This window comes from Alexandromys fortis, unplaced genomic scaffold (genome assembly GCF_014885135.2).
Source record: "Alexandromys fortis isolate MF-2015 unplaced genomic scaffold, M_Fortis_MF-2015_v1.1 scaffold_25, whole genome shotgun sequence".
NCBI classification, from domain to species: Eukaryota; Metazoa; Chordata; class Mammalia; order Rodentia; family Cricetidae; genus Alexandromys; species Alexandromys fortis.
The window spans coordinates 10895193-10967281 of record NW_026067904.1 but is presented as its reverse complement, the minus strand read 5'-3'; the positions used below and the strand labels follow the sequence as shown (position 1 = coordinate 10967281).

The following is a 72089-nucleotide window of genomic DNA, read 5'->3' as shown; positions in this document are numbered from 1 at the left end:
AACACTTCTCCAACAAGGCCACACCTCCTAATAGTGCTACTCCCTTGGGGGCCATTTTTTTTCAAACCATCACATCCTCCCAAAAAGTTGAATTTCCATTGGGTTGAAATATGTCTATGCTGCCTGTTCTTGCCTTTATACCACCATTCCTCCACTGTAGTAGTGGAACATCTAGGACTTTATTTTAAATCTAGCTTATAGAAAAAAATTATAAAGCTAAATAGAGGGAGAAACCTGTTTTGTAATAGAAGTTGAATTGTGACAGATTTCCTTTTGTAAGCATTAGCTGACATGAGTTTATTTGTCAGGAAGACCACAGCCATATCCTCCCTGACACTCAGGGTATGTAACCCCAGCTCTTTAGGAGGTTGGAATTTCTTCACGGTTTTTTCTTCATTCAACAACTATTTGAGTGACCACAATGCAACATGGCATAAAATTTTGTTTTTGTTGATCTTATAGTCTATTTGAATAAAAATTAAAAATATACAGTGTGTCAGATAGCAGTGGCAAGAACAGATGAGAACAAGGATGCCTGGTGAGCATGAAAATTGTTCTATTTTACATAGGTAGTTGAGGAAGGCACCCTTAAGGTAATTTGTGAGGAAAATCCTGAAGAAAGAATAACTAAGCCAAGCGTTGCTTAGGTTAACGTTTCAGAGCAATGGGGGAATGAGTACAAAGGTTGCTAAAATGAGTATGAACTTGGCATGTCCCAGAAATAGTAGGGAGGTCACTTGTCTAGAAAAAACAAGTATATAGGTAATAAAAGATGAGGACAAACCCATGAGGGTAAGCTGGGAAGATGGCCCAGTGGGTAAAGCGCTTGCCTCACAGACATGAACTGAGTTCAGATCCTCAGAACCCATGTAAAGCTGAGCATGAGTGTGATGAGGTGAGAGGCAGAGACAGGAGAATCCCTGAAAGTTCCTGGGTCAGTTGGCCTGGTTTATGCAGTGAAAAATAGCAAGGAAGAAAGAAAGACTCCATTTCAGATTGAAGATGGACAGTTGAGGTTGTCATCACGGTAGGTGTGAACTTTCCAGTCTTGATGCACACATGTGCTTGTATCGTTGGTTGTACACGCACATAGACCATTTAGAGGATCAAGTGAGAAGAGAACACAGCCATAAGCAGCTGGTACAGGTTGGAAATCATGGATATTAATCCTAATACTTGGGAGCACGGAGGCAGGATTGCATGCTTGAGGCCAGTCTAGTCTATGTAGTGAGTTCCAGAGCTGCATAATGAGGCCCTGTCTGAAAACTAAAAAGTAGAGCAGAAGGAGAACCAGGAGAATGATGTTTCAGAGACTTAAGTGAAAGGTTTGTCTCAAAAAGTAGGTGCTTAACTATGTGACTACTATGGAGAAAGCATAACCTGAGTATGGAGGATTAGGGAGATTCTGTTAGTACTCTCAGTATGCGAGAGTGCCCATGGAGAGTATTAGGGAGAATACAAGTGTAGAGCTTGAATGTGCACTGTCTTGCAAGGCGAGGCATTTTTCTGTGAATAATGCAGAGAAGTAAGTAGATGATGGCTAGAGGATAATATGGGGAAGGGGAGATTATTTTCCTTTTATGAAAATAAAGTGTGTGCTGAGTTTTTCACAGTCAGTTTCTGGGGTCTGGTGCAGCCTGGGGCCTTGGTCATGCCAGGATTCTTCGGGGCTTTATTAAGAATGTTTGGGTTCTCTTGGAATCATGTTATACCCACTTATAAGGAAATTTGTATAAGAATGGGGTTGAGGACCTTAACCATTTATAAAATCAGGAGTGATGCTAAAAGATGTGAAGTTTTTTTTTTTTTTTTAAATATTTATTTATTATGTATACAATATTCTGTCTGTGTGTATGCCCACAGGCCAGAGGAGGGCACCAGACCCCATTACAGATGGTTGTGAGCCACCATGTGGTTGCTGGGAATTGAACTCAGGACCTCTGGAAGAGCAGGCAATGCTCTTAACCTCTGAGCCATCTCTCCAGCCCCAAGATGTGAAGTTTTGAACAGAGTTTGGTTCAGTGGTTTTAAGCCCTTTCCAGGGGGACTAGGTTTGGTCCCTAGCACCCACATGGTGGCTTACAACCATCTGTAACTCCAGTCCCAAGGGATGTGGTTCCCTCTTCTGAGATTCATGCTCATGCAGCTCTGTTGACCCAACCTAAGTGGCAGAGGCAACTTGGATGTCCCAGACAGATGAATGGAATGAAAGTGAAATAGAATGATGACAAGAATAATGTCGTTTCACTTCTGGGGAGAACCTATAGTGGTTGTGTGCATGGAAACAGAAAGCAGTGGTTACCACAGACTGATAGAGGTAGGAAAATGGTTTGTTTAGTGGCTGAAGTGGTTCAGGTTTGTAAACTGGGAAGGTTCTAGAGACCTTTTTCATAGCAGTGAGAATGGACTTAGCAGTTCTGAACTGACTCTTTGTAACTGGCTATGGTGGTAAATTTTATGTTATATAAAAAAGAGAAAGACCCTAAATGGTTAGGAGATGGGATCCAGCACGGAGGGGAGTAAAGGATGGGACACAGGCAGTTCATCCCTTGGGACAGAATAGAAAGGAGATGTGGAGTCAAGTACAAGTCAGATGAGAGTGATAGTTTGTGTGGATGCTTGAGAAGTCCTCTTAAATAATGACTTCAGGTGAATACAGATTATTGGTTGAGAGTAAGGCGGGGGCTGCTGGTGATAGAGGCTTGGGAAAGAGGGCAAATAGAAGCCTAGACTTGTTTGAGTACAGAGGTCCCGGAAGGGAGCTGATGCTGGTGAGTGAGTAAACCCATCACCCCCCCCCCCTTCCTGCACATTCTCCCCTTGAGTGAGTAAAATCTAGGTTAAGTAACATGCCTCTGAAGGACATGGAGCAGCCACTCCTTTATGGAGTGAAAGGTGGTTTGTTTGTTTGTTTCTTCCTTTCTTTCTTTTTCTTCCTTTCTTCTCTTTTCTTCTTTTCTTTTCTTTTTTTGAACTGACCCAATTTTAGACAATGCCTAAACATTGTTAGCTGGGCTTGAGTTCTAACAAATTAAAGGGTGATACATGTCCAAGCCATGGAACATGGTTGCCAAGGCAAGTTGACCTCTTTCTTCTTTCTTATCTGCTGACTTCCCACGTGGCATAGGCTTTACCATCTGCTATTCTTGCCATTGCCTCACAAACATAGCCTGTGGTCCTTTTGTGCCAGGTCTTTGCAGACCAGGCACCTCCAGGTGAAAAGTCTCATTTCTGGGACATGATTATTAAGATGTCTGTCTCAACCAAGTCTGCCTTCCAGTACTTATACTATAGGATTTGAAACCAAAATAATGTTATGTTTCCTCATAATAGCTAATAGTTGTTAATCCATTGACTATTGTAAGCAACCACAGAGTTAGACCCTGACCTTCCTGGGATAGCTGGTGTTAAGGCAGAGCAGACTGATGGTTCTCACATTGCCTTGGCATCCACTTCATATAAAGCAGCAGTCTAAGTGCCTTACAGACATTCAGATGTCCCTCTTCTGATGACATGGTTAAACTGCTTTTGTGGAGTGGATTAATGTTTAATGGAAAGTGAAATCTGCATCATCACATGGCTGCTTCCACACAAGCCAGCTTCCAAAGCTCTTTTGGCCAGAAAATGTCTATCTTTAGTTTCCTGAGGAGTCATCAGGGGGATTGGATTGTCAAAAGGGACACCTTGTGTCCTTGAAGAGTTGTAAAATTGCTTTTACATTATTACTGAAAATAGAATTATTTTGAACTGAATGTAATTCCTAAAGGAACAGTGAAAGAATGAAAGAAATGAGAACAAAAAAAGTTTTAATTTAAAATTAAAGAACCCTTGATGTATAAATAAGTCCTTTATTTGGATCATTTCCACCCCTCTCTCTCCAGCTCCTTCTGTGTCACCCCCCCCAATTTCCCTTTTAAATTAGAAACCTCTTCCTCTTTAACTCTTGTTGCATACATACAAACATACATGCACACATATACACATATACCGTACTTGAGTCTAGTGTTGCCCTCATATACATTTGTCTAGGACTGACTGACTGGGATTGAATAACCTCTCGGGCTTGTCCCTGGAAAAAACTGATTCTCCTTCTCGTAACAACCATTAATTGCCTATAGTTTTTCATCTATAGGTGGGACCTTGTGAGATTTCCCCTATCCTCTTTGGCATGCCACTGGTGGTGTTACTATGCAAGTCATGTTTAGGTGACCATATTGTTGAGATTTCATTGGTGCAACTTCCCTGTCATATATAGAAGACACTGTCTTGAAGCAGAAACCCCGGTCCTTGGCTATTATAGTTTTCCTGTTCCTTTATGATGTTCCCTAAGCCTTTGTTTTAGGGGTTTGTGTTCTATTAACTGAGGCTGAGCATTCCATTCTGTTCTCAGTGTTTTGACCAGTTGTGGCTTTCTGTGATAGTCTCTATCTGCTTCAAAAAGAAGCTTCTTTAATGAGGGCTGAGAGCTGCCTGGATAAATATTTAGAATGCAACTAGAATTATACTGGTTTAGAAAAATTGCAGTCATAGGTCCTCCTCTAAGATCCATGACTTCATTAGTTATGTGTGAGTGACTAGGATTTTATTGTACCAAATATGAATTTCCTCCTATTGTGTGGGCCCTAAGTCCACTTAGACAACTGTTGATGGCACCCATAAGTACCACTAAAGAAATAATAAAAGATGTTGGGTGTGGTGGTGCACAGTTTTTTGTTTGTTTGTTTGTTTGTTTGTTTTTTCTTCCCCCAAGACAGGGTTTCTCCTGTAACAGTCATAGCTGGTTGTCCTAGAATTCACTTTGCAAACCAGGCGCCTCCAACTCACAGAGACCTGCTTGCTTCTACCTCTAAAAGTGCTGTGTTTAAAGACATATGCCACCATTTAAAGGCGTGCACACCTTTAATCCCAGCAGGCAGATCTCTGAGATGGAGGCACCTGGTCTGCAGAGTGAATTCCAGGACAGCTAGGGCAATTACACAGAGAAACCCTGTCTCAAAAAACCAACAACAACAGAAAGAAATAATAAAGGGTTGGCTTTTGGTATTATCTGTATGCACCTCTCCTTTAGTTAAGCTCCTGCGCTCTAACTCCTGACGTTTTCACGTCCCACAGATACGAAATGTGGAAACAAATCAGTGTCTAGATAACATGGCTAGAAAAGAGAATGAAAAGGTTGGAATTTTCAATTGTCACGGTATGGGAGGCAATCAGGTGAGTATCCTTACTAAACTTTGAAAACAGCTTTTGATTTTGGTTTACTTTGTTCTTTTACTCCTATAACATTATTCAGGAAACATTTTATATATTTAAAAAAATAACAAAAGTATTAGGTGAAAGGTGCTTTCAATCTAACGATTGATACTGTATTATTTTTATATAGCTCTCACTGTGTGTATAACCTTGGGTAGCTTTCAATATAGACTAGGATGGCCTTGTACTCAGATCTGCCTGCTTTCTCTAGTAATTTTTTAATAAAAGATTTTTATAAGGTCTCTTTAACCACTGAATTAACATTACTGAGCACAAAATTTGTTTTTTCCTTTTTAGGGAAAAAAAAATGACTGCCCTTAAAATACACTCAGCCTCCAGAAAACAATGTGGATTTTTACTTTCCTCTGTGTAAAATTGGTGTAGCTTTCTCAGTTTTTCAATCTCCATTACTGTGACAATGTACACGAATCCTGTGTCTTGAAGTAGTTGCAGATTCTTTTGAGAGTGGTCCAGGCAAAGTTTAAACTTGGAGTTACGGTTTTTATCTATATGCTCATTATCCCTCTGTTGAAACTGATTCCCGATGTCTTCATTGTCTCGTGGCTCCAAATGTAGAAATGTGGGCATCTGAAGTGCGGACTGATTTCCTTTTACTGTGAAAGCTTACTTACATAAGTTTATGTTTACTTTTCAGGTTTTCTCTTATACTGCCAACAAAGAAATTAGAACCGATGACCTGTGTTTGGACGTTTCCAAACTTAATGGCCCAGTTACCATGCTCAAATGCCACCACCTAAAAGGCAACCAGCTCTGGGAGTACGACCCAGTGGTGAGTTCCCCAGTTGCCTATAGATATAGAAGCTACAGCGTATGGGCAGATTTATAGCTAGTGTGGTTCATAGTAACTGTTACAGTCATTACAGCCATTAGATATTCCAAACATTCCCTGTTTGTTTCTGGATGTGTGCCGCTGCCATCGTGAGTGTGATTGTCTCTTGTCTTAAAGAATGCGCAATATCTATTTCCTTGTAGCAGGTGTTAGGGACATAGCCAGTGTGACAACTAACAGCTTTTAAAATGAAAAGGCTCCTTATTTTCAGTTTGTTGGGTATGGCAGTATATTAATTATGCAGTACTGAACTACTTAAGTAGCTCCATTGAGTAGATGATTTTTTTTTACACGAGTCTCTAGGTATATGGTTTCTGGTGTACTCTGATGTTTTGCTTTGTTTTTTTTTGACAGAACAGGCAGAATAGAATGTTTATTAAAACATTTATCATGTGTTCCTTGCTTAATATTGTTTATGTTGTTTGTAATTTTATACTTGATATCTGTTCCTATTGTATATAGTTTATTTATTTATTTATTTATTAAAGATTTCTGCCTCCTCCCCGCCACCGCCTCCCATTTCCCTCCCCTCCCCCAACATACTCCCCCTCCCTCATCAGCCCGAAGAGCAGTCAGGGTTCCCTGCCCTGTGGGAAGTCCAAGGACCCCCCACGCGTACTCTGATGTTTAAGCTAACTATAATCTCAGCTCTGAAAGAAAAGACCATGGGCTGCTTTACTCTCAGATATGTTACTCTTATTTTCAGGAAAATAAGTTTTTCCTGGAACGCTCTTGACAAGCTGTGCTTATTTCTTGGAGTTGTAGATTTGTCCCATAGTGAACCATAAGGAAGGCAGGAAAAGTAAGCGCTTGGTTTTCTTGTGTTTGCATGTGAGATGACCAAGACCCAGAGATTGGGAATGGTTGTTGGCTAGTCCTACCTCAGTGAACATTTGCAAAGTGAGTGTCGATTAGAGGTGCAGGAGTATTTACAAAGAACCCACCGCATGTGTGAAGTTTAAACTTCACATCACTGTGCAAAGTTTGTTTCCAAGAAATAAAATTAATTATGTCTTAGGCTGATTTCTCTCAGATTTCAGGATAAAACTAACTATTGAGGTATTTACTAGGGAGTATTTCTGAATTAGTAACTGTGAAAAGGAAAGGGAAAAGCAAGCTGCCTGGCTAGCCCAGTAGCCTAAGTGAACTCCAGAGGGCGCTCTGGAGAGGGAGAGCAGCCCATACGAACTCAAGAACTAAAATCCTGGACACTGTTCCATGGGTAAAAATTAATTGTTCCTGGTATCACAGTGTGTAGATGGTCTAAGTTAGATATCAGACCCGGGATTCTTAGTTCTTGATCCAAGATACTTTGTTCAGTACCCTACTATATTTGATTAAATTTGCACGTTCATGCATGTTTAAATCTTGTTTATATTATGTACTTTATAAAATGTATAGTATGACAATAAGCTCCTTTCCTTCTACTGCTTGTGCTTTCTCCTCTGAAATACGATGGAAATCGAGACCCATTTACATTGAGAGATTAGACGCAGGAAGTAGATGAGTATTTTTTCTATTACGTAGGTAGCCTTTGCAATAAGTAATGAAAGCTTTTATCCTCTGCTTCAAGGGTTGCAGTTAAAAATGTGTCACTTGCCTGCCCAGTGCCTGAATCATGTTCTCTCTGGAGACTTGCCAGTGTTACCTAGGTGTCTACTGAGTCCTCTGATGACAAAGCGCAGTACTGGAGCCTTGGAGCTCTGCATCTCTATCAGCCCGAGCCTTGTCTAGAGCAAGGTTCTTCCCAGTGTTAGGTCTCCTGCAGGGCTTGCCTCCTGATAATACCAGTTCAGTCTGGATGCTGAGCACTTGAGTATCCAGCATGGAGCATTTCCAGATTCTAGAAACTGGATGTGGTGGCACAGCACTCCGAGGACGTGAAGGTAGACTGTGAGTTATTTGAGGCCAGCCTGGGCTTCATATAGCAAGGCTTTGTCTCAGAAAAGGGGGTAAAGAGAGGTGTTTTTAGAAATTGGGAAGGAACTGGGTGGTGGTGGCTCACGCCTTTAATCCCAGCACTCAGGAAGAAGGTAGAAGCAGTCGGCCTGGTCTACAGAGTGAGTTCCAGAACAGCCCTGGCTACACAGAGAAACCCTGTCTTGGAAAAACTAATTGCCCAGTCACAATTTTTGTTATATTTGTTTTTTTTTTTTTTTCCTGCTTTTAGTAATCTTGACCTTGAGCCTGAGGACAGGTGCCACCTTGGTAGGGAATTGTGGAATGTTGAATATGTCCTTAATCCTGCACTGGTTTTGTCTCAGCTGGAACTGAAGGCTGAAATGAAGTGCATGTGTGTAGAGCCTGAGCGCTGGCTGCTAGACTGTGCCACACTGCACCTGCATGAGAAGAGAGCTAGCACCATCACAGCCACAGCTGCACTCACTGTCCTCGAGCTTCAGTTCTCCTGCATCTGTGAGAATTAAGTAGATGATACAGAACCTGGGGTCAGTGTGATGGTAACATCTACAGTATACAGCTATTTGCCAGTTCTCACTTGGATACGGCACAGAGTAATAGAGAACTAGAAAGAAAGAGTAGATGGATGCAGTCATTAGTTTCTGTTATATTTTAAATTAACACAAGTGTTAAAAGAGGCATCGTGAAAATAAGATGTTTCAGATGCTGGAGTGTTGGCTCAGTGGTTAAGAGCACTGGCTGCTCTAACAGAAGACCCAGGTTCAATTCCCAACACCCACATACTGATTCACAACTGTCTATAACTCCATTTCTAGGGGATCTGACTCCCTCTTCTGACCTCCGAAGGCATCAGGCACACACATGGTATACGGACATGCACACAGGCAAAAAAACACTCATACACATAAAGTAAAATTTAAAATTGTTTTGTTTTTTTGAGGCAGGGTTTCTCTGTGTAGCCCCGGCTGTCTTGGAACTAACACTGTAGACCAAACTGGCCTCAAACTCGCAGAGATCAGACAGCCTTTGCCTCCCAAGTGCTGGAATTAAAGGTATGCGCCACCACCACCTGACAAAATATAAACATTTTAAGTGAGGTCTTGCAGAGAAAAGATTCACATTAAAATCAAGACAGGAGTAAAGAATCTGATCACTCAGCATACACCACACACCAGTAATTCATTGTTCTGGAACACATTCATTCTGGACCATTATGACTATGAATTCACTTTTACTTGTCTTGCCTTTTAGAAATGACCCTAAAAATCAGCATGAAAGTCTCAGGCCTAAAACATAAGCACCAAGGTGGACAGCCGTGTCCCTCTCTGGCAGTCCTTTGCGTGTGAGGCTCCACATAGTTACCTGTTGTTACTGCCTTCCAGAATCTTCTCAAAATGTGTCTTGTATTGTGATATTTATCTTAAAGTGAGAAAGCCCAGGTTGTCTAGGCTATGAACCAGTCTTTTCTAGGTTTCTATGCTCTTGTATGCCACAATCCCTTCCTCCACCACAAGGATGATTTCTGGAGTTGATTTCTAGGCTTATGATTAATTGTAGTGTGTCTCAGCCACACCAGCATTCTTATATTTTGAATCTTTAGAAGGACCCAAGTTTCTAAAATCTTAGAGTTTAGAATCACAGAATTAAGCAGCCTTATCACAGAGAAATAAAAGAAAAATTGTAGTTGTTTGGAAATATGTTCAAGGGAATGTTAGTAGTCACTTAACTTGGCCTGGATTTTTCTTTTTGCTTTAAGGAAGCTAAAGTGTGTGTGTGTGTGTCTGTCTCTCTGTGTGTGTGGCAGTGGCGCACAACTTTAATCCCAGCACTTGGAGGCAGAGGCAGGTGGATCTCTTGGAGTTCTAGGCCAGCCTGGTTGATGTGGTACAGTGCTCCAAAGGGGACTGGGGTGTTATTTTTTTCCTTCACTTTCTAGTTAAGGTGTGTGTTTCCCCTGCTGCTTTCAGAAATTAACCCTGCAGCATGTGAACAGTAACCAGTGCCTGGATAAAGCCACGGAAGAGGACAGCCAGGTGCCCAGCATTAGAGACTGCACTGGAAGCCGGTCCCAGCAGTGGCTTCTTCGAAATGTCACCCTTCCAGAAATATTCTGAGACCAAATTTACAGCAGCAACAACAAAAAGAAAAATGAAAGAAAAAAAATAAGGATTGACTGGGCTACCTCAGTATACGTTTCTGCCACATTCTTAAGTAGCAAAAAAGGAGAAGTGTTTTCCTCTTCTGTGGGATGTAAGGTTTATCAGCCATTAAAACTCAGACTCCTCTAGCTTTTCACTTGCTGTGAACCAGCCTTCCTGTCCCAGGACGTGAGACTGCAAAGTAGTGAGACTGCACACACTGATGTTTACAAGACTGAAGAGTCTTCATCAAGAACAGTGGCGAGTGGCCTTCCGATCCCAGACAGGCGCAGAATGTGCTCTCTGGATAGATGCACCTTCCACAGCGGTCGTGCACGTCAGCCGTGTCGGCTGAGTGTGCCTCCTGAAGAATAGATCTCCTGATTAGAACCAGTAGCTGAAATATTAAATATTGATAGAAAAGAAAGTGGAAAAGAACTGGAACCAGGTTTAGAATCATGAAAACATTTTTACAACAATAAAAATTATATCAAACAGGGTTTAAAGGAAATTAAAACAGAATTATGAGAAGTACAATTTGTTATAGTATCAGATTTCTATATAGATTTTATACCTCAGTGGGGAAAAAATGATTCCAGTGACATTTATTTTGTTTTCATCTGTGATAGTCATATGGATGCTTTTATTTTCCTTGGGGTGCTGAAAATGAGATGGGGGTGGAGCTCTGGACATAGTTTTGATTCCTTTTTACAATATTTTTATTTGGTTTGTGGGCTGTTGGAATTGTAAGTTTTAATTGCCTTCTTTTAAAAGAGATTTAACATGCCTGTCTCAATTGAAACGTTAGAGATATCAGTTACTCTTGGGTCAGCTGGCTTACAGACTCTCTTACCCTGTCCCCCAACCTCCACACAGTTTCTTATCACATTTTCAACTTTTTAACTTGACCCCCAGACTCCTGCTACTGACTCCAGATTTGTCTCCACAGCAGCAACTCCTCAATTCCTGTGAGTCACTTCGCACAACTTACAAAGAGTGGTTGTTTATTTGGGTATGTGGAGATTGTGGATTGATGGGCTTTTTTGAAAACCTTTTCCACTCCACATAAAGATGTGCTTCCCTGTCAGGTGCACATTTAGATTAAGTTTGAGTTGTGATGTTGATTTGCTGCTTTTAAAAAAAAAAATAATAAAAATTGACTGAAAATATTTAATTGGCATTTTTTAATGAGTTAGCCAAGGAAGTGCAGCTGAGTCCGTATTCCAGTCCTGCATTTCTCCCTAACTCCATTTCTTAACTGATTTTCTTTTCTCTGGTTTTTAGTGACAGAATCACCTATTAAAAGATGATGTTAATTAAAGTTCACGTTTGGTCTCACAGAAATCTCCTTGTGACATTTTCCTATGGCATCCCACTGGCCAGAGTATGCATATGCTCTGCTTCCTGTTTGTCAGGGATAGTTAGGGGGTTCTGTGCTTTGGTTATCAAGGACTCGCTGCAGGAAGACCTATTTCTTATGCTTAAGAATGGTCCTAGAAGTCACATCACCAGCGACATTGCCCAGTTTCTCATCATTCATTGGATCAGCATCGAACATACGGATGCTTGGGGTAACGCTGTCCTCCAGGATGCAGAGGCTCCCCAGGAAGTCTGAAATGAAGCAGGTGTTGGCTGGAATAGTTTTTCTCCTCTGTGAGCTATGTTAATTCTATTTCCAGTGGGGCCAATGATTGAAAAGTCAGATGTCTAATAAATTATTTTCATGCTCAGAATTACAGATTTTTGTACCCTAGCATAGCATGGCCTTACTCCTTATTGTAAAAGTTTAACAGCATTGTGATTTTAAATTTTGTCTCACTTTTTAAGAGGGGGTGTGAGTGACTTAATTCATGGGTACTTTTAGAACCTGATAGATAATCTCATTGCCTTTATTTTTCTAATTAAAATATTCCTAAATACTTTGAAATATAAAATATTCCTGAGTAGTTGTGCCTTCCGTTGATTTTACTTGAAGGTAAAATGGACCCTTTCACCACAGCTGTTTGTGGGTTAGGCAGATGCTCATCTCTGTTGAATCAAACTGAGAAGAAAAGGAATGAAAAAGAAATTAAAGAATAAGGATGGGCTTATTTTTGCCAGTGACATATTTAGAAGTATGACAAATAAAGATGTGTTTTGTTTCTTTAAGACAAGGCCACACCCTGTAGCCCAGACTAGTCTTAAACTCAAAAGCAGTCCTACTGCCTCAGCCTCTATCCGAGTAGTTGGATTAAAGCATGAACCACCAAACGTGGCCAGGACAATTTGAGTCTCACAGATCTTTTCACCCACACCAGTCACAGTCTGTTTGAATGTTTCTTAGTTCTAACTGGTATCTTGGTAAGTGCTGTTTTATTTACTGTCCTGCTAGGCAAGGCTGTCGACTGCCAGTCATGTAGGCCATGTCTTCTCTGTCCTTGTTCTCTGTGCGGACGTGGTGCTGCCCTCTTCTTCCAAGAAGCACACCAAAGTGAGTTGGATTCCAGGACTGACATAGTCTTTAAACAAGAAAGGCGTCTAGAACCAAGGTTTCTGGAGTGCTGGCTAGAGCAGGTGTGTAGAAAAAGAGTGCTTTACTCCTTTAGGACATTAAATCTGTTTGCAAGTCTCCCATCCTCTGATTGTTTTGTTTTTTTCGAGACAGGGTTTCTCTGTGGCTTTGGAGCCTGTCCTGGAACTAGCTCTTGTAGCCCAGGCTGGTCTCAAACTCACAGAGATCCGCCTGCCTCTGCCTCCCGAGTGCTGGGATTAAAGGCGTGTGCCACGACTGCCTGGCTGCTTAGTAAATTTCTAAGAATTATTCATTCAGAGGATGAGGCTGATATGCAAGGGTTTATGTATGTGTATACATTAAGGTAGTTCTATGTACTTTCAGTACCATTAAAGAAGTCAGATGCCAGGGGCTGAAGAGATGACTAAGCAGTTAAGAGCACTGACTGCTCTCCTGGAGGACCCAGGTTCAGTTCCCCAGAACCCACATGGCAGCTCACAACTGTCTGTAACTCCAAGATCTGACACCCTCACAGATATGCATGCAGGCAAAGCACCAATGTACACACAAAAAAAGTATACATGAAGTCAGATGTCTAAGAAGGTTATCTACCTCTCCCCTCCTCTAAGATCCATGACTTCATTAGTTATGTATGCGGAGAGAACCGGAGAGCAGCACAGCGAAGACTACTCATTGAGGGTTCGTATGCTAAAACGTTAGTTTCCCACAATTGGTCTGTAGAGTCATAGGGTAAAAGTGCGTAAGGCTTTTTGTAGGAATCGGTGTGTGTGTGTGTGTCTGGAAATGCAGTAAATATAGAATAACAGATAATGTTCAAAAGGAAAAATAGAATTGGAGGCTTTCCATTTCTCATTTGATTTGCTCTAAAGTCTTTGTCAGTAAGTGTGGTAGTAGAATAGGATAAACAGATGATAGCAGCAGACCCCACATGGTTGGATGGATTTTTTAGCAAAAAATGCAAGCAGTTAATTCAGGAAATAAGATTTTCCTTTTGGAACTGAAGTGGTAGTGTTTTGTTTGGTTTTCATTGTGTGTGTGTGTGTTTAATTTGTTTCTTGTTTTTTTTTTTTTTTTTTTTTTTTTTTTTTTTTTTTTTTTTTTTTTTTTTTTTTTTTTTNNNNTAGGTTTTTCGAGACAGGGTTTCTTTATGGTTTTGGAGCCTGTCCTGGAACTAGCTCTTGTAGACCAGGCTGGTCTCGAACTCACAGAGATCCGCCTGCCTCTGCCTCCCGAGTGCTGGGATTAAAGGCGTGAGCCACCACCGCCCGGCTTGTTTCTTGTTTTTTGAGATAGGATTTCTTTGTGTAGCCCTGGCTGTCCTGGAACTAGCTCTGTAGACTAGTCTGACCTCAAACTCACAGAGATTTTCTACCTCCTGAGTTCTGGGATTAAAGGTGTGTGCCCGGCTTGTTTGTTGGGGACAGGACCTCATACAGGGTTCCTAGGGGTTTTGGTAGAAAGTATGTACTACCATTCCCGGAGTGGGGATCTATGTTGTTTTATTTTTAAACTGCTATCTCTGAGGGAATGATAGTGCTCTGTCTTTAATGAGGACGTAATCTCACAGGCTCTGATCTCTTCAGTCCCCAGATCCTTCTAGCTAACTCTTGTTGCCTCTAGACTCCCTGGGATCTGTAGTTAATTTCTTTGCTGAGGAATCTTCATATTTTCATTGTGTCTTGCTTGACACACACCTGAATCTGACTTTCCACCATTCAGGATTTTCAGCAGTGACTTAGTGACTGGACTTTTGGCCACTGTTGGCAGACTATAAGACCAAATCAGAAAGCTTAACCACAGAAATTCCAAATTGGCCTACAGATTCAATGCAGACCCTATTGAAGAATCCCAAGTGGCATTTTTTCTTATGTTTTAGAAGCTGACAAGTGCATCCTAAAATTGTTAGGTAAAATCACAGATCCAGAGTACTAAAAAATTGAACAGAATAGACAGTCCTGAAACCTACAGTGCAATCAGTTGATTCTCAAGAGTACCCAAGATAATCTAATGGAATCCTGTTTCTATGATTTCTGGTTTGTAGACAACTAAGCAAGAAGTAATCTTATATCATTAAAAACAACAAAACCATGAGCCGGGCGGTGGTGGCGCACGCCTTTAATCCCAGCACTCGGGAGGCAGAGACAGGGTGGATCTCTGTGAGTTCGAGGCCAGTCTGGTCTACAAGAGCTAGTTCCAGGACAGGACAGACTCCAAAGCTACAGTGAAACCCTGTCTATAGAAATCTTTTGAGACAGGACCCAAAGAAGCTAAGGCTTCTTATGAATTTGCTCTTTGGAAGAGGATGGTGACCTTAAAAGTCTGATCCTCCTGCCTCCACTTCGATGTGCTGGGATTACAGGTGTGCATCATCGTACCAAGCTTATGCAATACTGGGGGTTGAATTTAGAGCTTGGTGCATGGAAAGCAAATCTACCAACCAAGCCCAAAAGAAAACAATTAGGCAATAGTTTCTTTGATATAAATCATTGCGGTATCACACACCTTTAATTCCAGCACTCGGGAGGCAGAGACGGATCTCTGAGAGTTCGAGGCCAACCTGGTTTACAGAGCGAGTTCCAGGACAAGCTCCAAAGCTACAGAGAAACCCTGTCTCGAAAAACCAAAAAAAAAAAAAAAAAAAAAAAAAAAAAAAAAAACCTGAAGTTCCAGCAAAAGTGGTGGGGTTTTCGGTCTCATGTTTATGAAGAGATAAACTGAACTCTATAGAAACTTAGAAGTTCTTCTGAGGACACTACCAGAAGTCTATATAGCTGGGGGTAGAGTCCTAGTATAGGTGAGGCCCTGGAGTCAATGACTAGCACCACGGGGAGGGGACAAAGGACACCGTATTCCACAGAATGGGACAAAACATAGGTTAGTGTGTATCTGGTAAGGAGCTTGTGTCTGAAGTATAATCTAGATTGTAAGGAGATAACATGCCATTTTTTTTGGGTGGGTAAGAAATTTAAATATGCTTTCTGCTTCTCAAAGAAGATATGACGTGATATATAAAAAGATACTCTAGGCTGGTTATACGGCTCAGAAGTTAAGAACACTAGACACTCTCAGAGGACCCAGGTTTGATTCCCAGCGCCCACATAGTGACTTATAACCACCAATTGTATGTAACTCCAGTTCCAGGGAATTTGATGCCCCCTTCTGGCCTCCCTGAACACCAGTTGCACACATGGTACACAGACAGACATACATGTGGACAAAACACCCTAACAAATAACTTTTTAAAAATATTTTTAAAGATACTTTACATCTTTAGTAGCCGATATTAAAAATACAGTATCATAAGTTTAAAAAGTAGCTGGAGAGATGGGTCAGTATCTAAGAGCACTTGCTTCTCTTTGAAAAGACCACAGGGCAGCACACAACCGTCAATCTGGTTCTAGTGTCCTCTTGTGGCCTCTGTGAGTATTGCATGCTAGCCCAACTACAGACGCAGGAGTTTCACTACATCATCCATGCTGCTAGTGAAAAGATGTTAATAAATGGAGAAGTGTGCACAAACTGGAAGATACAACAGTAAAATCTAAAGAAGTTAGGCCTCAAAAGGTTCCTATAGATGCAGGGACTGGCTTAGCAAAGGACCTGCTGTCCATCCAGAGGACCCCTGTCAGGCAGCTCACAACTACAGTACCTGCAGTTCCAAGGGATCTGATCCCCTCTTCTGACCTTTCTGGGCACCTGCGCATATGGGTTATCTCCACACATAGAAGTCAAAGATCTTTTTAAACTATTGGGGTATCTCCACACATGGAAGTAAAAGATCTTTTTAAACTATTTCTTACACAAATATTCTGCAGTTTATGTGGAAAAGAAAGAATAGCTAAGACTTTTGTTTGTTTTTAATAAAATGGAGTGGAAGCTAGAGAGTTGGCTCAGCTGTTACAGTCACTTGCTGCTCTTCAAGAGGACCCACATTTAATTCCCAACACTCAGCTGGTATCTTACAAATGTCTGAAACTCCAGTTCCAGGGAATCTTGACACCCTTTCCTGGCCACTGTAGGCACCAGACATGCATATGATACATAGGCATATATGCAGCCAAGACATTAGCAAAGTATGGGAGCTCTACCTCATTTTAAGATTCGCCATTCACCTAGTAGGGGGAAAGGACGGTGTCTTCAAGGACCTTTATCCTAGAACATACGTATTCATAAAAGTTCTAAATATAAGACCTAAAATTGTAAATGGCCTTCAGGAGTGCATAGGGAACACGATGGGAGACTTCGGAATTGGTGATGATTTATAAGATAGGACAGCAAGCTAGCAAGCTAGATACAAGAGATTTCTTCAGCTGTAAAACTGCATGGGAAGAGTGGGAGGTGACCTGTTGGCACAGGCACTAATGCCAACACTCTAGGGGCAGACTCGGGTTCCTGTGAGTTCGAAACCAGTCGGTTTACACAGTGATTTCCAGGGCTACCTAGCGAGACCCTGTCTTTAAAGAGTCAGCATTCTCAAGATTTGTTTTTAGTTCTGTGTGGAGGTGTGTGTCTGCAAATGGGCATGTGAACGTGAACGCAGAAGACTACCGCTTCAAATCATGTGGAGCTGGGCTTACCGATGTCTGAGCTGCCTGATGTGGGTACTGGGAGAAACAGCCAGTGTTTGTTAACCACTGAGCCATTTCTCCAGCGCTCACATTTTAATGTGGTTGAACTATGAATCGTGTTTATTAGCTAGCTGCTTCCATTTATATCAGCAGTCATAAATAGTTTATACACAAAGTGATTTGGCAGAAAAGGTCCTCTGAAATTGACTTAACTTAAAAAAATTAAACTTTCAAATTTTTATTAACAAGGATGTATTAAAAGCTCAGTAAGGCCACAGCTAGGTTGCACAGTAGCCTTCCTCTCCAGCAGGTGACAAGTTCCACTATCCTTGATGTCAAGGGGGGGGGGGTAAAGGGAAAGGCTGGCTGCAGACAGTAGGTCCCTTCCTCACCCCCACCCTGTTCTGAGGCTGGGATCAGCTTTAATGCAGAGGTGACCTCTTGCCTCGCTGGCATCAATAGCCTGTCGCGTTTGAGCTGAGAAAACAGCTTGATGGAGAAGGTGCTTGCCATGCAAACGTAAGGGCCCGAGTTTGGTCCCCAGAAACCGTGTTTTAGAAGATAAAAATACCAATGTGCTGACATGCATTTGTAACCCCAGTGCTCAGGAGCTGAAGACACACCCCTTGAGCTCATGGCTGATAGCTAGTGAGCGCCGGGCCAACTAGAGAGACCGTATCAAAAATCAAGGACCTAAAGGATGAGAACTTAGGTGGCCCTCTGGCCTCCACACAAAAGTCGGGTGTGTGGCGGGGGGGGGGGGGGAGTCTCAGCATTGTGCTGTGTTTTCTGGAGGGTTGCAGGGACAGAAAGGGACAGTCTCTTCATAACTGATACTGGGACTGTCATGCGAGAGAAGTCAGCGTGACTTGCAGAGACAGCACTGGACTTGTGTCAAGTAGCTATGGGTGCAGTGAATATTTGATAACACATCCCCAACAAGTCATGAGTAAAGCGTGTGCTTAACATGCCTTTTCAGAACTGTTCCATTTTAATTTTCCTTGAGATCACAGCCAGCATTATATTTAACCACAGCCACTAGAGACCTCCCTATTTGAATCAAGAACAAAGCAAGGATGCCTGTGATCTCCATTATGGCATGACTGTTCCGGAAGTGCACCCTGCAGGACACGAAACAGAAAGGAGAGACAAAAATACCAAACCAACGATTTGTTCCTGTTGTTTGCAGGCGGCTGTCATTTATTAACTGAATGCATACTGTCTCCTAGAATGCTGAACTCCTTGTCCCACAGAGCTGCTGGGGTTAGAGATGGAGACAGACCAGGTAAGAAACGGAGCTGGAGATGCGGCTCAGTAGTTAAGAGAGCACTTGATGCTCTTCCAGAAGAGTTCCCAGCACCTACGTAAGGGCTCACAAATGTAACTCTAGTTCTAAGGATCTGGTGCCCTCTTCTGGCCTCTGTGGGCACAGCATGCGTGTGTTATACAGATTGCCTCCAGGTAAAACCCCTGTACATATAAATAATTGTTTAAGTTAGCAACAGACTGAGCTATAAAGATACTTAGCAAGCAGAGCGACTGCTCTTGAGCAGGGAACAGCCCACCTGAAGGGGGAGATTTGGACAATCTGGGTGAGAGGTATTCCAAATGGGGAGCTGTTGGGGGAAAGGCCCTGGCTCTCAGACGCTGTGAGCATGCTAGAAACCCAGCAAGGATGTTTGGGCGAGCATGGTAAGGGAGTCAGGGAGATCCCGATTGAGAATCAGTCAGCAGCCAGACTACATTTAGCAGCAGTGGGGAGAATTCTGACTTTCATCTGCGTGTACTAGGAAGTTGGCTTGTCGGGTAGGAAGTAGTGAGCTGACGCCGTGGTGCTGCTGTTCTGGCCGCTGTGCGGAGGACCTCCTGTTAGGATGGGCAGTGGCAGCGTGAGTCAAGGGGGGTGAATTTCCATACCCGTGAATGAGAGGGCTTGGGACAAGATGGGAGCATGGAGCTGCAGGGTTTGAAGATAAGCCGGCACTTGCGAGACTAAGACTGTTGCTTCATGGTAGAGCACACATGCACCGCACTTAGTTCCCACTGAATGCAGAGGTGAGAAACAGATGACCCCAGGTTACTATAGCTTCTGACCTAGGGCATGGGTACCAATGACTTCAGTTAGTCCTGTGCTGATGGGCACAGGAGGGCTGTGCTTAAAACATGAAATGACTTCACCTGTGTTTCAGCCTCGAGCTCAAGGGAAACCCAAAATAAGAATCAGTGCACAGGTAGATACTCTTGCCCCAGAACATTTCAGACATGAAGCACCACCCACATTTGATTTGAGCAATGACATTTGAGGATTTCAAGCTGATAAGATGTGGATTGGATCTGGGGCTTGGGGCCAGATGATCTTGAGAGTTAAGGAGGATCTTGGACCGGGGACCTTGCCTGAGAGAGGCCAGTGGATGTTGCAGAGAGTCCAAGGGTGTGACATGGCAGATGGAATAAGGACATCCCTATGGCTGTGCTCTAGTCCCTGGAACCAGTGGAGTGGAGCTGGGTAAAGTTATCTCAGATTGGGCAGCTCCAGTATATCGTGTCCTTCACTGTGGAAGAAAGAGACAGTATACATCTGTCAGAGAGACGTGATTCAAGTGGCCTTGCAGATGAAAGGGGGAGGCAAGCAGCTGAAGAACACCAGCAGCCCCGGGAGCCAGGAGAAGGTGAGAAGACAGATTGTGCTCTACAATCTTTAGGAGAGAACACAGCCCTGTGGATCCCTTCATTCATCTCAGTGAAGGTCTTTGTAGATTGATGATCTCCATGACTGGAAGAGAATCAACCTGTCTTTTTTTTTTTTTTTGATGTTTATTGAGCTCTACATTTTTTCTCTGCTCCCCTCCCTGCCTCTCCCCTCCCCCCTTCAATCCTCCCCCAAGGTCCCCATGCTACCAATTTACTCAGGAGATCTTGTCTTTTTCTACTTTCTACTTCCCATGTAGATTAGATCTATGTAAGTCTCTCTTAGTGTCCTCATTGTTGTCTAAATTCTCTGGGATTGTGATTTGTAGGCTGGTTTTCTTTGCTTTATGTTTTAAAATCACCTATGAGTGAGTACATGTGATAATTGTCTTTCTGTGTCTGGGTTACCTCACTCAAATTAATGTTTTCTAGCTCCATCCATTTTCCTGCAAAATTCAAGCTGTTATTTTTTTCTGCTGTGTAATACTCCATTGTGTAAATGTACCACATTTTCCTTATCCATTCTTTGATAGAGGGGCATTTAGGTTGTTTCCAGGTTCTGGCTATGACAAACAAAGCTGCTATGAACATAGTTGAGCACATGTCCTTATGGCATGATTGAGCATCCTTTGGATATATACCCAAAAGCGGTATTACTGGGTCTTGAGGAAGGTTGTTTCCTAATTTTTTGAGAAATCGCCACACTGACATCCAAAGGGGTTGTACCAGCTTGTATTCCCACCAGCAATGCAGAAGTGTTCCCTTTTCCCCACAACCTCTCTAGCATAAGTTGTCATCAGTGTTTTTGATCTTGGCCATTCTTGCAAGTGTAAGATGGAATCCCAGAGTTGTTTTGATCTGCATTTCTCTGATGACTAAGGAAGGATGTTGAACATTTCCTTAAGTGTCTTTCAGCCATTTTAGAGTCCTCTGTTGAGGGTTCTCTGTTTATGTTTGTACTCCATTTTTTGTTGTTGTTGGATTGTGTGATCTTTTGGTGTCCAATTTCTTAGATTCTTTGTATATTTTGGAGATCAGACCTCTGTCTGATGTGGGGTTAGTGAAGATCTTTTCCCATTCTGTAGGCTGTCGTTTTGTCTTGCTGACTGTGTCCTTTGCTTTACAGAAGCTTCTCAGTTTCAGGAGGTCCCATTTATTAACTGTTTCTCTCAATGTCTGTGCTGCTGGGGTTATATTTAGGAAGTAGTTCCCTGTGCCAATGAGTTCAAGTGTACTTCCCACTAATCAACTTGTCTTTTAAAAAATTATTTTCTTATTTACTTATCTGTGTGTGTTTGGTGTGCATGTGTGCAGCATGCATTCAGGGCATACGGACAGGCAGAAGAGACCATTGGGTCCCCTGGAACCACCTGTTACAAGTGCTGGGAACCAAAAGAGCAGGAAGGGCTCTTAGCTGCTGAGCTACCTCTCTCTTCTTCAATTTGTTACAGCAGCAGTGTGGAGCTAATGCAGTTAGGGGCTGCACTGCCTGGCTTTCAGGTACTGAATCGGCCTGTGTCCCTGGAATAACAGCCTGTGTCCCTGGAATAACCCTGTTAAAACCTGGTATAGAATTCTATGGATGTGGCCTGAGATTACCAGCATTTTGTTAAGTATCTCAGACTGCCTTAGTTTTCCTCTGATATGCTCATTGTTTGATTTTATTGTCACTCAAATAAGTGTTTTTATTTTAGATTTCCCTTGACATTTTTTCTGGGGCTCACACGGGATCTTGGTCTGTGGTTTATTGTTTTATGATTTTGTGGTTAATGTCGACTTCATAAAATAAGAACTGTTTCCTCCTTTTCTATTTTCAGATTGAACAGAAATAATTTAGCACTCTTCAGACATTTAATAGAATTCTGAACCTGGAGCTCTCTATCTCTCTGCCTCTCTCTGCCTCCCCAGGGTCTCCCTCTGGAACTTTCTCCACATTATTTTTAAACAGCAGATTCAGTTTCCCTACGTAATTATAGGGAAATTAAAATTTTCTATTTCACGCTCAATGTGTTTGGTAGTTGTACTTTCTGAAGAATCGGTCCACTTCACCTAAGTTGCTGAAGTTTTGTCTCTTGGGTTGTATAGTAGCCCCTTGCAATCATTTTCATTTCTGCAGAGCATGTAATGGTTTCTGCTCACTCCTGATATTGCTGGCTTTGTTAGCTTGCTGGAAATGTGTCAGTATTATTGATCTCTTCATTGAATCTGTTTGGGTTTCACAAATTTTCTTCTACTTTTCAGTTCTATTGGTTTCTATTTTTATTGTTGTTATTATTTCATTTGTTTGATTTCTGTTGGGCTTATATGCTCTGGTTCCCCAAGGTGGGAGCTTCATTCGTGCACAGCTCTTGTTGCTGTGGCTACCCTTCTGGGCCTGCTTTTCTCTCTTATTTTACTGTGTTGTTTTCATTGCCATTGCATTCATTCCTTTCTGTCGCTCTTCATTTGCGCTTGATATTTCCTCCGGTCCATGAATTATTTAGAAACATGTCACGTAGTTTCAAGTAGTTGGATATTTTCCCACTCCTTCCCATATTGATTTCTATTTTGAACCCATATGGTTACAGAGCAAATCTGTATAGTTTTAATTCCTTTCAATTTGTTGAGGCTTGTGTGATCTATATCGGCTAATGTTCCGTGGGCATTCGGAAAGAATATGCACTGTGCTGTATTACAGAGATGCCAGTAGACTCTGTTGGATGATGCTGAGGTCTTCAGTCCTTGTTCATTTTCTGTCTTGTTCTTTGACTTGCACAGGAAGGATGTCAAGTCTCTGGGCGTACATGTGAGCATCTGTTTCTATGTCCAGGTCTGCCCATTTTGCTTCATAGATTCTGCAGTTCTGTTGTTTGGTGCATTAATATATAATGCAGCCGTCTGTGAACATGTGCTGTGTGTGAACATGTGCCATCTGTGAACATGTGCCGTGTGTGAATATGTGCTGTCTATGAACATGTGTGTTCTGTGAACATGTGCTGTGTGTGAACATGTGCTGTGTGTGAACATGTGCCGTGTGTGAACGTGTGCCGTGTGTGAACGTGTGCCGTGTGTGAACGTGTGATGTGTGTGAACATGCGCTGTGTGTGAACATGTGCTGTCTGTGAACATGTGTGTTCTGTGAACATGTGTGAACCACATCGGCTCCAGTGACCCTTCTTTTTCTTCATGGTCCAGTATGTCTCTGGGGATTTTCTTTGCACTGGAATCTTTGTATTTACACAGATTCTCACACTGTGTAGCCCAGGCTGGTTGGGAATTCACTGTGCAGTTCCAACTGGCCTTGGACTTGGGAAAATCATCCTGCGTCAGGCTCCGAAGTACTGGGTTTACAGTCATGTGTCCACATACTTAGCTCCCTAGCCACACACAGCTGTTCCTGAAGTCTGACTGTTAATACAGCCCTGCCTTTGGTTCAGTTAATGTCTGCCTGGTTTATCATTTCTCATCCTTTTACTCTCAACCTTCAGCATATAAAGAATCGAATTTCTTCTATCATGTAGTTAGGATAATTTGAAATACAAGGCAGTCTGTCTTCTCATTGTTGTGTTTAGGTCATTTACAGTGAATTTGATTATCGGTGTTAGGTTTAAACCTGACTTGTAGTTTCGTTTTGTGGTTTCCTCTGCTGGTAATGTTGTCTCTTTTTCCTTTCTTCTAGTTCTTGACTTCCATTTGTGGTAACATTAGACGTTCATCTTTCTTTTTAAAAAGATTTACTTGTGTGTGTGTGCATGCATGTGCGCATGCTCCTGTGCATGCATGTGCACACATACACATATGTGTATGTGAGTGTAAGTGTACACAAGGACCAGAAGAGGACATCAGATCCCTGAAGTGGGAGTTACAGATGGTTGTGAGCCACCCAGTGTGGGTGCTGGTACCTGGATTTGGGTCCTCTGCAGGAGCAACACACGATCTTACCCACTGAGCAGTCTCTCCAGCCCTGGAGTTTTCATTTTCTTACAATGTTTTCAACTTCATTCTTCATATATTCACATAATCATATATGATAAATTGTTCTTTCAATTTTATGACATTACTGAAAAAAAAGAAACTCCATCCCTTTAGCTCTCACACCCTAATCTGCACTTTCTTCTTCTGTCCTAGGAAACCATTAATCTTATTTCTTCCTCAGTAGGGTTGCCGGCTCTGGATATTTCATTTCAATGTGGTGTTGCAGGGTGCCACTTCCTATGATGGGCTTCTTAAAAATACACATGTACACATAGGTATATACACACACATACACACACATACATACACACATATACACACACAAACACATATACACACATACACATACACACATATACACATACACACACAAACACATATACACACACATACAAACACACAATTTTATGTGTATGGGTGTGTTTCTGCGCATCATTTGAATGCCCCACAAAGGCCTTGCAACCCCTGGAACTGGAGTTACATACAGTGTGAGCCACCGTGTGCGTGCTGGGACTCATGCCTGGGCTCTCTGGAAGAGCGGCTGGTCTCCTCAACTGCTGAGCCATCTCTCCACCTCATTTTCACTCTTCATGATATCATGATAACCATGAGTCTTAACTTTTAACAAAGTGGGGGTTGTTTCGTTGTTGTTTGGTCATAGTTCAGAAACAACTGACAAAACCAAAGTCACAATGATTTAATCCTGTGCTTTCTAGGGAGGGTTTTGTGGATTTGATTTGTAAGTTCAGATCTTTGGCCATTTATAGTTTGCCTTTTATAATGGGGTTTTACTATATCACCTTGGTTGGCTTTAAACTCCTGGGCTCAAGCAACCTTCACTCACCCCTGCCTACAGCTGGGACCACAGGCAGGTGCCCTGTGTGAAGTCAGGTGTGTGGGAGTAGAGGGAGTGTCAAGGTTCCTTCTTTCTTTGTCTTCTTTGTGGTCCATTAACTTCTTACAGCCATTCTTTTAGGGAGTTATATGAGCAACAACTTCCCTTAGTTTCCCTTCAGCCTGAGCGAACTTTTACCCACCCTGCCTTCCTGAGGCATATATATATATATATATATATATATATATATATATCTTCACTGGACACAGACTTCTGAATTGACAGTTCTTTCTTTTAGCACTTGAAAAATGTCGGGCATTTCCTCTGGCTCTGGCTTCAGATGGGAAATGTGTTACCCTTTGAATTATTTTCTTTGTAGACAAGATGTCATTTCTCTTTTGCCAATAAGAAGATTTTTCTTTGTGTGTTTTTCAAATGTTTTATTTTAATGTGACTTGATGGAGTTTTTTTGGTTTCTGTTTTTTGTTGTTGTTTTCATTTTTGGTTTTTGTTTGTTTGTTTTGTTTGTTGAGATTATCTGGAGTGAGATTCACTCAGCTCCTAAACCCTGTAGGATTTTCTCTTGTGCCAGATTTGAGGTATTTCAGCCATTTTCTTTGGACAGTTTTCAGCCCACAAGTCCACGGGCACAGTGTTGCTCCCATCACAGTTAAAGCTCCGAGTCTCTGCTCAGTCGGCTTTGCTGTCTTCTGCCTTGTTCGGGTATTTTCTGTTCCGTGTTCTACCTCACTAATCATCTTCCTCTCTTCAGCACTGTGCTGCTGAGCCCACCCAGGGCCACTCCCTGTGGCTGCGCTGTTTCCAGCCTCCTCTCCAAAGTGGACCGAGTGCGTCCTTGAACTGTCAACCAAAATGACCTTAAGTTGCCTTTGCCAGGGTGTCTTTATCACAGGGGCAGGAGAGCTGACTAATACCAGCGTGCGTGGAGACAGCATCGCGGTAAGCTTGCTGGCTAGCATGAGTCCCTTACTCTTGCCAGTGGACATAGAAGTCTCCTTGTTCGACTTCCACTGATACCCTGAGGAGGACTGTATTTCTACTGGGTCCCAATCAAAATTGAGGTAGCTTTGTGGCTCTCTCTCACCTCCCTGGATGAGGATGGGAGTGGGGCCCATTTGACTCAGGTGAAGGAGAAAAGTCTAGGCCCCCCTTCTGACCTTTACAAACAGGGATAAAATGGGGTCATGGACCCCACCCCATACTGTGGTGTTCAGCTTCCTTGTGTTTGTTTATTTTAACATTCCCTGTTGCCTAACATGCTAGGCTGCCTGTCCCTCGGTCCCTTCATTAAACTTGTCTTGGAAATGCTGTTATACTCTCTGGTGTCTCAGGCTTGCAGACTTCTTAAGCACCTGGTGCACATGCACAAGGCAGAAGCAGCAGGACAGAAAAGCCCAGAGGATTTACCACCGCATTGTTCCTTACCTTCCCAGTCCCTCACCACCTTTTGATGCTTTCCTGTTTGTTTTATTAGAAGGTCTGAGGGTTAGCAGGACAGGTGTGTACCTGTTCCGTCTTGCCTGGAGCCCTATCTCCCTGGCATTGAATGTTTGTAAATGTGGTAATGTTCCCGAGGTTGGAACCCATCCAAGCATGGCTGTCAGGTGTTCTTCAGAGCGTCTTCATGAACCCTGGCACATCATGTCTTTGTTATCTCTTCTTTGTCTGTGGCCAATGAATCAGGTTAACCCAGCACAAACGTGCTATACACAGTTCCGTGGGCCAGAAGTCTGGCACGGACTGAGAGTACAGTGTCAGCCACTCGGTGTTCTGCAGGCGGGCATCATCCCTGGGCATTTCCTGCGTCTAGAGGTTGCCTGTACCCTTATCTATTCCTCTGGCTTCAGAGCTAGCAGTGGCCAGTATCACGGGCTCACGTTTCATTACCTGACCTGTTTTCCTCCTCCTCCACCTCCTTTGTCCACTGTGAGGTCCCATCTGGTGGTTAGAACGGCTCCTTGGATAAAGAGGGGACGGAGATCCTTGTGTGTGGCTCCTTACCGTTCCGATCACACATCAGCCCTCGAGAAGGAGGATGTGCCCAGCTGTAGAGCCTAACAGGTTGTGCAGCTGGGCATCCTGGATCCCCCTCTTCCGTGGCTGGGCCAGCAGTGGCTCTGCTGTCACCAGCTCAGCCTGCTGGACTAATGCCAAAGCCAGGCAAGAAAACAGCACTCATGATGCCTTTCTGTGGGGCCCCTAGCAGTGGGATCAGGGCTTGTCCATGGTGCTTGAGCTTTTTGGAACCTATTCCCCATGCAGGGATGCCTCGCCCAGCCTTGATGCAGAGGGAAGAACTTGGTCCTGCATCAATGTGGTATGACATGCTTTGTTGACTCCCATGGGAGGTGTGGGGAGAGAACGGGGAGAGAAGAGGGAGGGGAGACTGTGGTTGTTATGTAAAATAAATGAAAAATTATTTAATAGAGCTGGAGAGATGGCTCAGTGGTTAAGAGCATTGCCTGCTCTTCCAAAGGTCCTGAGTTCAATTCCCAGCAACCACATGGTGGCTCACAACCATCTGTAAAGAGGTCTGGCACCCTCTTCTGGCCTTCGGGCATACACACAGACAGACATAATAAATAAATAAAATATTTAAAAAAAATTATTTAATAAAAAGAAAGAAAGAAAAAGATGCCTTTAAGGCCATGGTTCTCAACTTTCCTTAGTGCTGCGACCTTTTAAAACAGTTCCTCATGTTGTGGTGACCCCCAACCATAAAATTATTTTCATTGCTACTTCATAACTATGATTTTGCTACTGTTATGAATTGCAATGTAAACACCTGTGGTTTTTGATGATCTCATTCAGCCCCCAGGTCGAGAACCACTGTTTTCATGTCTAGGGAGATTGCTAGCTGAGTTCAGACCTCTAGCATTAACATAAAAGCCAGGTGCTGTAGCGCAAGTGTATAACCTCAGCACAGGAGAAGGGCAGACTCCTGGATCTCAATGGCCAGCCAGCCCAGGCAGAATGGTGAAGCCCAGATCCAATGACAGACCAAGTCTCAGAGTAAGGTGAAGAGTGATGGAGGTAGACATGATTTAGGCTTCTGGGCTCCACTCGGAGGCGCACACGCACGCACGCGCGTGCGCACACACACACACACAGCAGCAGCAACACCCCCACCACTCCCACCACCACAGTGTCTCCCAACTGAGTCTCCGAGAGCTGTAAGCAGCCTGCTTAGACGGTGAGGTCTTAGCGGCAATCCCAGCAGACCTTCATGCAGATGAAGGACTGTGCTTTCACCAAGTGTGGCATTGTCTCTTTTGTACCTACAAGTCACAACAGTCCTTTTGCTGGGCCACCAGGTGAAGTGCTCCTTTTCCTGGTCTGGGTGGAAATGACCGCAGGGAAGTCCATCACAGACGCTTAAGATGGTCACAGCTGGAGCCAGAGCACACAGTCTTGTTGTAGAGCTTCCCCACGGTGTCTCGTGTTGAGAATGGCCCTCGAGCTGACTGAGGGCTCCCAGTAGCTCTTAGCAGCGATTCTTTCACTCAGGGCAGCAGAGAGTCCAGTCCAACAGCTGTCATTTAGAAAGTCAAATTGCCCTTTTTGCTTATTTACAAGAAAATATACACTGAAAGGTGTCCTAAAAATAGCCTACCATTAACACTAATGGTTATTTTAACGCTTTTGAGTGCTTTTGGGAATGCGGCATTACCCCCTACACCTCAGACGAGGTCTGTCCCTTTCCTGTCTGAGGAGGGCCACCAAGGCTCACTTGGATCTCAGAAGAAATAAAAGCAAACAGGATGCAGGAAGCCATTGTCTCAACTCCAGAGCACAAACATAGTTCACCAGGTAAAAAGGACCTAAGAATTTCCCTAGAGAGGCGCCCAGGATGGCCCCCTCGCCAGGTAAACTCAACAAGACCTCAGCCAATTGACAGTTTGTGGAGTTCCCTCTCGTAGCCTAAGGTAGTCCCTGCAAAGGCGATGGCTTTGGGACTTCCTGTCTTCTGAGGCTCAGGTTGGGGCAGGAAGGTGAGGGTCAAGTAGGTTAACGTGAGGAGACGGGTTCTGCCATGATACATCTTGCCTCTCCTGAGGCCCAGGTCCTGGAGAGTCTTGATGACCTGTCTGTGGCATGATGTGTCCCTTCCCAGGAGGGCATCCAGGGGAGGTGGCAAAGGCACTTCCTCAATTTATTCCCCTGAAGCATGTCTGCCGTAGAAGCCAGTGCTTTTAGAATAAAATGACATCATTTCTGCTTCTCTTTCCTGCTTCTAAGCCTTTCCATGGACTCCCTTTGTCCCTTGTGTCTCAGTTAGGGTTCTGTTCTGTGCGGTCTCCATGACCATGGCAACACATATAAAGGAAAGCATTTAACTGGGGTGGCTTCTAGTTTCAAAGGTTTAGTCCATTATCATGGTGAGGCATGGTTGCTGCATGCAGGCAGGCATGCTATAGAAGAAGCTGAGAGTTCTACATCTTGATCCACAGGCAATAGGAGGAAGTGAACTGTGTCACTGGGTGTATCTTGAGCATAGGAAACCTCAAAGCCCATCCCCCAGTGACATACTTCCTCCAACAAGGCCATACCTCATATTAGTGCCACTATGAAGGCCATTTTCTTCCAAACCACAACAGTGTGTGTGTTCTAAATATAATCTGCTCAGTCTATATGTTACTTGTATGTGTGTTTTCAGAGCTGACCATTTGGTATTGAATAATGAATTGGTGTGCTCTTCCCTGGGGAAGACTATTTCTTCCACTCTGTGTCCCTTAGATGCCTGTAGCTCTTTTTGTAGGATTGAGGCCTCATGGCCTTTGCATGTTAATGTCTGTTGGTGTTTCTTTGTTCAGGTCATGCTTAGGAAACCATGTTGGTGGAACTTCATGGATGTAGCTTCTGACATTTCTGGAAGACACAATCTCACAGCAAAGTCTCTGCTCCTCTGGCTCTCGACTTTCTGCCCCCCCCCCCCCTTCCACAATGATCCCTGAGCCTTGGGTGCGGCCATTGTGTTATAGATGTCTCAGTGGGAACTGGGCTCTAAAAGTCTGCGTTTTGATCACTTGTGGTTTTCTGTAATAGTCTCTGTTGCAAAGAGAAGTTTCCGGGGACGGGGATGAAGACTACTCTTATCTGTGGGTATGAGGACAAATATTTCAAGTGTAGCTAGGGATATTATGCTGGTTTAGTGGTGATTGTAGGTTCTCCTTCAAGATCCATGATTTTACTAACCCTGAGTAGTGAGCTAGGTTTCCAGTGCCAGGCATGAGTTTTTTCTTGTTAAATGGGCGTTTGTTTGTTTTGTTTTTTGAAGCAGGGTCTCACTTTGTAACTCTGGCTATCTTGGAACTTTATAAACCAGGTTGACTTCAACCTCACAGAGATCTGCCTGATTATGCCTCCCAAGGGCTGAGATTAAAGGCGCGCACCACCACACCTGTCTTTAATTCAATTAGATAGGTTTGATTACCACTGTGAGATCAGGATTGATCTAGGCGACTTGTTATGAAGAGGGACTGGCCTCTTTCAGAAGCAAAGCCAGTCTTTAATCAGAGCAGCTGCAGGCAGTGGAGACGGCTGCAGGATGCAAGGGGTGGCCTGAGAAGGCTGGAAAGGGAACTTTTGGTACGGAAGATGTCTTCGACGGAAGTCTCAACATGTACAGCTAGGGAGGCTCGTTCATCCTCATCTTAGCAGAAGCTCCTGGAGCCTCAGAGCCCACAGGTGTTGTCAGTGAAGGCGACTCTCCTGACCAGAGTTCCTCAGCCCACCTGAGGTCTTTACACTGTTAAATGTTCAATGACCAAGGGGAGTGCCAGTTGTAAGGGTACAAGCTGTGGTTGTTTGAGTTGAAAGCACACAGCCCAGGTCAGCTAGCACGGTGTGGGTGTTGGGGAGGGCGTGTTGTCTTGGTGGTGGGGAAGTGACTTCAACTCTACCTTCGGGTTCTTCGTCTGCTACAAATTAAACTGACATAAAACATACGAACAAAAATTCCTGGTGTGATATTACATACTTAAGCAGAGGAAGTCCCAAAAAAGCAGAGTCAAAAGAGGGTCCAGGTGATTGAGGTTTCCTGAGAACTGGACTGGATGTGGGATCCTGCAGAGGGCACCAGTTGAATTATGGGAGAAAGCGGAAGAGGTTGGGGAAGAAGGGTTGCTTCCTTGTGTAGACAGGTCTTGGCCCTCTTCTGACACACCTGCTTTCCTGAACTAGCCGTCCTTCACACACGGAAAAGCCTTTTGAGGAAAGAACAGCTTTTCAGAGCTACTGTGTTTCTGCAGCTCTTAGAATAACCCACTCAAAATACACCACAGCACTGTATTTTGAGTGGCACATTCTGGTCTCCTAGGGTTGTATTTTGAGGCTGAGTGTGTGCCCAGACTCAACAGCCCTGCTAGTCTGCTTCCCCAGCTGGGCCACTTGGAGTTGCTAAGAATAGAATCTCTGTGGGAATCTGGGAGATGGTGTCTGGGAGGCGCCCTGTGGATCCTGGGGATGTGATCTTCCATTAGTTCAGGAGAATTTTCCCTCACAACAGAGCCCTGAGCACTCAGGAGGGAGACTCTCAGAGTGTGAGCCACAGGCTTACTAGACACCTCACTCTCAGGGCCCCGCCCCAGAGTTGGGGTGTCAGAAGAAGTTCTACTGTGACGTGTGAGGATGGGAAGGGAACAAGCTCAGCATTTCATCAATGACGAGCCCAAAGGATGCGTCAGGTCAGCGGAAAGGGGAATCGGATGTGTCGGGGTCCAGCCTCAGCGAAATTTGCACGGTCCAGGGTAGGAGCGTGAGGGTTAGAATTATTCGGCAAAAAGAACAGAGATATGAGAGAAAATAAGAGACAGAAACACAGAATAGCACCGGGAAGGACATTCAGTGAACACTGAGCGGCTGCGTTTATTTTCCACACGCTTATATACTTCACTCCAAAAGGGGAGCGGGGAGCCAACAGACTTCATTAACATGATATAAGCAATAGAGTTGAATTCTCTGACCTTTGGTCCAGGTGGAGAGGATCTACCTCTATACTCAAAATACTAATTAACCACCCCTAAGCCAGGATCTCTTGTTTGTAGCCACTACATATATATGCACACACACATAGCATGCCTTGTCGCTCCAGCAATATTGATTGAAATGGATTTCCAAATGGCTCCCCAACTATCTTTTTCTCATGGAGCACAGCCGCCTCTCCAGCAAAGGCGGTGTCCAAAGCTAAGAGCTTTTTCTGTTGCTACCCTGAAACTCCACAGGATAAATAGCTCAGGGTTTTACTCCAGGTCTGGGAAGACAGACCAGGAAGGCTGAGAGAAGATGAGGAGAAAGAGCTCACTCTGGATTCTGGTTGAAGATTCTCCAGCTGAGAAGCAAAAATCCAGCAGAACTCAGGACTACTCAAGGCCCTTCTCTCCTGGACACACCCCGCAGGTCTCAGAATCCTACCTAGAGCCCTGTTTACAGGACGGGTAAGTACTCAAGGGCTCACCCCTAGAGACTCCTGGCTTACATTATCAGGTTATAATTCCATCCATGGCATCCCAGAACCACACTATGATAACATCACTTATCTAGAGAAAAGGAAATAAACAAACAAACAAAACCAACCAAGTTTCTTAGCAACCTTTGACACTGTAAACGGAATCACCAAAATGTCTTATATGAGAAATACTGAATCTGTGCCTTTTCCCTGGAGAGGCCATACCCAGACAATGCTGAAAAAGACACACCTTGAAGTTGTAGAGGGCCAGTATTCTAAAAGCTAATTGGCTGAATGAGTTCCCACAACAAATTATCTCCAGGGTCCTCGGGTGCTGCAAGGAGAACCCACCTTCCTTTCTTCCTTGCTCACATCTTGCTCATTCCTATCAACCTTGCACTTGGAGGGTGAGCCAATGTTTGCCAAAGCAAGGGCTCCATTGAGTTACAGTTTCTATTTAAGCACACACTTCTGCATCATGCTTATGTTCTAGGCACGCAGGAGTCTGAGGAAGAAGGATCACTGTGACTTTCAGACCAGCCTGGGCTACAGAGAGTTCCAGGCCAACCTGGGCCAGAGTGGAAATTTGGTTCAAAATGCCACAGTGAATGACCCTAGGACCATGTATACATCAACTGCACTAACTGGACTCAGTGAATTAAAAATAGATAATAAATAGTTATAAAAGGAGAACATGAAGTTGGGAAATTGGGAGCAGGGTGACAGGCGGTTTGACCAGGATATTGTATACTGTATATATGTATGGCATTTTTAAAGAGTAAAATTTAAAGACTGAACACACAAAAAAGAAAAGAATCCGCAGCTGAAAATAGCCAGCAAGAGTTGGTTACTAGAGGGTTCCTGCTCAGTCACCCTTCCCCAGCAATGGAAGCGGTCTGGTCTAGGCTCAAGATGAAAGCCTCCGATGCAAGCTGAGGGAGCCAGACTCCTGTGAGCAGAGCGCCCTCTGGAGGAATTACCTATGGATGCACCCCAGCTGCCTTTAGATCACAGCCTCCTTATAATGGGTTGCAATTCCATATCCTGTAACTGAATGTGTCGGAGGCAGGCAGGGGTGTCAGGAAATCTGGCCACACTAAATGGTTTCTGATTAGGCAGTGACCTAAAGTCAGTTCAAGGGGCTGGAGAGATTGCTCAGGGGTTAATTGCACTTCATGCTCTTGCAGAGGAACTGGGTTCTGTTTCCAGCACCCACATGATGGCTCACAAGCATCTCTAACTCCAGTCCCAGGGAATCCAACACCCCTTTCTGACCTCGACAGACACCAGGCACACACACATGGCTCCCAGACAGACAAACAGACAACACACACACACACACACACACACACTAATTCTAAATCAAATGCGTATTGAATCTGAGGTGCCCCTGGCAAAGTTGGTTGGTGTTTGGTTATGCAGCTTCACTTGGTTCTGAGAACACAGACCATGTGCTTTGCCTGGTAGCCGTGGAGCATCAAAACTTGATTTCTGAAACCTCAACTCACATTGTATATTATTTATTGTATGTTAAAAACTGAAATACAGCCAGACAGTGGTAGTGCACACCTTTAATCACAGCACTCAGGAGGCATAGGCAGTCAGAGCTCTGTGAGTTCGAGGCCAGCCTGGTCTACAGAGCAAATGCCAGGGCAGCCAGAACTACACAGAGAAACCCTGTCTGGGGAAAAAAAAAAAAAAAAGTAAATGCTTAACTATAGAAAACAGAATCTTTCAACATTTTTTCTATTCCCATTTCTCAGTGTGCAAGTAATAAATTAGCAAATCTTTGGATTTATTGTTTTAGAATGTTTGGTTTTATTTGCTTACTTGTTCTATTTTTTTATTTATTATTTATGTATTTAAGCAGAGTCTTACTATGTGGCGATGACTGTCCTGGACCTAACTCTGTAGACCAGACTGGCCTTGAACTCATAGAGATCCACCTGACTCTGCCTCTTGAGTGTGGGATTAAAGGTGTGAGCCACTGTGCCCAGCTGCAGAATATTTGGTTTTAAAAAGTGCTGTTTAGATTCTGTTTGAGCTGCTGTCTTATATTTTATTTTATTTTATTTATTTTTTGGATTTTCAAGATAGGGTTTCTCTGTGGTTTTGGAGCCTGTCCTGGAACTAACTCTTGTAGACCAGGCTGGTCTCGAACTCACAGAGATCTGCCTGCCTCTGCCTCCCAAGTGCGGGGATTAAAGGCGTGTGCCACCACCGCCCAGCCTTATATTTTATTTTAAAAAAGTCATTATTAATGAGACAGAGAGATGGCTCAGTGGTTAAGAGTCCACATTGCTCATACAGAGGGCCAGAGTCTGGTTCCCAGAACCCCGGAAACTCCAGGGGATCTGACACTCTCTTTTGATATCTATAGGCCCCTGTGTGTGCGCGCGCGCGTGCACCCAAATAAAATAAGTATTTTAAAAAATCATTAGGGTTGGGGTGACTCAGTGGTTAAGAGCACTTACTACTCATGCCGAGGACCCAGGTTCGGTTCCCATCATGCACATGGTGGCTCAGAATCATTTGTAGCTCCAGTCTCAGGGGACTGGGGACATAATGCATGCACATGGTACACAGACACACATAAAGCAAGTTAAATTAAGAATATGCCCTCTGCAAGGATGACCCCAGCTAAGACTGTTAGCAATAGTAGACAGGGTGCCTGAACTGACCTTCTTCTGTAATCAGATTAGCGGCTACCTTAATTGTCATCATAGAACCTGTAATGGTTTAAATAAAATGCTGCAGATCCCCAAGGGGCGCAGTGGCAGAAACGCTGCAGATCCAGAGTGGCAGACAGCCGGTCCTACAACCATGGTGAGCCATGAAGGCAGTCCCAGGCAGGGAGTCACGTGGTGGGTGAGAGACTGAGACAGATAGGCACGCCATGAGATCATGCCAGAGGTCTCCGAAGGCAGCTGGTCCCAGCCAGGGAGCCACACAGCAGGTAAGAGACAGACATGGATAGGCACGCCATGCAGAGTGGGGCTGGATATTTATTTAGTGGGTTATGGAGGGGAAGGGGAGATGGGGTAAGGGGAGAAGAGGGAAGAGTGGGGGGGGGGAGAGAGAGAGAGAGAGAGAGAGAGAGAGAGAGAGAGAGAGAGAGAAAGGGGAGGTGAGAAGAGGAGCCACAGCTACCTCTCTTGGAGAGAGATAGAAAGGAAAGGGACTCAAACTGGAAGCCAAAGATCCTCCTGTGGGTGGGGATTGTCTCTTAAAGGGACAGGACAGACCATTACAGAACCTACATCCAGTAACTGATGGAAGCAGATACAGTGACCCACAGTCAAGGACTGGACTGAGCTCCTGGAGTTCAGGTGACTAGGGAGAGGAGGGATCATATGAGCAAGGAGTGGGGGGGGGCGGGTTCAAAATCATGATGGGGATAAACCACAGAGACAGCTGTCCCGAACTAGTGGGAGCTCACAGACTCTGGACTGACAGTGGGGGAACCTGCCTGGGACCGAATTAGGCCCTCTGAATGTGGGCAATGGTTATGTGCTTAATATGTTGTGTGTGTGTGGGGGAGGCCCTGGCAATGGGACCAGGACTTATCCTGGGTGCATGAATTGGCTCTTTGGAGCCCATTTCCTGTGGTGGGATACCTTGCTCAGCCTTGATACAGGGGAGAGGAGCTTGGTCCTGCCTCAACTTGGTATGCTGGACTTTGTTGACTCCCCATGGGAGGCATTACCCCTCTGAGGAATGGATGGGTGGTAGGATGTGGGGGAGGTGGGGGGGACAAGAGAAGAGAAAGGGGCGGAACTGGGGTTGGTATGTAAAATGAAAAAAAATTAAGTAAAATTAAAAAATAGTGCTCTGCCCCAGCACTCAGGAGGTAGGGGCAGGAGGATTTCTGTGAGTTCAAGGCCAGGCTGGTCTATGTAGCAAGCTCCAGAACAGCAGGGCTACAAAAACAAAACAAAGCCAAGATAAAATAAAATTAAAAATAAGTGCTTCAGTAGAATTTAAATTTTTTCCCAAGAGGAGAGGAGTCACAGTGGAAAAGTTTAAGTAGCCTCGGTCCAGAGCAAGGACCGTTTTCCCAGGGAGATTCTGAAGAGACTTTTTGGGCTGCACTGAGCTTTAAGAGCTGTGGTCCTTGGGAGACATACACAAAGTTGTGCCTGCCCAGCCTGTGGGTCTCTCCATCGAAGACCTCACTGGGGACCCAGGGATCTTTCTCAAGAGGAACCACTAGGGGGAGCCAGGGTCCCATTGACTCCCTCTACAGTGCTGGCCTGGCCACAGCAGGCTGCCCAGGCATGGCAGGTTAGCAGAATTCGTAGTAGACCACGTCCTCCACGGCCACAATGTCAGCAGATTCAGGCGTGCCAGAATGAGGTTGATACAGGAGCTATCTGAGGTGGGGGTCCCCATCCGTAGTAACATCCCCTCAGTCAGGACTTTAAAGCAGACAGGCCCGCTACAATCCTGCTCTTCCCCTAAGTTTGTAGCCCTGAGCTAGTCACAAACTGGCTAAGTCCGGGCTTCTGCTAAGAGCACTGGAAACAGCGATTTTCCATCCTGTTCTGGCCTGGCTCCGTGGGGAGTCCAGTCTGCTTCCTCCCACAACCCGATGCTGTGTCTGGATTGCCTAAAGGGTGCTTCTGGGCAGCCTGGCTCACTGTAGCCTCAAAGGGTCCCAGGGTAGATCCCCAGTATACAACAAGGGCGCCACCACTCTCTCCAGCTGTAGGCTGGTTGAGATCTGTTTGGAGGCTTCTGCTGTTTAGCCATTTTCCCCACCCACCACTATCTCACTCCCCCTGTCAGACGGAAATGACAGGGAAGGTTTATCTGGGCTGACTGTGCCGGGGAGCACCAGCGCATGGTGCTGCGGGCCCTGGTGGCAGGAGATTGCAGCAGAACTCTTCCCACGATGACCGCCTGAGAAGGGCATCTCTGGCCAGAACAAAGGCCGGCCCCTAGTAGCTAACGGTCTCTCTCTCTCTCTCTCTCTCTCTCTCTCTCTCTCTCTCTCTCTCTCTCTCTCTCTCTCTCTCCCCGAGACAGGGTTTCTCTGTGGTTTTGGAGCCTGTCCTGGAACTAGCTCTTGTAGACCAGGCTGGCCTCAAACTCACAGAGATCCGCCTGCCTCTGCCTCCCAAGTGCTGGGATTAAAGGCGTGTGCCACCACTGCCTGGCCTATCAGTTTCTTTTTGGTTATTGTGATATAAACCACTGTGACTAAGGCAACGTGGAGGAAAGGGTTCATCTGGGGGAAGTCGGGGCAGAAACCCGGAGATGGCGACCACTGTCCAGGCCCCTCCTCCTAAAGGCTCCTTTGGTAATTTGAACGAGAAATGTCCCCCAGAGTTGGTCCCCAAGTAGAGGTGCTATTTGGAGAGGTTCGGGAGAAAGGATGTCACTGGCGGTGGGTCTTGGGAGTGAAAAGCCTCGCCTACTTCAAGTTTGTTCTCTGCTGCATGGCTATCATAAAGGATGTGAGCTCTTAACTTTGCACTTCCAGCTCCAGCTGCTTGCTGCTGGCTGCCATGCTGTCCCTGCCACTGTGGATTCAAGTCCTCTGGAACCGGGGGCCCAAATCACGCCCCCCCCTACGCCCACGCCCCATAAGTTGCTTTGGTCACGGTGTCTTATCACAACAATACCAAAGTGACCAATACAGTTCCACAACTTCTCTGGACAGTGCCACCAACTGGGGACCAAGCTGCTGTTTTCTTGGGAACGTTGCAAACTGTAATGCACCCGCAAACTTGCATGGGGATGCAGGACAAATGCCTTCTTTGAAGCAGTGAGCGCATCAGCAGTCAGTCTCATGGGGACCACCCGTGGTCTTCCGGCCTGAGACTCCTGAACAGTGAGCGATGGCCAGGCCTGGTGACAGCCAAGAATTAGTGAGTACTGCGGCTGGAGAGATGGCTCTGGGGTCAAGATCACCAACTGCTCTCCCAGAAGACCCAAGTCTGGCTCCCAGCACCTCCGTAGCAACTCCAAACTGTCTCTGGAACTCCAGTTCCAGGGGATCCAATGCTCTTTTCTGGCTTTCTCGGCAGTGCATGCGTGTGGTGCACAGACATGTATGTAGGCAAAATACCCACACATAGAAAATAAAAGTAAAGCCGGGCAGTGGTGGTGCCACTCGGGAGGCAGAGGCAGGCGGATCTCTGTGAGTTCGAGACCAGCCTGGTCTACAGAGCTAGTTCCAGCACAGGCTCCAAAACTACAGAGAAACCCTGTCTCGAAAAACCAAAAAAAAAAAAAAAAAAAAAAAAAGTTAATGAATACTAACTATAATAGGAGTTTCATCAGGCGAGTCCAGCTCTCTAGGGCATTAGGACCATGGCATGCTCTGCCCGCTGAGCAGACAGCTCTGCCTGCCCCATATCTGTGGGGGGGGGGGGGTAGAGCTAGACTGACCCAGGCAGCCAAGGTGCTGGAACTACTTACAAGCCAGACACCTGTGCTTCCCAAAGCTAGATACATTGTCATGTCCTTTGGCAGCAGGAGAAATGAACAGATTGCTGTTTGCCACGCAGTCCATGGAGCCAAGCGGAAGAAATCCTGGAGAAAGGCCTGAAGGGGCAGGAGTATGAGCTACGGAAAAATAACTTCTCGGATATGGGAAATTTTGGCTTTGGAAATCAAGAACACGTTGGTCGGGCCATGAAACTATGACCCGAGAATTGGCACGTATGGCCGGGCTTCTGTGACATCCTGCATAGGTGAGGTTTCGGCACCACAGACAAGAAGCGCAGGACAGGCTGCCCAGGGGCCATATCAGGATCAGCAGAGAGGACGCTGTGCCCTGAAGTGTGCAGGCATTGTTCTTCCTGACAAATACATTTTATCCAAAAGACCAATAATAACATTTTCTCAGAAATGGAGAAAAAATGGTAATAGAATTCTTAACATTAAGCATTTTAAAGTGTTTGGTAACTTTTTCCAGCAGGTGGCGTAGATACCCAAGAAAATAGCCTCTGAGATGCGCAGCAGCCATTAGGTCTTTAGAAGCAACTTTCTTTTCCTATGTCTCCATATTGTCTCCACTAGACCCTTTGGGTTGTCCAGGGAGCTGGGAGAGGTGTGGGGATGCGGAGTGCCACGGAAAAGCAAGCGTCTGCGAAGGCGGACAGGCCCTTCTTCCTGGGCAGCTGTTACAGGCAAAGTGATAACACATTCCGGAAAATGTCTAACGTAAGTGATAAGAAAGTGGAGCACACCAGCCCTCGAAGGCTGAGGCAGGTGGATCTACTCTGGATCTACACGAGTTCAAAGTCAGCCTGGTCTACGTAGTGAGTTCCAGGTCAGCCAGGGCTACACAGTGAAAGATACTTGATATTTAATATTGCCCATTCTCCATTTCCCTTCAAATTTCTACCCTACACGATCGAAACTCTCTTTATCTATGAACTGGACTATTTTAGGCATGTTACGGTTTCTATTGCTGTGATGCCATGACCACAGCAACTCTTATAAAGGAAAACATTTAATTGGGGTGGCGGCTTACAGCTTCAGAGATTTAGTCCATTTTCATCATGGCGGGTAGCATGGTAGAGTGCAGACAGACATGGTGCCGGAGAAGCAGCTGGGTGTCCTACATCTTGTAGGCAACAGGAAGTGGTCTATGACATTGGGCAGTATCTTGACCATATATGAGACTTCAAAGCCCACCTCCACAGTGACACACTTCCTCTAACAAGGTCATACCTACTCCAACAAAGCCACACTTCCTAATAGTGCAACTTCCTCTGGGGGCCATTTTCTTCCAAACCACCACAACGTGGATGAAATCCCAGTAGAGTTTGTAAGCTTTCTCCCCTAAGCATGGCACTTTTGGCGTTCCTCTGTACTGCCGTGTGCGTCAGGATGTGCTTTGTCTCTTTCTATTGTCAACTTCTGTCATGTGGCTATTGCATATGTTAAAGTTCTGGTAATGTCTTTAATATTAAAATATTATCGAGTTAATATTCTGTGATTCTGGAAAAGGGAAAACATCCATATCCATAGGCATCTTGGGGTTGGAGGACGAAAGAGGCCTCTCCAGAGGGCGCTGGAGAGATGGCTCCGTGATTAGGAGCACTGACGACTCTTACAGAGAATCTGACTTCAATTCCAAGCACCCCCATGGTGGCATACAACCATCTATATAACTCCAGTTCTGAGAAATAGAACACTCTCTTCTGACCTCTGAAGGCACAGGCACACATTTGGTGTACATACAGGCAGGCAGGCGAAACACTTGTACATATGAAATAAAATAAGTAAAACTTTGGGGAAAAAAAAAGAAGAAGAAGAAGAAAACCTAGAAAGAAGCATGAGACAGCGAAGCCACGACAAACTTCGGAGACACCCTGCACCTGAGTGGGCTGTCTGCAAAGCTAAAGTGAAGCCATCATTGCAGCGGAGAGCACAGGATGTCGCAGCGCGAGTCAGGAAAACTGCAGGCGTGGAGTACAGCCAGTCCAAGGCACCACGTGCAAAGGGGCCTCACCAAGCCCCCTGGAGCGCAAACGGTGCCGCGCTACGCCCCGGATGCCAGCTCTGGGACTGTAGTACGATGCTCTCTTCTTCCTGGGCTTTGGTTGAGCTGTGGTCCACTCCTGCCCTGCTGTTGTGTCGCTGTGTGTTGGAAGTGTGAAAAGCTTGCTTTAGTAGTTTACAGGGCTCACGGTTAAGAATTTGCCTTTGGTCTCAGAGGAGTGTGGCGATTTTGAGCAGCACTGGAACTGTTGAGAGTCTGGGGAGTCTTGAAGTTGAACTAAATCATTTTGCATTGTGAGACTGTCACGAGTCTTTGGTGTCTGGGAATGCTATGGCTTGAATCTGAAACATCACTCAGGGGCTCACGTTGTCAGCATGTATTCCCCAGCGGGTGGTGGCTTCAGGAGGTTGTGGAAGTCGCAGGAGATGGGGCCAGGCTAACAGAAATAGGTCACTAAGACAGCTCTCCAAAGGACATGAGTCTAGCTCCTAGCTTTGACCACTCTCTGCTGCGGATCTGCCAGCCTGGGAGAGGACTCTGCCACCTTCCCTGCTGGCCTGGACAGAGCCATCTGAAACTCTTCTTAAGTGGTTCTCCCCTCCCTGAAAAAATGTGGTCTTCCAACCCATGATCACGGGCTGTGTACACTTTTTCAGTCTTTAATTCCTTCCAACAAGGTTTGTAATTTTTAGTACTTCAGTCTTGTATGTCTTTAGTTAAACCTATTCTTGCTATTGGGGAACTAAGAAAACAGTTCCCCAATATCACAGTTAGTACTTCATGACAGAAGCAAGCCCATCTTGCCGTCCCCCTGTAGTAGTACCAAAGGGTTCCACAATAGCCCGGGATGGAGTATAACAAAGGTATATTTATTTGGGGATAAACTCACAGTAAGGGTAGCAATCTGCAGTCTTCTGCATGAGCTGGGAACCGGAACCAAATGCAACAGAAAAAGGGGCTACCCATGCTTTTCATCTGCACTTATAGTACATGAGATTGTGCCCAAAGTGGGCTGGTGTCTTAAAGGCTGTTGTCTGAAGGAGTGTCCACAGCACCCCCAACCTTCATGCCTCTTCCTCGCGTCTCTCTTAAGTGCAGACAGGCGAGCCCTCCATGGTTTCCTCAATGCTTGAAGGTAGAGCCTCCAAAGGTGAACACGGTTGCCACCAGTCGCCTGCTAGGAATCTCATCACTCGGGAAAGATGAACTGCGTGTAGATGTAGTTTGAACCACATCTACACAAACCCTACTACCGCCTGTCCTTCCTGCAGCCCTGAGGAAGGCTTCCCCTGCACAAGCACTCCTGTGGCGCCCGTATCCTGCTTCATTCTCCCACACAAAGCCACTGTGTAACTCCTGGTCTCAGTGGACTTTGGGAAAACAATTTTTCTCTCACATGGTCCCTCTTGTAGATAATTAATTTGTGCGTGTTTTCCTCTCAAACTATCAACTATAAATTTACTTCTGTCGTGGCTCCTTTTCTGTTGCTCTGAAGAGACACCATAACCAAGGCCACTGATAAAAGAAAGCATTTAATGGAGGCTGCTTACAGTTTGAGGGTGAGCCTGTTATCATCATGGTGGGGAGCGTAGCAGTAGGCAGCCCAGTGATGGAGCAGCAGCTGAGAGCTCACATCTTACTGTCAAGTTAGAGGAAGAATGAGAGACACAGGTGTCGGCATGGACTTTTGAAACCTCAAAGCCCACCCCAGTGACACCTCCTCCAACAAAACCACACCTCCTAATCCCTTCCAAACAATTTCACCAACTACTCACCAAGCATTCGAGTCTGTGAGCCTATGTGGGCCATTCTCATTCAACACCATATTCCAATTCCTGGCCCATATAGACTTGTAGCCATATTAGAAGCAAGAAAGTCCATCTTCAAAAGTCTCCATAGTTCTTTACAGTCTCAACACTGTTCCAAAGTCCAGAGTCTCTTTTGAGATTCAGTGTAATCTCTTAACGGTCATTCCCTGTAAAAATAGAAAAGCAAATTACATACTTCCAGCATAGAATGGCACAAAACATACATTATCATTCCAGAAGATAGAAAAGAGGGCTTAATGGAGAAATGAACCAAAGCAAAAACAAAACAAAACAAAAACATGTCAAACTCCAAATTCTGTATCTCTTTGTCTGATGTCAAATGGCAAAGGGCTTACATGGCTCTGTCCTTGCAACTTTGCTAACTGAAAAATACTTTTCTCTCTTGGGCTGTTCCTGCCCCTGTATGTAGCTCTTCTCAGCAGACATCCCATGGCTCCAGCATCTCCGGCATCTTCAAGTCTTCAAGGCAATCCAGGCTTCACTCTCAAAGCTTCACACCATGGCCTCTCCAGGAATCCATGAAGGGACTTTCCTGCTACACTCATGGCTTCCCTCAACTCCTCCATCCTTCTGGAATCTAACTCCAGAGCCACGTGGCCAAAGCTGCCGAGTTCTACCTGCTTGGGATAGAAACTGGCCCTGTCCCAGAGTTATGTTTGCATAAGCTTTCCCTTGTTGTTGCTCCTTAGGGGCAGATGACTCCCCGGGCCTGCTATCTTCACAGGTCGTAGGAGTAGCAGAGTGGGCATCACCGCAGGCACTGATCCCTTCTTTTCATTTTTCCTTGTCTCTTTCCGCGCAAACCAGCACTTCACCACTCCACCGTTAGATCTCACGGTGCTCTTTTGTATTTCTTTCTTGCTTCCCTTGCTTTTTAAACAGTAGACCTGCACAAGAATGATAATAACCACAGACACAGTCAATACTTGGCTGGCTTGAATTCCCCTCTGCCAGTGACATTAGTCCAAACCACTTCAATTTAGCCTCCAGCAGATTCTTAGAACAAAGGCAAAAAACAGCCACATTCTTTGCCAAAATATCGTCAGAACATTCTGGAGGCCAGTTGCTAATATTCTTCCCCTCTGAAACCTCTGAGCTGGGCATCCATTGTCCACATTGCTCTTAGCATTACTGTCTTCCAGGCACCTACTAAGATGGCCCATTACGCCCTGCTTACAGCCCTCAACCACTCTCCTAACCCAAAGTCTGCATTCTTCCAATAGCATTTTCGGGTCTGTCACAAGAGCTCTTCAGTCCCTGGCACCATGACTTCCTGGAATCAATTATTGAGCTTCCAAAGAGCTCCCTCTAACCATATAAGTGTAGTTGTTTTTTTTTACTTTTACTTTTGAATTCTTGATTGCAGGCATATAGGGGCGCAACTGCTTTTGCGTATTGACCTTGTATTGTAACCTTGTTGTTCACTTAGAAGTTTCTATAATGTTTAGTGAGTTCTTGAGTATGTTCTTCCTGCTCTGCTTTTTGTTGGCATGGGTTAATTGTATGGTTTCATCATGACATTTTGACATATAAATATAACATAATTTGATCATATCACCGGAGTTACTGAGTGTTTTTTCTTTCTGTACATATGTATGGGTATATTTATGTGAACGTGTGCATGTGTACACATATGTGTATACATAGGTGCATATGTATACATGCACACATGTAAAAGTCAGAGGTCAGCTTTGGGTGTCTTCCTTCACGATGCTCTACCTTATTATTTTGTGAGATGGGGTCTCCAAGCCTGGAGCTGACAGGTTTGTCTAGGCTGGCCAGCCTATGGGCTCTGGGGGACTGCCTTTCACCACCACCCCATTGCTGAGGTTCAAGATGAGCACCATCGTGCCTGGCTTTTATGTGGGGTTTCTTAATCACTGCTCTATGTCTGTGAAGACACCATGACCAAGGCGACGCCTAGTAACAAAAGCATTTCATTGGGGCTTGCTTACAGTCATGCCAATGCTAGCTGTATATGGACGTTTCTGCTCTTTGGGAGCTCTACAGTATGATCACACACTGCTTTGTTTCATCTCTGTGGCTGAAACAACTATCCAAGATAACTAGTTTACAGAGAGAAGACGTGGAGATTCCACTTCACAGCGCTGAAGGATGGCTCACGCATGCTCTGCTGGCCCTCTGTTCTTGGTTCTGTGGTAAGGCGATGCACATGGCAAGAGATACAGGATGGAGCAAGCTGCTCACCCCAGGACAGGAGGGAAAAAAAAGTAGGAGAGACTGGAACTGGGGTTCTATCATCCCTGCAAGAACACATGCTCCATGCTCCCATAGGTTTGAAATCTTCCATAAACCTCTTGTCCTAACAAACCCATCCCCAGTCAGCAACGCCAAGCCAGGACCAAGGCTTTAATACGCGGTCCTTTGGGGGAACATTTCAGTCCAAACTAGAGCACGCATGGAACAGATCCTGAAATCTCAAGCCACCCTGCTTGCTTGGGCCCGTGACTCCATCTATGTGGGTGAACTGTGCTAGGTGGCTCTGCTCATCCACGGACACAGCCTCCTCTGAATCAGTCTGGTGTTGCTTTGAGTTTTCTGTGCGTTCTTGGGACCTTGAAATGCTTTCTTAATCCCGGGCATGGGCTCCAGGAGCACACTTGGTCCTCTGTGGCTGAAAGACCCTGCACCTCAGACTCAGAGGCTGTGTGGACGGCCCACTCAGTCAGGTCAGGGAACCTGAGTCTCCGGCTGGTGCGAGTACCTGAGTAAATTTGTGGTCAGGCAAGTAATGTGGGGGCAGAGAAGCCTCTGAGAGTTCCCAGCACAGCCTGGTGGGTGCTAATTGCAAGCACAGGACCCTCTGCCCTACAGGAGCCTGAAACCTCCCTCTGAACTGCTCCTACCCCAGGTAAATCACACCAGCTGCACTCCAGTAACACAGGGCTTTTCAGAGATTGAAAAAATAACAACACCCATTATGAGCAGAGGCTGCTGGGAGGCGGGCTGGGAGCATTTTGGAGGTGCGTCACTTTCAGTAGGTTCTATGACACATTTGCATTTAAATAGCCTCTTGATCTCTTTTTCGAGCCTCACAATAGCACTGCCTTCAAAGTGTGGACTAACTGGGTGGCGCTGCTCCGTTCTCGCTTTGGCTCCTGGCTCTGCACCGCTGGCACCGCTACGCTCTGCCTCAGTCTGGCCATCCTAGTGCAGGTGACATTTGCAAATGCAAGGCTTAAATTAGCTCTTTTTGTTCTTTCTGGTTAAAACTTAATGCAGCTCTGGGCCTGCTGTCCTTCCTACCCTACCTCTGAGCATCTCTCCGCGGGAACAGGCCTCTGTCTCCTGGGATGGTTCTGTGGGTCAGGCTGCCAGCAGGCCAGAGTCTGTACTGGACCCAGCCAGTGGCCACTGGGATTGGTTCATGCCTCTCCTCAAGGGCTTTTCCAGTTGCTTCCTAAAGAGTGAATGCTGTGAGCCTGTGAGTAAGCCAGTTTCCTTCGAATGAGTGCTCAGAGCTCATTATTGTCATTATCTTACCTATACACCCGTGAGGTCATTCACACTAGTGTGTCTCTGATCTGAGGACCATAGAATGCTGTGGATGGTATTCAGTGAGCTCAAGTTGCGGTGTCCAGCAAGTTACAGAATTTACAAGATAGTAGCCTCCATTTCTAATTCCTAAGGCTGATTATTCACTGTTTACCACCAAACACACACCTTTAATAACAAGGAAAACAGAGAAACTGCGGGTCCTTCTCCACAAAGAAGCTGGTGCATTTCCACTTGTCCTACAGCTTTGTGAGCCCCGTTTCTCTGCTCCCCACAGTCCTACGTACAGAATATCTGTCAGCTCCAGATGGGCTACCACAAGGCACAAAAGACTGTTTCATCTCCCTCTCTATGTTCGTTGGCTGGTTCATTTTCTGTTGCCACAACAAAATACCTGAGTCTGGGTGCTTTATAGAGAAATGAGGTTTCCTTAGCTCCCAGTTCTGTGGGTCCAAGATCACAGGGCCAGTATCTCTATATGATGAGATTTCACGTGATGGCTTATGTGTGTACACACAATCACTTCACATTGATAGATAAATGTAGTCTCTCTCTCTCTCTCTCTCTCTCTCTCTCTCTCTCTCTCTCTCTCTCTCCTGTGTATACAACTCAGAAAAGGGCTGGTGAGCAAGGCTTATAAACCATCCTCTGCTGTAGAGAAGAACCAGGCTTGTGGGCGTCTAGAAGGCAATGAAGAGAAATTATGGAAATGTCCATATCACCAATATTGTCTTACTATGCAAATAATAATCTCTCAGGTCGTAAAAATTGTCCTCTAGTAGCATTCTAATTTTTGTTTTTCCTCTAATGGAAATTTTTTTTACCAAGAGGGATTTTCATATTTCACTATAGAATGTTGAGGAGAATAAGAAGCCTTTCCTGCTCTAAATAGTTTTAAATTTATTTCACCTCAAAATAATCAGTATGCTGAAGTGACATATTTGGAGATGACATATTCAAGCCCTACTGATAAGCTCCTCCTCCAAGGAGACTGTTCCACCCTCAAGGTAGGCTATTAATTCCAAAGGACTTCACAATGTTTATATCAACGCCATCAAATGGGTCACAGGCTGCGTGTAGCAAGCCAGTTTGGGCTACCTGTCCTCACTAAGTCCACTAAAACAACCAAAATATAGTGAAAGGGAGCAGGAAAAGAGATTATTCAATGTGGCTTCACTGAGAGAGAGACAAAGAGATCCTTGACACTCTGTCCTAGTTAGAGTTGCTGCTTCCATGATGAGACACCATGACCAAAGCAAGCCAGGGAGGAAAGGGCTCATTCAACCGACACTTCCACATCACAGTGAATCATCAACGGAAGTCAGGGCAGGAATCCAAGCAGAGCAGGTGTCGATTGCGTTGGGTGGGTTACTCAGTCTAGGGGTCTCAGAGGGGTGCTACCTGGAAGGGAATGAGCTAAGACAGAAGAAGGAGGCCAAGCAGATTTGTCAAAGCCTCCGTTTATTAGGGTCATGGTTGCTGCTTATATAGGCCCTGCATGAGGACCTGGTGGGCAGGGCACGGGATGCGCGTGGTCCCGGTCACGTAGCTCGGTCAGGTAAGCCAAGAGTCACAAGTTGCCACACCTAGTTCCCTGGATAGCTGGAATGTGAGGCGGGTTCCGCTAACAGATTAACAGTTAATTGGGTGAGGGGCAGGTTTTCTCAATAGAACATAATTATGGGTGTGGGGTTCTCTGCAGACTCCCTAGGGTGATGGTTTCTGTAATGATTTTTAGAGGGGAAATGGCTCCTGACAAGCAGGAACCTCGAGGCACGAATTTAATGCAGAGGCCATGAAGGAATGCTACTTACTGGCTTGCTCCTCAGGGTTTGCTCAGCCTGATTTCTTATAGAACCCAAGACCACCAGTCCAGGGCTAAAGCCACCCACAATGGGCTGAGCCCCTGCCATCAAGCATTGATTAAGAAAATGCCCTATAAAAAAAAAAAAAAAAAAAAAAAAAAAAAGAAAGAAAATGCCCTATAGACTTGCTTACAGCCCAGTGTTTGGAGGCATTTTCTCAATTGAGGTTTTCTCCTCTTGGGTGACTTCAACTTGTGTCAAGTTGACTAAAACTATCCAGCACAGCCCTGTATGTTCATCTACAGGGTCCAGACATGAGGTCAAGATCTAGTAGAGGGCCAGAATCAAGCATAGCTAAGCAGTCTAGGACAAGGTGTGGTACCCACCACTGACCCATCATTGTCTCCCCATAAGGTGGGCTAACCAGCCAATCTCTTCCCAGGAGAGAAACCTCCCTCTGGCTAGTGCAGGCTCCAAGCTTTCTCTCTGGCATGAAATTTCTGGGGAGATCCCACTTTCTTGGGGTCCTTTGTTTCAGTAGACTGAGAGCCAGAGCAATGGGTACCAGTGTTTCTAGAACATCTGCATCCCTGCTGGGTGGTGACACTCTGACCTTCACCTTTCGCCAAGCCTGCTTTTGTTAGGACTCCCACGAAGGCCATCGTTTCTTCCAGTTTCTTGTCTGTTTAAAAATTAAATGTCATTCATACATACGTGGTACGCACATACACACACACACACACACATGGGTGCATGCAGCACTCACAAACATTCATAAATAAAAATAAATCTACTTTATAAAAACCCAGTGGGGGAAGAGTGGGATTGTTCAGTGGGTAAAGGCACATGCTGCCACTTCCGAGGACATGGTTTGGATCCCTGCCCCCCACACACATGCAAACACATGCTCACATACAGGCAAGCATACATACAAAGTAGTGTTTAAGAAAAGAGTCTAATGGATTATATGAGTGCTTTAAACAGTCCCGAAAAATCTATTTACACACATTTTGTACAGACAGACTTTGAGAGAGCTGTGAACTCAAGAACAGCAAGCAGGCAAAGGGACAGATCATTTCCATTACAAAAGGACTCTGCTCTAAGTAGGATTGCTGTGGGGTCCAAAATGCCTTCTGCCGAATTTTGGTTTGTTTATTTGATTCGCAAAATTCTATTTCTGTGAGCCTTACAGCCCCGACGCTGTTTTAATCAGTTCAAATACATTCCCTGTACACAGCTCTCCACAAAAACAACAAATTCTTAAACAAATATTTGCCGCACCTTCCCTGAGCCAGGCTGCAGGTTTGCAGAGCAGGATTGATTCTGGATCCTGGTCCTGGGGGGCTTGGGGGTTTGTGTGGCTCCTCTGTGCTTCTAGTACCCAGGAGAGTTAGTTCTCTGAGGCTCCAGCAAATGGATGAAGACAGAAGCCAAAGAAAACATGATAGAAAGAAACCCCAGCACCTCAAAGATGACCATGGAGGGAGGGAGGGACACAGACAGACAGACAGACACAGAGGGAAAGCACTCCAGGGAAGTAGGAGGGGTGTCCACTTTCTCATGGAGCTCAGAGGACAACTTTCTCTCAGATAAGTTTCTGGGATCAAACTCAAGATAGTCAGGCTTAGTGGGAAGTGCCCTAACCATCAAGCATCACCCCTGCACCTATTATGTTCTTTCCTTTCTTAAGATGATGATGATGATGTGTGTGTGTGTGTGTGTGTGTGTGTGTATGCACATGTGTGTGCACCATGGATTTGTAGATTCCTGGGGAGGCCAGAAGAGAGAAAGCAACAGATCCCCTGAGCTGTTCCATGTGGGTGCTTGGCTCTGAACTCAGGTACATATTCTTTTTTGTTCTGAGACAGGGTTTCTCTGTGTAGCCCTAACTGTCCTGGAATTTGCTCTATAGACCAGGCTGGTCTCGAACTCACAGAGATCCACCTGCCTCTGCCTCCCTAGTACTGGATTAAAGGTTGCACCACCACTGCCCGGCAAGGTACATATTCTTAACTGCTGAACCATCTGTCCAGCATGGCTCCCTGCCCTCACCAGTAGCTTCCCGAAGGAGCCCATTGCTTTAGAAAGATCAGGAGACATGACTCTTTTTTCCCCTCGAGTGCTGTTTCAATGGAACCCTTAACTGGTGAACCAAACACTGATGTGTGTTTTTAGAAGGTGGCTCTTCATTGGCCACAGCTTCCATCTCACCATCACTGAGTCGCTAGGTCCGTGTGCTCAGAGAAAGTTCTTGTCTCTAAAGCTTTCTAAGACAGAGACAGAAAAATATTTCCTCTCTGTACTTCAAAAGGGCTGAAAGAAACAAGCCTTATAAAATCATGAAATGCAGGGACTCTGCTCCAAGGAGGGCGGGGGTGAGGGGCTTGGAAATTTTCTGCTTGAGAAAAACAAGTCTCAGCTTCAGGCTGCCTCTGAATCTCAAAGCTCAGTCTAAGATAAAGGGCTTCTGCCCCCAAAATTACCATTGCAGAGGAAGTTTCAGAAGCCACAATCTGTAAACTGTATCCCTGGGGATATGCCCAGAGCTCCAGCCCCTGCATTTGGCGTGAAATCCTCCCCACCTCCACACCCCATTCAGGTCAGCCACCCTGCACCCTGGTTACAGCCATTCTTTCTATCCCTTCAAGTCCAAGGCCAGCCCCAGCTCTATCCTGCACCCCCAGTGGGCAGCGATGCTGGCCTGCTCCTCAGGTAGCCCAGGCTTCTCCCAGTAATTTTTCAGAAAGACAGAGGCCATCACCCCACTCCCACCCCCCACATACACCACGAGAGCCCATTGCCTTCCAATGCCCTTCCAGGGCTTACTTTCTGGGGCTATTCCTTCTGTGTGGACCGTCTGTCTGTCCTGCCCTTTTGTTCACACCAATACAAAATATGTGATGGAGAGAGGGAGACATGGGGAAGCCTGGACTCTGAACCAAATTGAACCTTCTCGATTCCCTATCCAAGGGTCAGTGCTGAGCCCACAGGCCTTGTCCATAATTTGTTTCTCAGGCTCCCCAACCAAGCTGTCCAGCAGAGTGCTGGCTAAGCACCAAAGCAGCCCTTTTGGCAGGAAGTCCAGCCCCATCGGCAGTAGATTCTACTCCATTGATAGGAAGTCCAGCCCCCTTGGCAGAAAGTCCAGCTCCATCGGCAGGAAGTCCAGTATGGCAGAAGGCAAGGAAAGCTGCAGCAAACAGGCAAGAGGGCTGTGGCTGCCCCCCTCCTCTTGCTTCCTGACCCTGGTGAAGTTTGTGACATTTCAAGGATTTCTGAGGCTCTCTTTCTTGTTAGCAGACTTGGGCATTGGACATCATCCTTCATCTCCTCCAAGCTTCAGATTTGGACAAACCTAGCAGGTTTTCTTGCATAGTCGTCGGGGTTAAAAAGTGCCAGTGAGGTAGGTCAAAGGGGAAGATGTTTGTGCCCAAGCCTGACAACTTGAACTCATGGTAGGAGGAGAGCACTGACTCTCAAAAGTTTCCCTCTGACCTCACATGCTCCATGGCATATACATCCCTGCACAGACACACATACGTGTACACATAACCACACACACAAACACACACATGTACAATGTAGATTTGATTAAGAATGGCCCCACAGGGTCATATATTCCAGTGTTTGGTCCCAGTTAGTGGGAGTGCTTGAGAAGTTTAGGCTGTGTGGCCTTGTTGGAGGAGATGTGTTCCCAGGGTATCTACAACAGGCTCAGCACTTCCTGCTGCTACAGATCAGGATGTAGCTCTCAGCTACTGCTCCAGTGCCTGCCTGCCTGCCTGATGCTGCCACACTCCCCACCATGATGGTCCCCACCTTCTGAAACTGTCCGCAAGCCCCCAATTACATGTTTTCATCTATAAGTTGCCTTGGCCATGGTGTCTCTTCACAGCAGTAGAGTAGTAACAAAGTCACGCACTGATGATATTAACAAATAAAATAGAGGAGGTTATGTTTCAGCTTTGGTTTCAGTCATTTTCTACTACAGAAATGCCTAGTTTTTTGAGATTTTATTTATTTATATTTTCTATGTATGGATTTTTTTATTTTAATTTTATGTGTATGGGTGTTTGGCTGCATGTAAGTCTGTGCACTGAGAGGTCAGACGAAGGCCAGAAGAGGGTGACAGATGCCTAGAACGGGAGTTACAGATGGTTGTGAGCCACTACGTGGGTGCTGTGAACCAAACCCCAGTCCTCCAGGAGAGCAGCCAGTGCTCTTACCCACTAAGCTACCTCTCCAGCCCAAACATTTTATATTTATTCTTATTAGTTAAGGATAATTTTTATTGAAATATATATTTTTATTAAAAAATTATATATATACATACACACACACATATATATATATATATATTCTGATCATGGTTTCCCTATATCTAGCTCCTCCCAGATCCTCTCCACCTCCCCATCCACCCAACCCCATGCCTTTTCTTTCTCTTAAGCAAACAGGCAAACAAAAACAAACAAACAAACCAGAATAAAGAAAAGACCCAAAAAGCATGCACACACAAAAATACACACATAAAATACCCTTATAAAAACACAAAATCAGAAAACATAATATACAAATAAGAGACTAGTCATGTTAAAAAAAAAAAAAAAAGCCCAAATGAAACAATACAAGAAACGAGTCTACAAAAGCACCATCGAGTTTGTTTAGTATCGGCCATCTACTGCTGGGCCTGGGGCCTATCCGTAAGTGTGGCCTGTGTACCCAGTGAGACTCTATTAGAGAACACTAAATTTTCCTTTGCAAGCAGATGCCAGTTGGAGATTGCTTCTTGGTTGGGGCGGGAGCTTCTGTTCACTTCCTCTCTTGGTGCTGGGGCTCTGTCAGGCTTGGACCGGTGTAGGCCTTGTGCATGCTGCTTGGTTTTTATTTTCATAAGATCTGGCAGAAGGAGAAAGCTGTCTGAGCCCTGCCTGGCTTTGGCAGCTACACTGTGCTAATTCAGCTCATCTCTACTGCCCTGCACAGGAGCATTTTCAAACAAACTCTGGAGTTCAGAGCATTTCATCTATTAACAACCTCAGAGATCTTTCAGGCAACGCAACCGTGAAGCACTGGGTGCATCTGAAATCTTCTGACAATCCCCTCCAATGGTCAAGTGTGTTCAGTAGCCTCCTTTCCCTGCCGTGGCCTGCGGTCACGCTTTATGGCTTTGAATGAGGCTCCAGGTAAGAGCAGCTTCTCTATGCTTCTGGCTCTGTATGCGAATGCTTCCAGATCCCACGTTTTCCTTGATGGAGAATTTATTCCACTTTAGATCTTTTCCCGTTTCTTACCCCTGACTGCCTTTTCTGCTAATCCCGGTTTTATCCGACTTTGCCTCTGTCCTCTCAAAAGCCAGCTGGGACTTGGCTGCCTCCCGCTGGTGCTGAAGAAGCATTTTGGAGACGGGCATTTGCAGGTAGGCTCCACGGTTGCTGGGCTTTGCTATAGCTGGTCGGGCAGGAAGGAGGGCTTGAAGGGGGTAGGACAGGAGGGGAGGAGGGAGGGCACAAGAGTGCTGTGCTATAGGGAGGAAGGTATGAAATCAGATTCCTCCTGGGAAGATGGCTGTGCTGTCAGATATGGTATATATCTCTGTGTTGAAATAGGAGCGGCAGGGCCGCGTCCCCGGCACCCGGCCGCCCGCATGGCTAGCTTATGCCCCGAAATAATTACACGGAAACTGTATTCTTTCAAACACTGCCTGGCCCGGCTAGTTCCAGCTTCTTATTGGCTAGCTCTTACATATTGTTCTAACCCATTTCTAATATTCTGTGTAGCCCACGAGCTGGCTTACCAGAGAGGATCTTAACCTGCGTCTGTCTGGAGCGGGAGAATCATGGCGACTCTCTGACTCAGCTTCTTTTTCCCAGCATTCTCTTCTGTCTACTCCGCCTACCTAGTTTTCTGTCCTATGAGGGCCGAGGCAGTTTCTTTATTATAATTAACCAATGTCCTTCCTCCATCATCTCTGGCTTCTGTGTTTTCTCCAAACCAGCTGGGGAAGTATCTGGGAGCTTCTTGTCATGCCCCCATCCACTTAATCTCCTTGCTTTGGAGAAGGCATCCATCCCTTCCTTGGAAGGGCTTGCTGCTCCCTAGACCTCTTTCTCAGGACGTTCATCTCCTGACAGAATTCCCAAGACAGGGTCACGCACAAAAAGGAGAATTTGTTTCTCACAGTTCCAGAGACTGGGACGTCCAGAGCCAGAGTGCTCCATCTGGAGAGTGGCTGCTCTTTGTGTCAGAGACCAGCACTCCACAGTGAGGAAGTGGGATCCACAGGGAGGATGCAGGACCTTGTGGGGTTCGGGGATGGGGAAGAGGTGATTCCACAACGAGGAACTGAGAGCCACAGTGGAGAAGTAGGACCTTGCAGGGAATTGGGAAAAAAAGGGGGTGGGAACCCTGGGGAAGAAGTGAGAGTCACAGTGAGGAAGCAGGGCCCTGGGAGGAGCAGACCATGGGGAAAAGTAGGGCACTGGAAGGAAGTGGGACCCTGAGGAGGAAGTGCGACACTGAGGAGGAAGTGGAATATTGGAGAGGAAATGGTACTCTGAGGAGGAAGTGGGACCTGACGAACCAGCCTGCCTCCATTTTAGGCTTAAAAGCCATCTTATAGTAAAGACAAACTAGGTTCATTATGTTTATGGTTGACCCTCTGTTTCTCAAGGATTGGACCATGCCCCACCTGTAACCTTAACTACACATGGTTCTGCACTGCCTGTTCCAGGAATGGCAAGGAATGGCAACCATGTCTTTGTTTCAAAAAGTTGTTAGAACCATCTTGCAACCCTACCTTCGTTTCAGAAGGTTGTTGCTATGTCTACCTTATGCCCACCTTGCAATGGCGTCTCTGTTTCAGCAGGCCGTTGTGACTCATTTGCTATGCTTGTGTTCTGCTCCTGTAACCCCACCTATTTTGCTTTTCCAATCCCCCGTTTGGAAACCTCCTGCCTCTGAGCCATAAAAACCTGGTCTTCCTCACATCCAAGGCTGACCTCTTGAATCCTGCAGCCCCAGTACATGAATAAAAAAGCTTGCTTTAAGCAATGGCTTGCTTTAACCAATTTGGTCATATGATTTGGGTCGGTGGAGTGGTCTTTCTCCTTGAATCTTTGGGATTAACAGACTTTGCAGAGGAAATGGGATTCACAGGGAAGAAGTGAGATCATTTGTTTTAATTTAGCCCCACACCCTTTTTTCCCTCTGTGGTGGCAATTGAACTCGGGGCCTCTCACATGCTAAACAGGTCCTCTACCCCTAAAGTACAATCCTGGTGTTTTTTTCAATCACCCTCTTATGAAATTAGCAATCCCATTATGCGACCCATCCTTGTGACCTTTTAAAAACCTAGTTGACCTCCTCCAAAATCCAAACTCCAGATGCAGACAACATGTACATTTAGGGGTTCTGTTTGTTGTCCACACGTGAACTCTGAGGCTCTGTCTGTAAACCATGGTTGTACCTCACACCCCTGATTACCTGAACTGGGCCAGTGGTGGCGGGGGCTGTTGTTCTGGAAGCTGTCGATGTTCATTAGCTGAAGGCCGCCAGGAACACCAAGGAAGATCAACATCACGGGGACTTCTGGGTGGCTTAGCAAGTGTCAGGCAAGGCTGAGACCTGCCTTTGAATTCTCTCGGAGGGGGCTGGGAGGTGGGGACTAACACTGTGAGGACAGAAGCAAAGCCGAATCTGTCCCCAGTGAAGAGCCTCGCCACTTGTATTAGCAGAAAAGAGGCCGTGCTTCAGGTTTGAACAATGTTCTTGTTTGTGCCAGTCCTCAGCCGTGGACCTATTTTTAACTTCGTCTGCCATGGGTGCAGAGTGGCCTTGTCTGATGGAGGGAGCCTGTGAAATTATTATTCCTCAGGAGACTGCTGAGGATCACTGTGGGTGTCCTGCCAGCTCCTAGCTTCAGGCTACAATTTCCTGTCAGGTCCTAATAGCACTTGTGCTTCCAGCTCACAGCTTGGCACGGAGCCCCTCAAGCTGTCGATTCACAGTGCTGGCCAATCAGTTCTCCTGCTTGGCAGCCTTCAGTCAGAGCCGGTTAGTGACCACACAGATATGGTGTGTATGTGGTGTGGTGTGTGTGTGTGTGTGTGTGTGTGTGTGTGTGTTTGTGGTGTGTGCTTGTGTCTGTGGTGTGTTGTGCATGCGTGCATGTGGTCTGTGTGTGTATGTGTGTGCGCATGTGTGTATGGTATGTGTGTGTGCATATGTGTGTGTGTTGGGTGTTCATGGTATTGCAAGTGCACATATGGGTGTGTGTGTGCACATGTTGAACATGCTTGTGAAGGTCAGAGGTTAACTTTAGTTGTTCTGTCCACAAGAGAACCCCAAGAATCCTCCAGTCTCTTCCCCACCTCTGGGATTACAAGGTTTAACACCACACCCTGACTTTTACCAGGGTGTTAGGAATCAAACAGGTCTCTGGGTTTGAGTAGCAAGCACACTAAATGAGCTGCTTCCAGAGCCCTGGCTTCAGAACTTCTGTTTCTTTGTTGCACCTTCTCCCAGTCCCCATCCCTCTACCCTGCTTCCCTCCTTTCCTCTTCCAGTTTTTGTCCTGGAGGACTTCAGGGTGGGTGGCTGCAGTACCCAACACGCTTTGCTGAGGTCTGCTCTGGCTCCCAGCTCTGCTGACTTCTCAGGAAGCCGCTCCTCTGTGAGGTCCTCTGTCCTCGGGAAGGGATGCCTGCGCTCTGTGTTCAACACATCCCTTCCCTGATGAAATGAGAGGCTGTGTGGACCACGGGCTGGTCCGGCCTGACAAAGGCTCCAGCTGCTGCATTTCATAAGAACTGCATTGTTCTGGAGGCATTCTGCTTTCTCATTAGGCTGGCCGCTGAGGCTGTGGCGTCCTGGTGGAGTCACACGGACCCGTTTGCTTTCCTAGACAGATTTCCCGTGGCTAAAAGACTTTGTCCCTTTCTGTCTGGCTCAGGAGACACATTTGCTTCCCGCAGACTGTCCAGGTAGCAAATGGACAGTTGAATGAGAACCACGCTTCTCATCTGTGGGGCTTGGCGTTTTTAATTAGCCCACCAAACAGCTCCCCATCTCTTTTAACGTATGCATTATTAATGGCCACAGGGAGGAGACATCCGTTTCATGCAATGATGAGCCTACGCTGTCTGTCTCAGCAACTGGCTTTGCTCGGTTGTACTCTGAGGAGAAATAATGACAAGATTGTAGAGGAATGATCATTAGGATGCTATCCTGGGGAGCCCAGGCTACCCCACCACATCCCTAATAACATGAAGAAAACAGCACTCCCTGGACTCTCAGGAAGATGCCACTGAGATTGGAAAGTCTAGTTCTGGGTCTACACTCACTCTCTCACACACAGGCACACAATGTGCATATTTACACACATAGAAACACACTTATCCACACACAGAAGCACAAACACATGCACACTCACACACATAAACATACTTATGTGCAAATACACAGACACACACATTCATGCACACATATACGCTCACGACATGCACAATACAGTCATGCACACACACATAAACACTCACACACATGCACTCCCATACACACTCACACACATGTATACATTCACATTTAATGAGGGTTGTGGCTGACCAATCTGAAGGAGACAGAGACAGGCGCTGGAGAGGCACAAAATTCATCCATGATACCTTTAAAAAATCCTGTCTTGCTTTCACCATGTGTTCTGTTTCCGTTCTGGCTCGATGTGAGCCCCTGTCCCACCCTTCCCTCTGTAATGGGCTGGACAATCCCAACCCTTAGCAGGAGGAGTTTCTCTGGGAAGTAATCCACCATGTCTTGCTTCAGTGCTTGTATGAGGTGGTCCAGTCTGTCCTCTGTTCCACAGAGATGCACATGTGCAGTAAGAACACAGACTCCAAAGTTCATATTATGGTCCAGGAAATAAAAGACAGTCGTCGTTCCAAGAACCAAAGAGCATCATCAAAAAAACCGTGCTGATTGTTGACTCCTGAGCTAAGCTATGCTTCGGTTTGGAAGTCATCACATGTTCCCTACTGGTAAAGCGTCATCAGGTGCCTGGTAAAAGATAAGTCTGGGCCAGGCAGTGATGGCGCACACCTTTAATCCCAGCACCCGGGAGGCAGAGGCAGGTGGATCTCTGGGAATTTGAGGCTGGCCTCATCTACAAAATGAATTCCAGGACAGCCAGGGCTACACAGAGAAACCCTGTCTCAAAAAACTGAAAGAAAAGAAAGGAAGGAAGGAAGGATGGAGGGAGGGAGGGAGGGAGGGAGGGAGGGAGGGAGGGAGGGAGGGAAGGAGGGACACCTGGGGCTGGGGAGATGGTGTACTGAGTAAGAGCAGCTACTGCGCAAGCATGCGGCCCTACACGTGGATCTTCAAAACACACACTACATACACATCACAATACACATCACACACACCACATACACACTACACATACACATCACACACACCCCACACATGTACATCACACACACACACTGCATACACATCACAATATACCACACATACACATCATATGCACACTGCATACACATCACACACACGGCATACACATCACAAACACGCCACATACACCTCACACACCCTGCAGACACATCACACACACCACACATATGTATCACACACCCCACACATATACATCACACCATGCCACATATAACATCACACACACACCACATATACGTCACACATATGCATCACACACACAACACACATACACATCACACACGCATCGCACATACACATAGCCTTATTCTGCCAGGCATAGTGCACAAGGCTGCAACCCCAGAAGTGCATAGAAGGTTAAGATGAGTCCAGTCTGTGCCAGTGAGTTCTCTGCCAGGTCAGGCTAAACAGTAAGTCCTCAGACAGACAGATAGACATTATGCTCTTGTGTATAGTGTCATATTTTTTGAGCTGCTGTGTTTGCAGGTAGGCTGGGATTTGATTCTGGAAGTAAATGTAGCCTTTGAGCAAGAGGTTCTGGGCAGCAACTATTTTCACTCACTAATCACACAAGCACATGACTTCCTAGGCTTTTTAGGGCGGCCGGCATGCCAGAGATTAGGTCACACTTTGCTTCCCAACACACACCCACTTAAACTTCCGGGAAAGGTGGGACCAGCTGGTGATGTGTCACGAAGTCAGGGAATGCTGACACCTCTGTGATGACTCAGCTCAGGATCTATTGTGTGACTTTTCTTAGGACACTTGATAAACACCCACAGATCCAGCACCAATGCCAGAGCAATGAAACCACCGCAGGGAAGTAGAGCATAGTGAACTCTTGAGCTTAGTGTGATTTCTTACAGGATTATAGGTGAAGGGTCACGCATGGCATGACTCGAAGGTAGCTGCATAATGAAAAAACCCACCCTGGCATGGGTGACATCTCAGGAAAGCTGCATTCCAAGCCTCCCTGCATGATTTGCAGACACCTCCATGGACCATAGAGTTGCTTCTTCCCAGCAGTATTTAGGTCCAAGAGGCTTTGTGAATCTTCTAGGTTTCAGGGACTCACTGAGACTTATAAGTTGTTGATGTCCTCAGTATAAACTTGCCTCTCTCCAGGATGGCATATTTGTGTTCAGAAGAAATTGCCACACAACAGGGTCCCCTGCCCCAGGAACTTTCTCTGACTGCCACGTGAACCACTGTGACACTTGCAGCCCACCCAGGGGCTTGCTGTGGGACATTGCAGGTCACAAGAACAAGACATATTCCTCATCGATTCCTAGCTCCAGCTCCAAACAGCCTTTGGATAAATTCCTCAAACACACCCAAAGCCGGGTCATGCCAACAGCTTCCAGTCAGCATTCTTGAAGCTCCTTCCTCCCTCTACAGTGTGCCTGCTTCCCTGCCTGTAATTTGGTTCCTGTTACCATGTCATGATGGCTGTGGATGACCGTCTTGCTGAACCTCTAAGCACATGGCCTCTGCCTTGTCTCCCCCAAGGGGTCTTTGTTTATTTCCACACATGTCTAAATGCATGAAGGATGTTCCGTATATAAGTGTTCAGATGAGTAGAGACAAAACTCACCAAATTAACAAGTTTCCTGTGGTGACACCAAGTGACCGCTGGTGATAAGAGAAAACTCAGTAAATGAAAACGCCCTGAACTCTCAAACAGACTCTCTCCATTTGGGAATTGATTATGGGCTGGAGAGATAGCTCAGCAGTTAAAGCACCCGCACTACAGGGTCAGGCTCTTGCCACTTCTGTCTGACCAGAGGCAGGAATGTTGGCAGTGTGTAGTCGGCAGGCCTTGTGGTGTGTTGCTTGGCAAGGAGAAGGAATACAAGATACGCTGGGACTGCTCTCTGGGTTCCAAGCAGTGGTTCGGCCTACAGGTATGTCATGGCTCAGCAAGAGCCCGGACACCCTGCCCTGACAAAGAGATAAGGAGCAGGTGGATCTAGAGATCTCTGCAACACAGAAGCCGCGCCTGAAAGTGGGAAGGTGGGATCTCGAACCCACAGCTCGATGACGCTGCTGGAAAGAACACAGGACACAAAGTGTCCCATCACTAGGGGTCAATTCTGAGTGGAGGGTAAGAGATGGGGTCTGCTCTGTCTTAATTCTCTCTCCTCCCTCCCTCCCCCCCTTTCTTCCTCCCTCCCTCCCTCCCTCCCTCCCTCCCTCCCTCTCCCACCTCCCGCTATTGTCTGAAAGGTCTGCTGTCTCCCATGACGACTGGAATTAGAAAAGCAGATCTTAGGACTATGAAGTCAAAAGGAGAGAGACGGAAGATAGAACATCTTGCAAGAAACCACAATGACAAAAGTCAGCGCAGGAGATGTCACCAGTGGAAGACCAGCTGGAAACCTGTGAAATTTCACTGTGAGAAAATGTTTTACAATTTTAGGACGTGTTGAAACCTTGGATAACGGGGAATTTGTCAGCCGCCCTGGTGTTAAGAATCACACTGAGCTCGCGCCCTTGACTGGGTGGTTCCCTCTGCCCAGAGTTTTCCCATGAGCCTTCTGCCTAGCGTCCTCCTCCTCACTTCCTTTTTGTCTCTGCTCAAGAAAAGCGGCCCTCCAGACTCGATCCCTGGGTGCCTTGCCAGCAGGGACCAGATCTGTTGATACCGTTGCCATAGCCAGGCCTTAGACAACAGCTGTGATAGGCTTGCCTGAAGTATTTATCCAAGGAACAATGAATAAATGAATGAATGACGTCAAATAAAGTTTCAGTGATGGTGCAAGGGATAATTTTGGGTGCTAGATCAAAAGATCAGGTTTTCCTCAAGAACTTGCTGAGGATGATGGGTATACTAGATACTCAAAGCAAGGATTTTGCCCCAAATATTAGTGTATTCTGTTTCCAGTGACCTCTTCCAGACCAGGAGAAAGGAGCTTAAAGAATCCAGATCTGGAAAACATAGTCTTGTGGACCATAAAGTCAATTTCTGCTGAAAGTGAATCAGAAATCCTTGTAGAAATGTCCGGTTTCCTGTCAGGGTGAAAGTGCACAAGAGGAGCCCGAGACATCTCATCAGGCTGAGAACAAGGCACACCCAAGCACTGCTCCAGCCACGACAGAAGAAAGCCCCAGGAGCGAGCTGGAAGAGCCTCCCAACAGCAGCCATGAGGCCATCTGAATAATGATGGCTGTTTTGAAACACATCAAATGCATTAGAATCTGTGAGTTCATATTGATTCTTTAAAAAAAATCCAAAACAAAACAAAATTTAATTGGTCACCTTGGGAGCTTGCTAGGACACAAAGTTATTATTCTGGAAATTGATAAAAAGGAAGGAAAGAATCAAGTGTTTGTCCTGCTTTTCTTTATAGACTGTGTCAGGATACCCAACCAAGAGAAAACACTCCTCTACAGAAAACCACTCAAGCTAACACATGAAGAAGCAACAAGAGAAATCACCATTTTAAAAATCCAATGGAGATAAAGGATCTGAGTGGCAGTAATTAATGGTTGCTAACCAATATGTAAAAGTCAATGGAAGATACTATAATGGGTCCACTGGAGTGAATCTCCCATGAGACAGCGTTAGTACCAATAAAAGTGAGCAACTGGGTCGTGTCACTTGGGTTGATGCAGTGCAAGACCAGAGAATCACCTGGGAAGTATTCTGCATGTGTGAACACAGGCACACCTAGGAATATACATGTACAAACATACACAAACACATATACACATGTACATAATACACATGTGTACACATGCACAATATACACATGCATATGCACACAAACACACATGTGTAAACACACACGCACATACACATATAAAAACAAATACACCTAAACATATAACACAGTGTACATACACACATGCACACATATATACACATATATACGGACACATATGCATGTGTGCACATATACACATGCACTGGATACACACATACACACTCAAACACACATGCACAGTGGAGATAGACATACACATACGTTCATACAGATGCACACACACATACTCATATACTGCACACCTGAGTCTTACCAAGTTTCTCACTATCCAGGGAGATAGGAGCTACATGAGACAGAAGGATAGCTCAACAACTTAGTCCCAGGAAGCAGCAGTCCAAATTTGGAGATGTTAATGCTTTTGCAGGACAAGTGAGTCCATGTGTTACCTACATGACTTTGAGAACCAAGAGAGATGGGAAACTTGAGAGATGGTTGAGAGCATTTGCTGCGCAGGCAGGAGGACCGGTTTGGACCCAGCACCTACGTTCAGCAGGGCGTGGTCCCAGCACTGAGGCTTCCTGGTTGGTGGCCTAGCCAAAATACACAGGCTCCAGGGCCAGGGAGAAGCCTTGCTTCAGAAGAATCAGGCTGAGGTGAAGGAGGACGGCACCCAATGCCCTCCTCTGCCCTCTGCACATAAACAGGCTGTTCACCCACACACACGTGCACACGTGCCACAAACACATATGCCGTACTCACACGTGTACACACACACACACACAAAGAGGAGAGGGAAGCCAAGTGTGGTGGGTACATAATCCCAACAGTCAGGAGACTGAGGCAGGAGGACACGAGTTCAAGGCAGCCTTGGCTGTAGAGTGAGCTCTAGGGATCAGGGTCTGCATGAGAACTTGTCAACAATCGTCCAAAACAACAGCAAGAAAGCAAAGCGAGACGGGCAGGAGCTGCTCCATTGAAGGAGACTCGGAGCAGATCAGCTCCTCATGTGGTAGAAGCTCTGTTTGCATCCATCTTGAACAAATCAATTTGAACGACTGCAAAAATACATATTTGAGATAATCAAAGAAGAATGAACACACGCAAGTGTTAGGTAGAGTTAAGAAGCATGTATTTTGTTGAATGTGATAGTATTGGAGTTTTGCTTTTCAATGACTGTGTTGAGAGTTATGCATGAGATTCTTTGAATGTAAAATTACAAAATGCTTGGGATTTGCTTTAAGACTCACCCAAAAAATATAAGGGAGAGAATATCTGAAAGAATGTTGAAGGGTAGAGTTTCAGGCCTTGGGGATTGTTCGGACAGTAAAGTGCTTTTTTTTTGTAAAATGAATACCAGAGTTCCATCCCCAGATCCCACATTAATAAGAGGCTGCATCCCAGCCTCTTATTTTTATTCTGAGATAGGGTCACACCGAGTCGCCTAAGCAGTCCTGAATTCACCCTGTAACTCAGCCAGGCCTTGAGCTTGCCGTCCTCCTGTTTCTGCCTCTTGTGTAGCTGGAACTGCAAGCCTCCACCGTCAGTCCCTGCTATACAGCTATCTCAATAAGCAGAATCAACAAACATACCATAGGGGAAAGCAAAAGAAATTGCAAAGCCCGTGGTTTTCATTGACACTGGAATGAGAGTGAGGGCCATGGTTTCAGACCCTACCCTGTATTCCACAACCACTGGGGAGGCTGAGTTAGGCAGTGAGTCCCATACTACATGTCTCTCTACAGCCTCAACAATAAACATGCCTACCAACATTTAAGGTCTCCAGTGTGACCAATGAGCTTCTGCTTACCAAATTATCTGACCCGGTTAGAGCAAAAACGCTGCTGGCAGAAGAGCCCTACACCAGACTCTCCTGCTCCAGGACTCTCGTAGGCAGAGACCAGCCTCCCAGAGGTATATTGGAGAGGAGCGGTTGGAGGGGAGCTGAGATCTCAGAGTATTTACAACAAACACAAAATGTTCACTTTTAACATTTCACCAACATGAAATAAATATGCTTTTTATTTCAAAATTTATCTTCAGCGCTTGATTGAAAATCACTAGTTCCAAGATGTAGCCCGTAAGGTGCCCCTAAATTATATATTTTTAATGGGGGAAATAGATTTCAGAGCCACAGATTTCTTGTGCATACATTACTTTTTATTTATTTATTGAAACAGGGTCTCACTATGTAGCTTTGACTGGCCTAGAATTGCTATGTAGACCAGGCTGGTCTTGGACTCACAGAGATCTGCCTGCCTCTACCTCCTGAGAGCTGATATTAAAGACCTGTGTCACTACCACTGGCTAAAAATTTTTGAAATTTTTAACTTTCAAAAAATGTATTACATGTACTTAGTGTGTGGTGGGTATGTGTATTCATGTGTGTGTGTGTGTGTCTGTGTGTGTCTGTGTGTAGGTTGTAAGACAGTTTTCAGGAGTCAGTTTTCTCCTACCATGTGGGTTCTAAACATCACACTCAGGTCATCAGGCTTGGCTGGGGGTCCCTTGACCTGCTGAGTTATCCTTAAGTTCATGCACTAACCTCTTGCTGAAAAACAAAATAGAAATCCATAGATCTTCATGTGTGTCTGCCTATAGCATGCCATCACCTACATTTTGGTAGTTATTGAGATGTATCATAAAATTCTGCAGAGCTGAAAACTTTTGGGCTTATCTTTTGATATTTGTTTTATTCCTTCTTTTATAGTTTTAATGCCTGGGGCTGAGGAGGTGAGGCAGCTCTGATTGTACCTGCCCTGAAGTGAGGACCTGAGTTCCCTAGGACAATACAAAAGCAAAACAAAACAAAATAAGCCAGGCTGTGGTGGCGTGTGCCTTTAATTCCAGCAGTGTTGAGGAAGCAGAGCAGGTGGGTCTCTGTGAGTCTGTGAGTTCAAGGCCAGCCTGGTCTACAAAGTGAATTTCAGGCCAGCTAGAACTATACCATGAAACCCTGTTTCAAGCAAGCAAGATAGCAAACAAACAAAAAAGGCTATAGACTTAATAATGTGTTCTTGTAGCCCCAGTACTGGGTAGGCAGAGGCAGGCAGATCTTTGGGACTTGTCAGTCATCCTAGCCTACATCCTGAGCTCCAGGCCAGTCATAGTCATTTTCTCAAAAAAAGGGGGAGTGGTGTCTAGAGGCTGTCTTCTGGCCCTCCATGTATGCACACACTTCCACAAACGTATACACATCCCCATGCACAGTCACACACACACGCATATTTTCCCAAGGTAGCCGGCAAATCAGCAAGAATGGATGCTGAATTCACATCTTTAAACATTGGATCAAACTGATTTCTTATCTTACAGAAACATGAAGACAGAACTGCTTCCCCAGCAGCTGTTGGACCTCAGCATGCAATGAGGCATTAGTACGCTCCATTTCCACATTATACATAAAGGGAGAACATTCTCCTTTAATGCATTTGCATCTGTGTAATTCACGAGGTCTTACTCCATCACCGAGGGCACAGCTAGCTTACGTGACTGTTTTTCCTTTAGCAACAAGACTTCCCCAACGAAGGACACCAGGCACAGTCTACATCAGTGATTCCCAGCCTGTGGGTCTCAGCCTCTTTGGGGATCGCATATTAGATATCCTGCATATTAGATATTTACATCATGATTTACAACAGTAGCAAAATTACAGTAATGCAGTAGCAATGAAATAATTTTATGGTTGGGGGTCACCACAACATGAGGAACTGTATTAAAGGGTTAGGAGAGTTGAGAAGCACTGGTCTACATCCTGTCGTAAATCCAGTGCCTCATGAAGGGAGTTCACACATCATTGTCCCTCTACTAACAGAGCTCATCCTGTTCCACACAACTTATGCTCCAAACCGCATTCGTCCCCAGTGTAGCCACCACAGTTTCATACAGTTCCCTGCTAGTTGTGCTAATTGGAAATAATGCTAAAAAATATGCATATTGCCATGCTTCAAGCTGCATGCATTCTGATCACTGCATTTGCAGAGCTGAACTACATGCATTCTGTGATCACTGCATTTGCAGAGCTGAACTGCATGCATTCTGTGATCACTGCATTTGCAGAGCTGAACTGCATGCATTCTGTGATCACTGCATTTGCAAAGCTGAACATTCTTTAGGTTGCAATAAAAAACTTTTCACTGGATGTCTTTGTTCTTTGGGTTGTTTTTCTAGGCGGTTCCTGAGCACATAAGGTTAGTCACTGAAGCCTTGGATTAATCTGATTACAGACGAAGGCCAGTTCAGGCTCCCTCTCCACTATTGCTAGGAATCCAAGCTGGAGTCATCCTTGTGGGTTCCTGGGAATTTCCCTAGCATCAGGTTTCTCCCTAGCTCTGTAAGGGCTCCCTCTGTCAAGATATCTCTTTCCTTGCTCTCCCATCCCATTCCTCCCCAAACCATCCAGTTCTCTCATGTTCTCGTCCCCCATCCCCTCCCCTTTAGTGCCCCCGACTCCCAGTTTACCCAGGAGATCTCAACTATTTCCCCTTCCCAGGGTAAGCCATGTGTCCCTCTTAGGATCCTCTTTGTTATCGAGCTTCTTTGGAGCTGTGGATTATCTGGTTATCCTTGGCTTTACATCTAGTGTCCACTTATGAATAAGTGCATGATTCATTTGTCTCCCGGGTCTGGGTTACCTCAGAATGATTTTTTTTCCTAATTCCATTCATTTGCCTGCAAATTTCAAGATGTCAATTTTTTTAACACTGGGTAGTACTCCATTGTATAAATGTACCACATTTTCTTCATCCATTCTTTGGTTGAGGGGCATCTAGGTTGTTTCCAGGTTCTGGCTATTATGAATAACCGTCATCAAAGAACCTTCATTCCGTAACTGATGGAAGCAGATGCAGAGATCCACATCCAAGCACCAGGCCAAGTTATGGGAGCCCAGGAGAAGAAAGGGAGGAGAGATTTTATGAGCAAGGCGGGTGGGGGGGGGGCAAGATCATGACAGGGAAACCCACAAGGACAGTTGACCCAAACTTACAGGAGCTCCTGAATTCTAGACAAACAGTTGGGGATCCTGCATGGGACCAAACCAGACCCTCTGCATGTGGGCAACAGTTTTTGTAGCCTGGTCTGTTTGTGGGCCCCCTGGCAGTGGGACCAGGATCTATCCCTAGTGCATGAGCTGGCTTTTTGAAGGCCATTCCATATGATGCTCAACCTTGATGCGGGAGGTGGGGGGGGGCGGGGGGAGCTTGGTCCTGTCTTAACTGAATGTGCCAGGCTTTGTTGACTACCCTTTTTGAGAAGTGGGTGAGGCTGGGATGCGGAAAGGTGGGGGGAAGGGGAGAAGGAAAAGGAGGAGAAACTGTGGTTGGTATGTAAAATGAATAAATAAAATATAATAAAAAATCCTGGATTAAAATAACACAGGGATAGTAGTAGTCTGGTTGTTATCTCCCAAATTTGACTAATAATTTGCTAAATTAAAAACAAATAACATGGCTGGGATGTGGTTCAGCTGGTGGAGCGCTTGCCTAGCGTACACAAAGCCCTGACTTCAAACCTGAGCACCACATAAACTGGCTATGGTGGCTCATACCTTTATCGCAGGACAGAAATTTGAAGCCATCCTCAGCTACATAGCTTGCTTGACTAAGGACAACCTGGGTTACCTGAGACCCTGTCTCAACAACAGCAACAAAATAAGGTTTAGGTTAACAAAAATTAAAAATAGTTCATAAAAATAGATACTTTCGTTTCTCAGATTTTTATATTATACATTGTCATGGGAGCTCAGCCAGTGGAAAGTGACCTCTGCTGACATGCCTGTGGAAGCTGTGACAAGGTCGCCTGCTATGGAAATTTCTCAGCCTTCTCTCAGTTTCTGTGCACAATCTCCCCATTCACAAACATCTGTGGGTGTCGTCGATCCACGGACCACAGTTTGAGTAACGGCGTTTCACTCTTCGCTCTACCTTTGTGTGACCACACATCTCTCAGCCTGTGACAAATCCCCACAACGCTAGCAGCTTAACATAGCACTCACGGGTTCTCTCCTGGCTCCTAAGGGCGAGGCATGCAGACACTTCCTGTCTTCTGCGCAGCCACTCCAAAGGCAGCTGTGAAGAGTCAGCCGAGCTGCATGCACACCTGGAGGACCAGTTTGGGAAGAATGCGTTTCTAAACCTGCTCAGCAACTTGGAAAAATTCATTCCTGAGGCCCAGCTCCTGCTGACCCGTGTCCTCCTACTTTATAACATGCCTGAATCGTGAGAGTCAGGAAAAGAAAACAGAGTGCATGCTGGGAGTCTCTTCATTGACATGGTGGGTTCTGGTGAACTTCCTTCCTGGCTTGAAGATAGTCATTTTCTGTGTTCTCTTGTGATGGTGAAAGAAAGGCACTCCTCTCTTCCTCTGTTTTTCTTTTCTTTCTCAGACAGAATCTCACTAGCTCACCCAAGTTAGCCTTAATCCTCTAGGCCCAGAATACCCGACAGCTCCAGCCTCCTTATCAGCAGAGATTCGAGACAGTCTACTCCATTTGACAGGCCCTCTTCTGAGGAGCCACCAGCCAGTCTCCTCTGTCAGGAAGCACACGTAGTGACTCATTTAACCTTAATTATCTCCTGAAAACCACATTTCCAGACATATCAGGTGGTTAGAACTTGAACATAAGAGGGGATGTCTTTCAGTCACAGATGTTAAACCAGCCTTGAATTCCTGAGATCACTCTACTTAGTCACGGTATATTCTGAGAGTGTGTTTTAGAATCCAACCAAATTTCTGAGTAGATGATTTTTTGAAGGAAACTAGCGGGGCTGGGAGATGGCTCTGCGACCATAGTAACCATCATGTAATCATAAGGACTGGACTGTGAGTCTTTAGAGTCCACGTGAGCTGTCATGAGGACTGGAGTGGGTCCTCAGAGTCCACATGAACTGTCGTGTAAGCATGAGGACCGGGGCATGGGTCCTCAGAGTCCATGTAAACTGTCATGAGGACTGGAGCGTGTGTCCTCAGAGTCCACATAAACTATTATGTAAGCATGAGGACTGGACTGTGGGTCCTCAGAGTCCATGTGAGCTGTCATGAGGACTGGAGTGGGTCCTCAGAGTCTATGTAAACTGTCATAAGGACTGGAGCGTGGGTCCTCAGAGTCCTCGCAATCTGCTGCGCAGCTGTCACAGTCCGCTGTGATTTCTAGCCCTGGGGTAGAGAGAGATGACTCCCAGAGGAAGCCACATCAGTGAGCTCTGGGTTAAAAAGAGAGCCCAACTCAGAGAACAGGGTAGAAGAGCCATCAAGAATGATTCAGACACCAACCTTGGACCTCCACATGCATGTCCACACCCACACCCACACACATGCAAACATGTATACACACATACATATCACAAAAATAGGAAAATGGGGGAAAGAGTAGAAAAGGAGCGACCTTTACCTCCTGTCCACAGCCATGACTGATACTGACATATATCCATCTATGGCATTCTAATCCACACACACACACACACACACACACACACACACACACACACACAACACACAGACATGAAAAAGGACCTTTGCCTCCTCCTGTTCACAGCCATGATCAATACTAACATATGTACATCTACTGCATTCTAATCCTATAGGAACTATGGGTCTTCCGCATCTTCAATTTGGCTTTGCTATGGTGTGATAGGAGCTTTCACCAGCCCTGGGTTCCTAGAGGGACAGCACTGGCTAAGAAACCCAGCCCCACAGTACAGTCCTTGCTCAGGGTAGCCCACTCCAGGGTTGGAAATGACCCAGTACATCTACTATACAACCCACTCTATTGAGACACTCGGCACACAGAAGACCCTCATCGTGGCCATGGTGACCTCCTTCCCTCACCACATGTCTTTCAAGTTGCAAGAAGGACTTCTGAAGATGAAAGATGATGCGGAGTTTTCAATTGGGGGCTCATTATTATTCAGATGAGAGAGACCTAATTGTGCTAGATGCTCAGTGTCCTTGACTGCTTAGTGTTTTGGATTGATTGCTGCTGCTATCTCCTCTTGTGGAATAGAATATTTGTTTAGCTTTGTAAAGATGAGTTGCATTTGTGTTGCAGAATAATTTTTTTATTTTTATTTGAATTCTTTTTTAAATTGTTTTTATTGAGCTATATATTTTTCTCCGCTCCCCTACCTTTTTCTCCCCTCCCCTTTTACCCTCTCCCATGATCCCCATGCTCCCAATTTACTCAGGAGATCTTGTCTTTTTCTACTTCCCATGTACATTAGATCCATGTATGTCTCTCTTAATATCCTCATTGTTATCTATGTTCTCTGGGACTGTGAATTGTAGGCTGGTTTTTCTTTGCTTTATGTCTAAAAAGCCACTTATGAGTGAGTACATATTATATTTGTCTTTCTGGGTCTGGGTTACCTCATTCAATATGATGTTTTTTAGATTTATCCATTTGCCTGCGGATTTCAAGATATCTTTTTTTTTTTTTTTTTTTTGCTGTGTAGTACTCATTGTCTAAATGTACCACGTTTTCCTTATCCATTTTTTGGTTGCAGGGCATTTAGATTGTTTCCAGGTTCTGGCTATGACAAACAATGCTATGAACATAGTTGAGCACATGTCCTTATGGCACAATTGAGCATCCTTTGGATATATACCCAAAAGTGCTATTACTGAGTCTTGAGGAAGGTTGTTTCCTAATTTTCTGAGAAATCACCACACTGACATCCAAAGGAGCTGTGCCAACTTGCATTCCCACCAGCAGTGGAGGAGTATTCCCTTTACCCCACATCCTCAGCATAAGTTGTCATCAGTGTTTCTGATCTTGGTTATTCTTATATGTGTAAGATGGAATCTCAGAGTTGTTTTGATTTGCATTTCTCTGATGACTAAGACGTTGAACATTTCCTTAAGTGTCTTTCAGCCGTTTTTGATTCCTCTGTTGAGAGTTCTCTGTTTAGGTCTGTAGCCCATTGCCTTTATTGGATTATTTGTTCTTTTGATGACCAATTTCTTGAGTTTTTTTTTTTTTTTTTTTTATATTTTTTAGAGATCAGCCCTCTGTCTGATGTGGGATTGGTGAAGATCTTTTTCCATTCTGTAGGCTGCCATTTTGTCTTGTTGGTTATGTTCTTTGCTTTACAGAAAGAAGCTTTTCTGTTTCAGGAGGTCCCATTTATTAATTGTTTCTCTCAGTGTCTGTGCTAGTGGGGTTATATTTAGGAAATGGTCTCCTGTGGCAATGCGTTCAAGTGTACTTCCCACTTTCTCTTCTGTGAGGTTCGGTGTGGTTGGTTTTATGTTGAGGTTTTTGATTCATGTAGAATAATTTTTTTTTAATATTTATTTATTTATTTATTATGTATACAATATTCTGTCTGTGTGTATGCCTACAGGCCAGAAGAGGGCACCAGACCCCATTACAGATGGTTGTGAGCCACCATGTGGTTGCTGGGAATTGAACTCAGGACCTTTGGAAGAGCAGGCAATGCTCTTAACCACTGAGCCATCTCTCCAGCCCTAGAATAATTTTTTTAACAATGTAAAGATGTGTTGTTTCCTTTATGCTGCAATTGTTTAACTATGTAAAGATGTGTTGTCTGCCTAAGGCACCTGATTGGTCTAATAAAAAGCTGAATGACCAATAGCTAGGCAGAGAAGGGATAAGCAGGGCTGGGGTCAGAGAGAAGGGAGCCAGCCAACTGAGGGGTGGGAGGAGTTAACTGGCAGGCAGGCAATAGGAGCCAGACAGACTTTGAGGAAGTGGGGAAACAGGATGGACAGTATGTAGATGAAGTAAAGGAGCCTTAGGGCAGCACATAGGTTAACAGAAATGGGTGAAATTAAATATAAAAAAGGAACTAGCTGGAAACAAGCCTAAGCTAAGCCCGAGCACCCATGATGAATAATAATTATTAATTATTAATCATCTCTGTGTCACGGTTTGGGGGCCAGCAGTCCAAGAAAGCCTCCTACAACCTTCAGCATTTTAAAATGCTGTATGTTTTAATAATGATTCATTTCTATAGTTTTGGGAATGTCCAGACTTTCAATGATGCTCAAGATTGAGTAAGAGGCTGGGCCAAAGACTAGCCCAAACCAGTCCCTTTGAAATTCAAGAGCCACCCACCCGTTACACGGGATATTTCCAACAGTCAGCTTCAGCATCTGACCGTGCTCTTGATCCCTGTCTCAGCTCGCGT

The 72089-nt window shown here is 45.4% G+C and overlaps 1 protein-coding gene and 1 long non-coding RNA gene across 3 annotated transcripts in view; both read left to right on the top strand.

The window, feature by feature from the left end:
- Nucleotides 1-12104, top strand: part of Galnt1 (polypeptide N-acetylgalactosaminyltransferase 1) — a 76305-nt gene extending 64201 nt beyond the window's left edge. For both annotated transcript variants that reach the window (XM_050134996.1, XM_050134995.1), the window contains exons 11-13: nt 5113-5211; nt 5906-6040; nt 9988-12104. In XM_050134996.1, coding sequence (XP_049990953.1) covers nt 5113-5211; nt 5906-6040; nt 9988-10134 — 381 coding nt within the window. In that variant the 3' untranslated portion in view covers nt 10135-12104. The remainder of the gene's footprint in view (nt 1-5112; nt 5212-5905; nt 6041-9987) is intronic.
- A 6020-nt stretch (nt 12105-18124) lies between these two features.
- Nucleotides 18125-43986, top strand: LOC126497127 (uncharacterized). The gene is made up of 3 exons (XR_007590527.1): nt 18125-18523; nt 31987-32172; nt 42883-43986. It is a non-coding gene; the product is annotated as an uncharacterized lncRNA (long non-coding RNA).
- The last annotated feature ends 28103 nt before the right edge of the window (nt 43987-72089 follow it).